Below are 72089 nucleotides of genomic sequence, written 5' to 3' on the forward strand. Positions count from 1 at the left end.
GCACAGGTAACAGCCTGGGCTGACAACTGGTATTTGAAGGAAGGGCAGTCTTGTGGAACCGAGCCCTCAACCTGGGGGATCTGACGCTACCTCCAGGTAGATAGGGTCAGGAAGGAGCTGAGTTCCAGGACTCCCTACTGGTGTCTGAGTATTGCTTGGTGTTCTGCGGGATGAGCCAGGTCCCCCACCACCCCCCTCCCCCCCACCAACACACAGGTTGGAATTGGATCCAGGAACCCCCCAAAAGGTATTCACGACACAACTTCTATTTGCTATAGTCTATTTTATCCTCCTACTCTTTGGTCTGTGAGACTAAGGCAAGATTTCAATGTGTCATAGAATTTTGGACTTGGGAAAAACTAAATGTACTGAGGGCCTCAAATGGGCTACATGGTTCCTGGAGAGGGTCTCATATGTTGTAAACAGACACTGAAGAAAGACTCTTGGCCATCTTCATATATTATAATCAACCCAGAGACGCTAAGTGACGCATCAAAGTTCACACAATTATTCCACATCAGAGCACTTTATCTTCAGACTCAAATTCCACTGTTCTATTCACATACACTCTGACCCTTCTCTGAAGAGGCTCGCAGTACATTCGACAGCTGGAATTTATGGATTGTGGAGAAATGTACCTCCCTGGGGCAGGAGTTGAGAGCATAGATGGGGGTTGACAATCTGGGTTGAGATACCACCTCTGCCTACTGAACCCCTTGTCTCTATTTTTCTCTCTTTAAAATTGAGTGTTAATAATGGTGCCGGGTATGAGTGGTTGTTGTGGACTATGTAAGTCAGCAGAAACTTAGCACCTAGTAATTGCTATATATTTGTTAACTTTAAAGAGATCATGTGATTTTTAAAAATACAGAGACAGGGCCTCCTGGGTGGCTCAGTCAGTTAAGCGTCTGACTCTTGGTTTGGGCTTAGGTCATGATCTTGCAGTTCTGTGAGTTCAAGCCCCATGTCCGGCTCTGTGCTGACAGTGTGGAGCCTGCTTGGGACTCTCTCCTTGTCTCTCTGCACCTCCCCCACTCGTGCTGTCTCTGTCTCTCTCAAAATAAATAAACTTTAAAAAATACAGAGACATATTAACTATGACAATAAAGTAGTGATCTTGATTTCCTAATACAGTATATTTCTATAATATAGGCACTGGACAGAAGTCAGTTTTTCTTCCAGTTGGAGGATGATACCACAGGTATGGGCATTAGGGCTGTTGTATAGCTAAGAATTGTACCGTGAACATAGAAGTTACTTACCTCCAAAATGGCCATGGTTGGGGATAGAACAAACTATCTTAGAACTCTGCAGTCTGAGGAAAGAATGGGCTGAAACAAGTAACCTACTAAAAAACAAAACCAAACAACAATAAAAAAGAGTTACTTATTACTTGACCTGAGCTTCCCTCTTTAGCAGGAAAAATAGATAAGAAAATAATGTGCGGTGAGGGCGTGGCAGAGGTAAGCCCAGAGGGCATGAAAAGCCGTGCACCTGAACTTGCTGCCCAATTCCATGATTAAGGAAATCAGGTACTAGAGTCAGGCCACCTGGCTTTACATCCTGATTCATCACTTATAAGCTGTGTCATCCTCTTGCATGTTACTTAATTCCTCTTTTTCTCATTGTAGAAATAGCTCCCAAGCATAGGTTTTTGTTTTGTTTTGTTTTGTTTTGTTTTCCCCCAAATGACATTTGTTTCTTAGTTGCAGAATCAAATCCCCCTTCCCTCTGATTCTTTCCTGATAAGGAATTACTTCTCCAAGATAGGTTCCCCGTTGGTCTACGTCTTGCAAAATTCTATCAAAATCGGCTGTATCTGATGTTGAAGGTCAGCAATCCCAGTAGAAGGCTGAGGTGGCTGAGTCCACAGGACATGTCACGTTGGATGGCTGCAACCACAAGGCTGGGACCCCTCATTGTGCCAGAGATGTGGCTGATGCTACCACAGTCGTGATTACTGAAGGGGCAGATGGTGCACCTGGTCCACCATATTCCATGGCTGCCACCATAAAGTTGGTTAGACCCCAACCTCTGTCACATCATGGGGAAGGGCTGCTGCTTCCCAACCTATGAATGTTGATAAGAGTGCAAACTTCTGCAAAGGAGCAGAGACCAAATCCATATTCTTTAATCCCAGTTGTATCTGTTCATTTTACCCATCTGATGTTTGTATCACCATATCTCAATAAAGGCATTTTTCCCTCCCTGAGTCCCCACTTGGAAGAAGCAGCACACATTCCACTTACAGTGCACGACCTGGTCAGAGATCCTGGGGAGACAGAGTAACACACATTTTAACCTGTATTTAAATTACGTCTTTTTCTTTTTTGGCCGATTATCCACTCTGAAGCCAGCCTCAGCCACTTTGGGTGAGTCTCTTGTCCCTACTTCAGTTCCATGTTTTGTTTATTTGTTTTGTTATTTGGCATGACAGCTTAGCATTAAGGCTTTAACACTGAGCTTTCCAATCAGTTCTATCTTCACTACGCCCTGAGAATAGGAAAATTTTGGTTAAAATTAAACTTTAGTCGCAACGGTCAGACAGCTTGTAACTATAAACTTAAGTTTTTATTCTCTCCCAAACACATCACACTTTGCATTGCTTTTTACAAAGTATTTGTATATATATGTACATATTTAGGGGCAACTACCACAATTACTGGCTAAACAATAAATTGAATGCTGATAGTTCTTTTCTCTGTGTTCAATGTTTGGTTTTGTGTCACTGTTTTACCTGCCCATTAAAAGAAACAACCAAAAATGTTCATTTACATTCAGATGTTTGCTATTTTCTTTTCAGTTAAACATGCAAATTGTCATCATTGGCAAATTGACTATACAACAATTAGATGGAAATCGCCTCTTTATTCAATTTTTCTAAAGCATGAGTGTCTCTTCCAGTTTCCAAATACATTTCCCTTTTCCTGTGTTTCGGGTTTTGTGTGATTTTTAGTAATCAGTTCCTTTTAATTGCTTTTTTTTTTTTTTTTCAAATTCTCCAACACTTGCATCAAGCTGCGCTTTAGAATTGGATTTAGATTTTGTTTTGTTTTCTTTTCCTAGGGTATTATTTGCGGAACATCAATGATGCCTTATAAAATCCAAAATAAAAGATGTCATAAGAGAATTGACTCTTATTTTAAACTAAAATGACAAGAGACCAACACCACTTGTTTTAGTCGAAAAATATGTCTTTTTTCGGTGATACTTGGAATATATTCACCATCTTTGCTAAGGCTAGAAGTCTGTGACTGAATATCCTCTGTGACCTTTTAAACTTTCTTTCTCTGGCTTTAGTTCTTGTTTTATTTGAGCCACGTGTTTTGAATGTCTCCCAAGTCTGGTTCCTTGGCTCTCTGCTCTTCTCTATTTATATCCGTCACTCTTAGAGCTTTCCTTTCACCACTATATATGGGTGATCTCTGACCCTGACCTAAATTCTAGCTTTACCTGTCTAAAAGTTGCTAGAATATATTTTTATTGGACATCTTGAGCTAAAAAGTCCACAACTTATGCTTGGTGTTTTATTTTTTATGGTTGCCTCCATTGGTAAAGAATGAGATAAATCTCTACAGTGCCTGCTCAAAAATATTAGTATTCCTGTTTCATTGACTCCTTTTCAGGAAGCCAGTTTGCATGCAAAACAATTTAAGCTGCATCCTATAAACTCACTTCTAAAGAAGTAAATATTATCAATATATATTTTTATGCTTCCATGCTTTTTTATTATTTATTTTTTACTGGGCTTAAAAAGCATAAGATACAATTTACCATCTTCACCATTTTTAAGTGTACAGTATGGTTAATTATATGCACATTGTTGTTGCCTTTTTACTCTGTTGATTGTTACCTTTGCTGTGCAGAAGATTTTAAGTTTGATAATAGTCCCATTTTTCTATTTTTATTTTGTTGCACGTTGGTGTTTTATGTAAGGAAACAATGCTAAATGTTATGTCGTGAATTTTTTTACCCTGTGTTTTCTTCTAGGAGTTTTATAGTTTCAGGTTTTATGTTTATATCTTCAATCCATTTTGAGTTCATTTTTGTATTTTGGTCTATTTGCCAGTACTGGACTGTTTCCATTGCTATAGCTTTGTAATATGTTTTGGATTTAGGATATGTGAGGCCTCTAGCTTTGTTTTTCTTTCTCAGGATTGTTTTGATTAAAGTCTCTGACATTCCATATGGGTTTTAGGACACTTTTCCTATTTCTGAAAACAATACCACTGGGATTTTGATATGAATTGAATTGAATCTGTGAATCACTTTGAGTAGTATGCACATGTATGTTTTTTTGTTTTTTTGTTTTTTTTACATTTATTTATTTTTGAGAGACAGAGAGAGACAGAGCACAACTGGGGGAGGGGCAGAGAGAGAGGAAGACACAGAATCTGAAGCAGGCTCCAGGCTCTGAGCTGTCAGCACAGAGCCTGACACAGGGCTCGAACCAACAAACCGTGAGATCATGACCTGAGCTGAAGTCAGATGCTCAACCGACTGAGCCACCCAGGCGCCCCAGTGGATGTTGCTTTGTTAGATTATTGATTCAATCTCCTACTAGTTATCAGTTTGTTTAGATTAAAAAAAATTCTTTAAGATTCAATTTTGGTATGTTATATATTTTTAGAAATTTATCCATCTTTTCTTCATTATCCAATTTGTTGGTATATAATTATTCATAGTAATTTGTCATCTGTTGTTTCTGTGACATCAGTGATAATGTCTCTTCGTTCATTTCTGAGTTTTATTATTTGAGTCTTTTCTCTTTTTTTCTTAGTCTATTTAAAATTTTTTTAAATATTTATTTGTTATTTTTGAGAGACAGAGACAGAGTGTGAGCAGGGGAGGGGCAGAGAGAGAGACACACACACACACACACACACACACAGAATCCGAAGCAGGCTCCAGGCGCTGAGCTGTCAGCACAGAGTCCGATATGGAGCTCGAACCCACGAACCATGAGAACATGACCTGAGCCTAAGTCATATGCTTAACTGACTGAGCCACCCAGACTCATGTGTTTATTTTTTTTTAAGATTTATTTTTAGTTACTTATTTACATTTTTTTAGAGAGAGAGAGAGAGAGAGAGAGAGAGAAAGAGAGAGAACACAAGTGGATAGAGAGAGAGAGAGAGAGAGAGAGAGAGAATCTTAAGCAGTCTCCAAGCTCAATGCAGAGCCTGATGTGGGGCTTGATCCCAGGATCCTGGGATCATGACCTGAGCTGAAATCAAGAGTTGGGCACTCAGCCAAATGAGCCACCTAGGCAACACCTCATGTGTTTAAGAAAGATAATTTTTTCTTCTTTTAAAAATTTTTAAGTGTTTATTTATTTTTGAGAGAGAGAGAGAGAGAGAGAGAGAGAGCGTGAGCAGGGAGGGGCAGAGAGAGAGGGAGACACAGACTCTGAAGTAGGCTCCAGGCTCTGAGCTGTCAGCATAGAGCCCAATGCAGGGGTCGAGCTCACAGACCATGAGATCATGACTTGAGCTGAAGTTGGACGCTTAACTGACTGAGCCATCCAGGTGCCCCTTTTCTTTTTCTTTTTTACACTGCAATACTCATTAACCTAAACATGGAAGAATATGTCACATATTCATACTTAGGATTTTAAGAGTAGAATAGAAGTCCGGAGATCCTAGGATGAGGCATTGTCGTTGTCTTTTTGGATTGCCATAATAGAATACCATAGACTTCATGGTTTAAAATTTTTTTTTTTCAACGTTTATTTATTTTGGGGACAGAGAGAGACAGAGCATGAACGGGGGAGGGGCAGAGAGAGAGGGAGACACAGAATCGGAAACAGGCTCCAGGCTCTGAGCCATCAGCCCAGCGCCTGACGCGGGGCTCGAACTCACGGACCGCGAGATCGTGACCTGGCTGAAGTCGGAGGCTTAACCAACTGCGCCACCCAGGCGCCCCTAGACTTCATGGTTTAGTTACAGGAAACGAATTGTCTCATGGGTCCGAAGGCTAGAAGTCCCAGATCAAGGTCCAGCTGGGTCAGTTTCTGAAAAGGGGAGTTTTTTCTAGCTTGCAAATGGCTGCCTTCTGGTTGTGTCCTCATAAGGCAGAGAGAGAATGAACAAGTTCTCTGTTACCAGATCACAATCACTCTTGTGAGCTCATTTAACCTTAATTACCTCCTTATAGGCCCTATCTCCAGTTAGTTACACGGGGGGTTAGAGCTTCCAGATATGAATTCTGGAGGGCACAACTCCATCTAGAGCAGGTGTATATGGAAAGAGGGGAAATATTTTCTGGTTTTGTGCAACATAAATTTGGAACATACTTTCACCAAAAAGAAGATACTGACAACAAACAATGAAATGGACTTTTATTCTAAGATAAATTTTTCTAATTTTTCAATTTCTGCCAGTATTTTTTATATGGAATCACTTGTGGGAAGGGGCAGAAATTCACTCAAATTTTTCTGGGGAAAGAAAAAAAAACCAAGTAATCCTCTGGAATTATAATATAGGAATGCAGCCAGATTTCCTAAGTCCTCAACAGCTCTGAAGTCTTTCCTTAACTGTTTGGTACAATGTAAATCTTATACTGAATAAAACTTATACTGAATAGTAACTTAATAGAAAAAAGTCTATTTTAGATATGTGCTGAGCTCCATAATAGTATAGAGTTTTGCAGAAACGAAAGAAAACAATACATCACAGAGGTTCAATCATATTCCTAGAGAAAAAAAAAATTCTTTTAATGTATTTTCCTCTCTTAGATTGTCCAAGGTAGAAATGAAGGGAAAAAATTATGTCACACTGTTACCTGACTCTGCTTCCTTTCTAATGAAGTGATATAGTTTCCCTCTGATAAGAAAATACTAATATCCAGTGGCCTGTTTTCTTTCAATATGAAGGATTTATATGTACATATCACCCCTTCTCTATCATTTGCCATAAATCTCTATACTACCTTGTGGTTACTTAGATGAGGCACCTCCTCCTAATGACTTCAAATAAATATTGAAATGGGCTTAAAAACAAAATCTATTATAAAGTCCAATTTCATATATTTGATTATTTATAATCACATTTAGATGTTCAAATTCAGTTATTTTATTAAAACTCCAAAACTCCCTTTAAAGAAAAATACCAAAGGGGGAAAAATGACATTATTTAAAAGTCACTGAAAACATTAAGAATTAGATCTGGTCAGAGAAGGCAGTGATTCATAACCTGAATTAATAGTATACTTGTGTTTGTTCAATGTAGTTTTAAATGGAAGAAAAATCATATGTAAATTGTAGTAAATGCTGAAATGAAGAAGAGAAAATGAGTTCTTCCCTGAATGAAAAATGATGGTCAAGGGAAATAATAAACAAAACTTTATATACAAATGCCATGTAGGTGGATGTCCAATTGAAAGTAATAAAACTGACCTTATATTGCCTCTAAATTCAAGGTGAAATTGTCAGTTAATGATACTCACTTTTCAAAGGTGATTCTAGCAATCACTTTGAATCATTGGGAAACTTATGAAATTCTTCCAAATGTTTAAAAAGATCTTGCTCATATTTCTCCTTCTTTTAACTCCTTCCCTCTGAGTTCATATTATTTTCTAGAATGCATCCAACCTGTAATGTAACCTAGAGGGTAGTCATATGGCTGTTAACAGAATTAAATCTTAATGTTGTGAAATGCATAAAGTTTGACTTTTCTGTAGGCTGTCACTTTTTCTCCTGTTTTTTGCTTGTTCCCTCATTCATACAACCAGCTATGTGCCAGGAATGAGGTCTTCAAAGCAGATATGACCTCTGCCCTCATGAACTAGTAGTATGAGAAATGGGTGGGCAAACAGATACTAAGCAAATAATCTAACAATTGTGTGAAATAGAAGTATGATAAGCACTATGATTAAAAACAACAACAGGATGATGGATTAGGGAATTTATATAACATGAGGAGTCAGAACAGATGTCCCTGAAGAAGGGTTATTTGATTTGAGACCTTGAGATGGGAAGGGTGAATTAGAGTTGTCTGGGCAAAGTGGTTGTGAGGAAAACATTGCAGACTAATGGAAGGCAGGCCATGTTGAAAAGACTTGATGTGTGAGACTCATGGCATTACAGGGTCCAGAAGAAGGAAATGAGGCCTAGGAGGAAGCAGAGGTGAGAAAAAAACAAAGCTTTTCAGGCATTTAAATAGTTTTGCCTATGTTATATACAGCAGTGAAAGTCTTTGTAAGGATTTGTGGGGGATGGATAATAAGATCTTCATTTAAAAAAAGATCCTTTTGCACTTCCTCTGGAGAATGCATTGCTGAGAGCAGAAGTGGGAGAGAGCTCTTGTCAGGCTAGTGTGATAACCCAGCAGGAGATGACACTAGCTTGGACCAGGATGGTGAAAGTTTTGGAGATGGAAGGAAGAGGGTGGCATAGAAATATTTAAGATAAAAAAATCAGAAGTAATGGAAGAGAACTATTTGGTGAGGAGTGCAAAAATCCATTTCGAGGTTGAATCCTATGGTTCCACCTTATAAACCAGACGTATAGTTTTCTCATTTGCTGAAATGGGGCAACCCTGGGTAAGAAGCAGTTTTGGAGGAAAGAAGATAACTTCACCTTTGGGCTTGATAAGTTTGCATTCCCTTTAGGGATCTCATGTGGTCATGGAGAGTAGGTGATTGGATATGTGGTTTCTGGACTCAGAAGAAAGATCCTGACTGATGATAATGATTTTGGAGTCATAGATCATCTAAGAGACTGGGGAGGATTTAACGGACAGAACACCAAGTCAAGGAATATGGGGTCTGGGAGAGGGCCTGGAGAAATGCATATATACAACAGAGGAAAAGAGACAAAAAAAAAAAAAACAAAAAAAAACCAACAAAAACCCACCACTGATTCTCATTTTTTTTTTTTTTTTTGAGACTCTTGTTTATCTTTTTTTTGCTGCTACTTTTCTTGGCAGAATCAAGGACAGCTAAATTATCTTCTCTTGATGGTTTTAGCTCCCTTCCTTCAGAAGTCCAATGTGTTCATGCTTTTCTACACTGTAATAGAGCATAGGTGGTTACTTATTTCAGGGACTATAGGAAAGTCTCTGCTCATAAAGTTTGCTGGTGAATAAAATACCAAATCAGTGGTTTGTCCTTTGGCTGAAGACTTTGCTTCTGTTAATAGGAAAAACTCATTGGCATTGTATAATTTTAACTAGCAACCTTTTAGTTATCTCTTAATTGGAATGTATCTATAAGAGCATTTCCTGAGAATGCCTTAGAATTGATCACTATTTCTTCTATAATTTGATTATTAAGGAGGACAGATTAAGGATCAAATTCAACATGTGAGATATATACTCATTAGTCAATGCTTTTTGTTAATTTATTCCTGGGTGTTTGCATTTTAATAGGGATTTAAAGTCTCTTTTAAATCAAAGGAACAGAAGCTCTATCGTGAACTATGCCTTGTGGTTATCTTTTGGGACAGGTAGTAGAATCTTCTTAGAATCAGTAAAATTTTATCAGCTGTCATTTAGCTTAGTAATATTCGTAAGCAAATTTCAGTGAAAAACTAAATGGTGGATTTTTTTCTGGTGGAAAATCTATCCTAAAAATTAGGCACCCTCATTTACATTTCTCTCTCCTCTCATCCCTAAATAAACCTCTATAATTCAGTGTTTATTTTTGTAAAATAGTGCTCAGCAATGTTATGGCAAAGCTATTGTGTAGTTCAAGGACATATCATTAATATTAACTTACATCATAAGGCTTTTAGCCAAGGAGATGAAAATAATTTAAAAAATAAAAAAAACCCACTAAGTTTCATTTGAGTTCTCAGTTTCACCCTCTAGATATCACCTTGATCCCCCTTATGTCTCCTCATGCCACTTAGGGATTATTGAGACAATTGGTTATGCAACTGTCCTCCTAGAAGTTTGAGTAAATGCTCTGTGTTCCTGTTTAGCTCTTTCCATATGTGTATAACCTCCTTGCCGTACTCTAACAGAGAGGAAGGTTTTGGGTCAGAGGGGAGTGGGGAAAATGAAAAAGAAGTGAACTTTCTTTTAATGTTCTGGAACAGGTCAAGTGGCTGCCTATTACTCTGACTTTTTATAACTTTACTTCAGGAATTTCTTCAGTAGTTAAGATAACTTAATGATTTTTGTCCAATAGCACATTTAGTAAACACACACAGCTGACTGTCTTTCACAGAATGGATATTAAAATTACCCATAGCCTCTGCAAAAAAAAAAAAAAAAAAATACACAGAGTGATGGAGAGAGGAAAGCACTCAAAATTAAGTTCTAAAATTGATGTTAATCTAAATGGATGCATAAGAAACCAACATGAGAAATGATGTTTTTTTTTTTTATTTTTTTTTTTCTTTCAACGTTTATTTATTTTTGGGACAGAGAGAGACAGAGCATGAACGGGGGAGGGGCAGAGAGAGAGGGAGTCACAGAATCGGAAACAGGCTCCAGGCTCTGAGCCATCAGCCCAGAGCCTGACGCGGGGCTAGAACTCACGGACCGCGAGATCGTGACCTGGCTGAAGCCGGACGCTTAACCGACTGCGCCACCCAGGCGCCCCAAGAAATGATGTTTTACAATCATGATGATTTAGACATTTGAGTGTCAATTTTTGTTCATCCTCTGCATTTTCTTGGTTAGGTTCCTTATTTTCATAATAACCTATTATATATGTACTAATCAATTGGCACTACAGCTTTTATTCTAATATGCAGCTCTCTCACAAGGGATGAGATTGGTTCTTAGTGATAAGGTATCTTAGCTTAGGCTGCCGTAACAAAAGGCCATGGACTAGATGGCTTGAACAATAGACATTTGTCACAGTTCTGGAAGTTAAAAGTTCAAGATCAAGGTGATGGCAGATTCACTTCTTGAGGAGGGCCCTCTTCCTGGCTCACCTTCAGTGCCTTTTTGCTGTGAGCTCACATGATCTCTTTGTATGCATGTGGAGAGAGCAAGCTCTGTGTCTCTTTCTCTTCTTATAGGGATACTACTTCCATAATGGAAGCTTTTGTGACCTCATCCAAACCTAATTACCTCTCAAAGACTCTACCTCCAAATACCATCACATTGAGAGTTAGGGTTTCAACGTATGAGTTTTGGAAGGACACAAACAGTCAGTTTATAACATAAGGTTTATTGAGTTTGGAGAGGAGATGAGAAGAGTCAGGTGTGGTTCCAAAAGCTGGGGAAAATATGGAAAGTAGAACAGGAAAAAAATGGTAAAGGTTGAAAAAGGAGACTATCATATCTAATGGATTTGCTCAAGGGACTGCTCTTAAATAATACTCAGCTGTCCATAACACAAATGGTAGGACCACTAATGAGGGATGTTGAAAGTAATGTTTAACTGAGAGATTCAGCCTCAGGAGTTCTATTTACTTACTTTACCTTTTACCTTCCTCTCCTGAATTCTGCAATATCATGGCATCTATATCAGTTATCTCTTGCTGTGTAACAAATTGCTACCCCAAATAGTGGTATAACAATAAACATTATCTCATAGTTTCTATAGATCAGGAATCCTAAAACTGGGTGGTTCTGCCCTGATGTCACTCACTGTGGCAGTTAAGATGTCAGTCAGGGCTGCAGTCACAGAAGGCTTGGTTGAGGCTGGAGGGTCTACTTTCAAGGTTGCCTATTGGCCATTATTTGGTACTGGCATTTGGCAGGAGGCCTCATTTTCTCACCACAGGGACCCTTCAACAGGGCAGCTTGAGTATTCTTGTGACCTGACAGATAACTGTCCCTAGATGTCAATCCAAAAGAGAGTAAGAGGAAAGTGTAAAGTCTCTTATAACCCAGGCTTGAAAGTCACAGTCCTTTATTTCTGCTGTTGTTAACTCAGGTAAAGCCCTCTGTGGGAAGGGATTATATTAGGCATGAATATCAAAAGGAAGAAATCACTGGAGGGCCATCATGGAGGCTGTGTACCACAACATCTCTTCTAGAATAATTTCTAGAAGTCCACAGAGCAATTATTTTTTTAAATGTTTATTTATTTTTGAGAGAGAGAGAGAGATAGAGTGAGCACGCACACACACATGAGCAGAGGAGGGGCAGAGAGAGATAAGGACAGAGGATCCAAGCGGGCTTCATGCTGACAGAAGAGAGTCTGACAAGGGGCTCAAACTCAGGAACAATGAGATCATGACCTGAGCCAAAGTCAGACGTTTAACTGCTTAACCAACTAAGCCACCAGGTGCCCCTAGGTCCACAGAGCACTTAACATCTCCTCTCTTGGTCAATTCTGAAATGTTACCACTCTGTTGACAATGAAGGAGGGACACTAAAATATTTATTTCTTGCTGGACCTTGTCACTTTTTGCTAAGAGCCAGGCTTTAGAAATAATTATGAAGGAAGTAAAGCAAAACTATTTTCTCCCTTTGAAGAAATTTCCTATATCTTCTGTCATTCTTAATATTCGTGTGTGTGTGTGTGTGTGTACATGTGTGTGTGACCAGACTTTTTTTCTGCTTTGTAGTTGATGAGAGATGCCCCTTTCTCTTCTAATATTTGTCCTACATTTTTTTCTTATTTATACTTCTGTTTAATATACTCTCTTTAGGTTCCTTTAATGTTAGCTGAGCTCAATGCTAAAAAAAAGTTATTTAGTCAAATTTATTTACAAAGTTATAGATTATATTTTATTTGCCCTTCTAGGTGACTTTGTGTGTTTAAAGAATGTCCACTCTCTGAAAGTATTGAAAATTGAGATGTGGAATGAGAATTAGAGTCAATTCGGACCTTTTTGATATTGCTAGTCGCAATCTGTGTGGTTTTGGAGACGTCTATTTCGAGTAGGATGGAGTAATTGGTGGCATTTCAATTCTTCCTTTGGGCAAAAAATACCTTACAAAACCAAAATAAATTACAAAACTTTAAAAAATATCAGATGTTGCAGAAGCAAGGAGGACAAGAGGTACTAAAATTCCAGAGAGGGGAGACCTTTCATAGTTGAACTCAGGACCCGCAGCTGTTTTTCCTTTCGAAGACATTTGCCAATTTCGGTTGTGGGCTAAAGGCTGGGAATCTGGGCTTGTGGGAGCGGAAGATCATTGCTGGGGATGGTGAAAACAGAGAACCCAGTAGCACTCACATCAGGCTGAAGTGAAAAAAGCCCCGGAGATTCAACGGGGATCAACAGTTGGCTGGTGCCCGAAGAGCAGGGGCCCTAAGAAAATGAAAGGCAAAAATTAAAATCTCTTAGAGGTTAGGGAAAAATATCAGGCTGTACATCCAATAAACTTACCAAAGCATAAGCTGGATAGACTTTAAGACAGTCCTACGTAGGCACATCATGATAAAAGGGTTTTTGAGGCAATGAGAAAATCATAAATGTCAGGAAGGAGGAAAACCACTCCAAATAAATACATACCAAACATCCTTACAGATACCTTAGCTCTCCTTTACTTCAGCTTCTCTTTTTGTATTCATTTCCAAGCCTGTTTGGAGGGTGTGTGTGTTTGTGTCTTTTATAGTTAAAGCATGGGAAGAATCATGCCGTTAGGCTCAGATGCACAAATGAGGGGTGAATATGAGCAGGAGAAGGGTGAATTACGATGTATAAGAGAGAAAAGCCAAGGATGGTAGGATCTGAGGAATGGATTTGTTTTCAACCATCGCAGTACAATTTTAGTCTATCCACCTGGGGGGATGAGTCCATGGTTCTCAGTCTTATGGGAGTCACTCACTTCTTTGAGGAACTTATATAAATTATGGACAGAAAGGAAATTTCAGGTAGTTTTTGGGCAAGAGTGCATGCCATCTTTGAAATTAAGAAGGGTTCAAAACTTCAAATAATGAACATTTTAGAGACAGTAGGCCTTGAGAAGAGGGTGCCATAAAAAATTGGATCCTACTCCGTTCCGGGCCATTTAAAACATGAAGAAAAGGTATACAGAGCATGGATTTGTCATTCACGGCACCAGTAAAACTGGCATCCTCTCTACATGACAAAGTGATGTCGAAACCACAGTGGTCCTCTGGAAATTAATCTATGCTAAATGAATTTCATCTCTATAATTCGTGTCCATTTAATCATGATGTTGGTATGTACTTGTGTAAGACTATGGGGGTGAGAAACACAACAATGTATAGTTGATTTTAGCTTCATTTAATTTCTTTAAAGAAAACATAAACAATATACAGATTATTGGAGGAGTTATTTGCATAAAGATGAATCAAGATTTTGCATTCTACTTCATGAATATTAGTAATACAAGTAGAGTTCTGGGAATAAGACAAATGTTCATTTTGAGAGTTGCAGATTGTGATGTCTAGAATTAAAAATGAGGTGACGAGTGAATGTCTCCATGCCCTCACTTTACCTCTGACTATGTGGAGAATTCACTGTACAAGGGCTCTTGTCAGCTCAAGGACCAATAAAGTCACCATGACCCATTTTATTCTGCGTTTTGCCCAGCAGCTGATGTATATTTTAGCAGCTGGGACGTGGACTATACCAGTTCTAAAAGCCCATGGCTAATCTTAAGCTGGAACAATTCTTTAACAACAATTAGAAGTTTGACTCCCGCCTAAGTAGTTGCCAACATATTTATAGATTCAGATTTGAGCAATGTAACTGGGAGTTCCTTAACACTAATTCTTAAAGATAAACCTCTATAAAAATTAAGTGAAAGTTTCAACACAAGTTCCATTTTCTGGGAGCAAATAATTAGCCATGAGCATCACCTGGACATAAGGTCTCAAGCAAAAGGCAGTGCATGGGAGCAGTGCTGACCCAGAGTGAAGTATCACTTTCCATACCCAATGCTGGGCTAACAGCATGGAACCTGCTTGGGATTCTTTCATTCCCTCTCTCTCTGTCCCTCTCCTGCTTGCACTCTCTCCCTTTCTCTTCCTCAAAGTAAAAAAGTAAACATTAAAAAAATACAAATTGTCTAGTACAGTACAAGACACATCATTTCACCCAAGGGCACCTGGGTGGCTCAGTAGGCTAAGTGGCTGACTCTTCTTTTCAGCTCAGGTCACGATCCTAGGGTCTTGAGATCGAACCCCTCATCAGGCTCCTTGCTGGGCTGGCCATGGAGCCTGCTTAAGGTTATCTCTCTTCATTTCCTTCTGCCCCTCCCCACCTAAAAAGAAAGAAAGAAAGAAAGAAAGAAAGAAAGAAAGAAAGAAAGAAAGAAAGAAAGAAAGAAAGAAAGAAAGAAAGAAAGAAAAAAAGAAAGAAAGAAAGAAGGAAAGAAAGAAAGAAAGAAAAAGAAAGGAAGAAGGAAGGAAGGAAGGAAGGAAGGAAGGAAGGAAGGAAGGAAAGAAAGAAAGAAAGAAAGAAAGAAAGAAAGAAAGAAAGAAAGAAATCAGTGTTGTAATATGGCAAATCCAAACCCAATATCCTGATTTTATGAGTAAAGGTTGAAACCGGGTCTAAATTCTTTCCCAACATTTTACGAGGCCACTGTACATTCTATGCTATTATGGTAACATCCTGTGATGAAAAATATTCTGGTTGAGAGAAAGGAATCTGGTGGGTAGACATGGATTCAAAGTTATCGCAGAGTCTCTGGCCCCAACATGTTGTGAAGACGAGCTTAATTTTTTTCCTTGAAGTAGAAGGCCGGGAATTTAATGGGAAAATGACAGGAAGCGGGAGCTCAGATCTAAAAGGAGATGATGATGTAAGAGTCATCTTTTTTTTTTTTTTTTTAAACTGTTGAGTTGCACTGTATGAGCATGGGGCTTTTTAGTTCCCTGTAGGCAGGAGGAGTATTATTGCCTTTCAATACTATTTTTGGCCTGGAATACCAATGATAAAGGAAGATATGTTGCAACAAATGGCAAAGATACTCAAAGCCCCAGGTACACGCGACATATTATCAGAGTGGGTCTACTTTAATGAAAGGTTTTGGAGAAATGCACCGTAAGCCAAAGCAAATATAAATATCTTATGACTTGGGATGGTAATTGTATAAGGACTTTTAAATAAAATTTCAAAAAAAAAAAATTGCTTCCCAGGTAGACATTTTGGCTTACACTACATTTTCTATACAAGGCTATGGTGGAAATATTTAAGAAGAAATTTTTCAGCTATTTCATGAATTCTCAGTGGGGACTGTATGGCTCCCAATGGGGCAAAAATTGGTTCTTGACAGGCAGAAAAATCTTAGCTTATTGAAATTCTTTGTGACCCTCTAAAAAGGCCAAAATAGATAAACAGAAACATAATATATACAATATTAATTGGAGAAATTAGGAAAAAATATCTAAAATATCTCCTTGGCAGGGGCAATAATGAAAAAAAAAAGTTGAGAAACATTGATCTGTTCAGTCGCCTGACTTTATTTTCACTGGTTGACTTTAAACTTGTTCTTTGATGATAATTGTCAGATTTTTTCCTTTATCAGTCCTATTCATAATGGAAGCCAGTATAGAGAGATCTTTAGGGATGAATAAAAAATGATTGATATTGTTAATATCATTTGTGGAGATGAAAGGAAGTCACTGCATGTGAATTGAACTAAATATTAAACAAACAAACAAACAAACAAAAGAGAACCACAGATTCTGGAGGTTTTGTTTATATTGACCCTTAAGGTGTTTCATGATTATGATTGCTTTACTGATTAGAAGTTATTAAGGAAAAATATTTTATTATAACTGAGATGCAATGAAGTTAACATAAATGTAGAGAGATATGTTATTGCCCATTGAACAAAGGCATTAATATTTAATTTTTAGAGGAATGAAAATGACTCCATGTTGATGAAGATAGTTAATTGGAAGGTGAATAGCCAACCCATGGGATTAATAAACAATTAAATGAAAATAAGCTAGAAGGATGCTAGGATTGGTTTTCAAATCTTTTTACCTCTTAATTTACCCCAGCTTTCTAGCGTGAATGTAGCTGACGATATTACTTCTTCCCTTTTAGAAAAATATACCATTTGAAGGACTCTTAAAGATTAATTGCTTAATTCTATTGGTTTAACATGCACTAGGAGAGTGTCATACCGTTTTGCATATTACAGCCTGATGAACCAAACTGTTTTTAAAACCCTTTACAAGTTCAGTCACAAGGGACTTAGCAATAGGCTTCTTTCCAAATCTTATCTTAAGAAATGATTTCTTCTCTGAAGACATGCTTTGTAAACTCGAAGTTGTTTTCTTTCACTTACTGGCTTCTTTGCTTTGTCTGTGGCCCTAGATTTAGTAGTGGGCATTGTGTATGTGTATACTTTGGTCTTTGCCCCCAGGCTGACTCCTTCTATGTATAGCAATGAATTTTTATGGAATGTACTAGAAAAAGGCGAAGGCCCATAGTCTTATACTCCTGTTGCTTTGCACAAACAGTTGGCTTGTGCACCCATGAGGTCCCAAATTAAGGGGTGCTCAGACAACTCAGATTATAGACTTCAGGCAGAGAATACCTTCTGTATTAGAACTGTATTCTCTTCCATATCTGATGATAGACTGGATAGCTTTATTCAGGGTTTGGTTTTCTTGTATAGCATGCAGTTGATAATGACTATTAGCAGCTTCATGTAATTTCTTTCAACAAGCTTGGATGACATGTATCTGCTACTGTAAGCATCTGAAGCGATTGTTTGGCCAAATATATTACCCTAATAAGGGTCATCTGTGTTGTAGACTACGGTGTATGTGTTCTTTCTGCCTGCTGTCTGGCAAGCTGGCATGTATATTTTGCATTTTAAGCCATATTACACTGATGCAGTTGATTGGGAAACTGTAGATTTCTGTTGCAAAACATAAGCAAATTTGAACTCGGCCCAACAGTACAAGTTAAAGAGACCTGAATGGGCACTTGCACTTGGAAAAACTTTGATGCTTCTAAGATATTGAAGAGATAAACCAATCATTGCTTTTTGCTGTGTAAGAACCTGATGTTTGAGTCTTTGCAGGATGAAGTTAATAATCTCTCTGGATCTTAGTTTCCCTAATACACTGTAAATGCCGTGAGGATTGTCTCTGCCTCACTCAATAGTACAATTTCAGCATCTAGCGCATTGCCAGGGACATAGTTAGGATTCAATAAGTATGTGTTCAATTAATTTCCATGTAGTGATACCGTGGTTCCAAAAATTATAGGAAAGGTTAGCAGAGCTACCTTTGCAGGTCAGATCAGCTCTGCCGTTACAAAATGAAACCCTTTTCTAGTTTATCGCATTAAAAAAAAATGATGGTTTGTGATCTTCTCTGTTAAACTGACAAATTTTGAGTCATGTCTTTAACTCCTCCTTTATCCTGTTTTTCCTTATCTCTCCAGTCAGTGTCTTTTTATCCTTATTTTCAGTACGTAAACACATCTGAAGTTTTTTTTTTTTTTTCAAGGAGTCACTTACTTTTAATTTATATCAAAATAGTACATAAAAGTAGTAAAAGTAATGATAGAGAAGAGATTGTCATGAAAAGCAGCTGTCTCTTGCTCCAACCATTCTCCTTTCATCTTTAGTCGCTGGCGACAACCTCTTCCAACCGTTATTACTTTAGATCTTCTAGTAGTTACGTTCAAAGCAGGGGATTTCATTCAAAATAAACAAATAAGAGATCATCTTTTGGTAGAAATATTCTCATTTCCCCTTTCATCTTCCCAGCACCTAGAGCAGTGTCTGCACTTAGAAGCCCCTCATTAAATGTGTATTGCATATATTGAAAAAAATATGACAGAGAAGATTAGCAAAAGGAAAATGTGATATTGCCCCCCAAAGAAGCACCGATTCTTTGATGGCAGAGACCACGTAGGAAGCCAGAGGACAAAGGAATAAAAATGTCCATCAGGTGATATTCCTCGGCTCCTATCAGCCTCAGCACAATTTCATGGAATATAATCCCTCCCCTTCCACAAATGTAATTATGTAACGGGAGGCGGGCTTTCCCATATTATTTTATGCAAGGCAGCTGAACCAAAAGATAGTAGCAGCTGGGCAGTTAAGATAATCTGACTGCATTGTTGAGCAGGTAGTAAACTTTTTCATATCATTTTAAAAACTGTAATGAAAAAGAGAGAGAGGGAGAACTGGAGAACTGTTTGCCCTAACCTAGTGACATAGCCATTTTTTTTTTTTTTAACTTTTCACTGCTTTGTGAGTAAATTCACTTTTCTTGTATGCTGGTTTCCTAACCCACCCTTAAAATTATATATCATGGCTCATATTTTTGAAATGTGGCATCCCATAACAAAAGTCAGCTTTTCCTCCTTTTAACTTCCAAACACCTCATGTCCCAGGATGTTTCACTCAGATCAGATCACCCTCAAAATATAGTGATTAATTATGTCAAAAATGACACTTGATTAGCAAAACCATGTCTGAGTGCATGTTCTTGAATGGACTTGAAATAGATAAGACAACAGTTGTGGTGTTTTATTTATTTATTTACTTATTTATTATTATTTATTATTATTATTATTTTACAGTTCTGTTTTCACTGAGCTGGTAATTTGCTAATCCTCAAATATCACTTGCTGTGTGAACTGATCCCTCCAAAAAAGAAGTAGTTTTTCCTGCGGCTCCCTTTCTGATGGTTCTCCTCTGTCAGCCCTGCTAATTTTGCTTTTTCTGGTAACTTGTTTTCCTTTTTGTCCCCTTCCACCATGGATTTCCATTGAAATTGAGCATTTGATGAGATTCTAGCTATTCCAAAATTTGTACTTTATAAACACAGAATATGTCTCTGCTTATACATACAGGGCATAAAGAAGCTTGAAATATGTTTGAGTAAGTTAATAGATGAATGGAAATAACAAAAGAAAACCTCTCAGGTTGGAAGCAGAGGACCATGTGTGAGAAATGGGTGGGGACTCGGAGTAGGATCATGGCACAAGTGTCTCAGAAAATGGACCAATATTCTTTCCGTCACTGGCTTGCAGAGATACAACGGCATTCCTATCTGGTCACATATGGTATAATAGATAGCATACACTATGGATATAGTATGTCATTTGCATGCTATATTTGAAAATCCACTATCATGCATTGCCTCCAGCTGAGGGTTGCCAGTGGGCTTGACATGGCAGAGTCTGGAGCTGGTTTTCTGTTCTTGCCATATGTTTCATAGAAGACGTCACCCTCTGTCCTGCGTTTGAAAGGATCCCTACCAATGGCTCATGCTGGTAATGGTAGAGCAGATAAAGCATACTTGTCTGCTAGACTAAGTTTCTATTTTAACTCTAAACAAGTCATGAATCTTTCTCCCACTTTGCTGAATTTAATACACACTTAATTGTGTCCATCCCAGTATGTAGTCTATTGCATAGAGAAGGTAGGGTAGTTCACAAAAAAAAGCAGTGTGGGGCAGAATATGCATCAATAGCAATATTGTATATATCACAAACTGAGGGGGGAAAGCATGAAGTGTAGTAAGTACTCACTGTATTCCTTTTTTCTTACCAAACACGTGACCTTGAGAAATTCACATAACTAGCTGGACCTCAGGGTCTTTACATATAAGAGTGGAATAGGGTATTTACTAAATATCCTTATAGATATGAGAAGCCATAATTTTATAAAGGTTGCGTTTACACAATTCCAGAATTGCTGGAAACCAGCAATTCTAATATTTCCCTAGTCCTGAGTCCTAATCTAGTATCTAGGAGAAGATTGAAACCAGCTAGAATTAGTATTGAAGCAGCCAATGGCAGTGTTGATTGAAAATTATATTCTCTTATTTATGAAGACAGAAAGACTGATTTGCATTAAAGTAACTTTAAAGATGTGGCAAGTTGATCCTGACTAAAGCCTTCTTGACTTCCTATTACTCTCTTAACTTCCCTGTGTGGGGTAGTTATGGGCCTTCCCCATCCACACTGTCTGGAGCTGGCCTAGGCTATGAGCCCTCAAATCAACATTCCTGGCCTCTGAGAGAAGTGGCCACAGGATCCTTCACTTTAGACTTCCTATAGAGTGCTATGACCTATATATCTCTATTTATCCACATCTGAGTTTGATTTGGATGGCTCCCTTGTTGAAATTTATTTACTTGGCATCCAGGAAGGTGGTGCATAAATTGTCCAGGTCATAATAGACACTTTCACTTGGGCCTGCTTTTCTCATTTATACTTTCCAGTAGAACCTTCATGCTGCTTGAGGGGTGGGGCATCAAGAAAGCCTAAATAGCTTTTTGTTAATGGGATTTTAATTTTTGTTAATGTTTATTTATTTTTGAGAGAGAGAGACAGAGCATGAGCAGGGGAGGGGCAGAGAGAGAAAGAGACACAGAATCCAAAGCAGGCTTCAGACTCTGAGCTGTCAGCACAGAGCCTGACATGGGACTCGAACTCACGAACCTTGAGCTCATGACCTGAGCTGAAGTCAGATGCTTAACTGACTGGGCCACCCAGGCACCCCTAATGGGGTTTTATTATTTATTTATTTATTAAAATTAAAAAAAAAATGTTTATTTATTATTAAGAGACAGAGAGAGACAGAACATGAGCATGGGAGAGGCAGAGAGAGGAGGAGACACAGAATCTGAAGCAGGCTCCAGGCTCTGAGCTGTCAGCACAGAGCCTGATGCACGGCTGGAACTCACAAACGGAGAGATCATGAGCTGAGCCAAAGTTGGACGCTTTACCGACTGAGCCACTCAGGCGCGCCCACCCCCCCCCAGTGGGTTTTTAATTTAAGTTTGTTTTGCTTGGGAAAAATCACTCCCCAGTGTGAAAGTAACAATTCTTCTGGAATGGAACTGTAGTCACATACACAATGGCAACACAAACATCGCATGATTGCAGCAGCTTGAAACCTGTAGTTTTGAATATTAAAAATTAAAACTAGAATGCTCCACAATGGAGATGAGAACAATGGCTAAGAAAAATGTGCTCTCTATATAATCATCTGCCAAATAAACCCAACTTCCTGACTCTGGTGACAGGGTCCTACTGAAATTCTTGATGGCTAAACTTACCTTGGATCATAATAGAAGGAAAGTAGGTAGATGGAAAAGAAAGTTCCACTCTTCAAGGGGAATCTGTTGGGAGCTGTGTAATCCCTCCTTGTCTTCCAAATCTTTGGAGATTATTTGAAATCCTAAAACCTAAGGCCATTTAATTTCAACATGGCTGGGCCAGAGTTGCATGCATATGCCTAGCATCAACATTTGCAATTTGTATTTAGTAGAGGAAAAATCTTTCTCTGATGTGGTCAAATCTCAAAGGTTAACAATTTCATTTTTCAATTCCTTTATTTCCTACTTTTATATCACACCCAAACGTGTGAAGTCTTAGGATGTGGAAAAAGCAGAAAACCTTATAAAAAAAAAGGATGTTTTGATAAACTGTCTAATCCTGACTACCCATACCGCCTCAAACAATTTTCAAGTCATTATGTAATAATAAGTGGAGTCCAAATCAGAGCAGGAATGAGAAATGCCTCCAAGGCATTCCACATGGGCATCGTCTGCAGGAGGCACTCAATGAAGCATTGCTTCAATTTTTGGAGCACTTTGAAAAGCAGTGTCACAGTCTGGGTTTTTCTGTGAGTTCCTGTGATCTTTCAATTCTAGCCTTCCATGCCGTGCTGTCAAACGGAGGAGTATCCAGCCCAGACTATAATCCATGGCGTGGAAGAACCAATCTCAGAAACCCAAAAGCAACACAAAGTGTCAGAGAAAGTGACAATTCAAAGCCACTTTTTGCTTGTAGGGTATTTACAACAATAGCAAATGTGTCTGTGGAATCCCATAAAAACACCAGCCAATGTAATATTATTGCCAAGCCTAAAAAAATACAGCTGAGGATGTGCTAATATACACCCAATGAAAAAAGGAGCAAAGGAGAATGTTTTAAATATACTTATATACTCTGCCTTTTTGCTAGCTTTCAAGGGAATTATTGGAAGCTCCCATTACTAATAAATAAATAAATGGTCTTGTTTGGGTTCCAAACTTTGGATTGAAGAACTTTGATCTCCTCTTAACATTTTTAAAAGAAAGTCTCTGTGGCTATCAGTCTATGAACAGGTATGAAACAGAAGTAGGATGTTGTACCCCCAAGAGAGTTAAAAGGATTGGTCGGTGACTGAGTTATGGATCAAGCATAGAATTGAATCTGGCTGAGGTGAGAGATGCTTTACCAGGGAAGGTCATATTCCATATCTGCTGGCAAATATGACCTTTCACTCCAGTCATGGAGTGGCCAGTGCATAGTTGAGAAAACAAAGCATAGAAGCATGGCAAGATGAAGGTGTTTACTCAAGAAGGCTTACAGTTAAGCTGTGAGTGAGACATAATTCGAATCCAAAGTTTTTGATTGCTATTCCAGTTGTACCTACAGGATACCTTAATATCTCACCTAATTCATTTTACTTAAACAACATTTCATTGAGGTTATTCCGGACACTGTGGGCAGAACTCTGCAGAGAGAGACAAAGTCCCTCTCCTCAGGAGGGCATCAAGAGGCAAGATAAAAAGAATATGGACATTGAATGACATATATTTAATTAAAAATTTTTTTTAAATCTTATTTTAGAGTGAGAATAGAGCATGAGTGTGGGAGAGGGGCAGAGGGAAAGAGAGACAGAACCGTAAGCAGACTCTATGCTCAGCCCAGAGCCTGATGCCGGGCTTGATCTCACCACCCTGGGATCATGACCTGAACCGAAATCAAGAGTTGAGCACTCAAGTGACTGAGCCACCCAGGTGCCCCTACATATATTTAAGATTAAATTCCACCTTTGAAACTTATGATGAGACCCTGGGCAAATATCTCAGGTATTCTGTTCCTTTGTTTTCTTGACTCATCTTTATAAACGAGGATGCTTGCAAGATTGTTTTAAGGATCAGAAATAACACAGAAATGTTCCACAAGTGTCCAGCAGTAGCTTTTCACTAAATGTCCTCTTTTATTATTAATGGATCAAATGGCAAGGAAACAGGTTATTCTAAGGCTAGGAAGACTAAAACGAAGGATATAGGGAGGCACAATGAGTGCCGTGGGCATTTAATATACAAAAAGGTATACTGTGGAAAAAGTGTCTGTGTGTGGGTTTCTCTTCTGGAATGAAAGAGACTGAAGAACTGAAAGAAATCCTACCACCACCCTTATATCATTTCTTACCACCACCTCAGGTCTTTCTTGTGCTATTTTGGCTTTCGCTACCTTACTTCTTTCCCTTATATTATTTCCTATTTATGGAGTATACATACCAGGCTCTCGGTGTCATTTCCTTGAGCTCTATGAAAATTGCCCTCACGTTGTAAGGATTTATTTGGACATATAAGAAAAACGCTAATAATATAATTTGATACAGTCTTCTTTTCCTTTTCCATATACATCTGTCTTCAGTATTATGTAGACAGATTTACTACTATTGTGAAGTATCTGTGGGATGAATATGTTCCTTGAATATTAATTTGTTTCCGAGAGCAAGCCAAATGTATAGGGGTAAATTCTTCTAACGCTTTTGTAAGTTTTTATTTTGTTAAAGCAGCTGTTGAAGCCTCATGAAAGACTTAAAGCATACATTTATTTTTTAGTGCATTTCTCTATTTACGATGTTCTTTTTTGTCTTAGTGCTCATTACTAGCAATATTTGCATAAATATAAATTTCTATCATTTCAATTTTCATTTCTCTCTGAATCTTATTGCCCACACTGAGTTATAATCTTATATTTGTGGAATTACCATCAGATGTTGTGAAATCTCTTATGAATTTAAGGCACTAATGGCTATTAGGAAGTTAAAGATTTCTCAGAAGTAGATCAACTTAAAACCATAATCTTTTGTGCATAAAAAAACACTTTGAGATTAAAATTTAAATTGGCTAGGACAGAATAAGCAAGCATGTATCATATCAGTAAACCAATTTTGACAGATTTTTATACCATCACTGAGCTTTCCTGAAACATACCGAGATATGATAATTCTCTACTGTGCTCTGATGCGGGAGAAGGGGTCCAGGGGGCCCAGGAAACTGGGGTCCCTTGTCAGTTCTCCTTCCGCATACCAGAGACAGTGTATGGTGCTTGTTCAGAAGGGGCTCAGGATCCAAAGTATCTGAGTTTTCACCTCCACCCTGGCACCCCATTAATTAGTCTGTGAAAGCTGAGAAAGTCATCTAACCTTGCTGTGGTTCAGTTCCCTCATCTGTAAAATGGACACAATAAAAGTCAACCTTATCATGAAGACGATTACTATGGAGATTTATATATCTATGTATATATGTATACACATATATGTATGTATGCATACACATACATATGTTTGTATATACTTACATATTCATACATATTCATTTATATTTATGTTCCTGGCACTCGCTATTCTGATATACATACATATATAAATCAGAACAGCAAACACCTGGCTTGTGTTGAACTTTCAATGATTGTTATTTCTTTTTAACTTCCATCCTGGTGAGCTGAAGAAGGAGGGAGAAGGAGCAAGTCATGTTTCATGTACTACAGACTTCTCTTCTTACTGAGACTTAGTAGATTTTCATCAAAGCAAAGTTTTCTCCTATACTGTCTGCTCTTAGGAGAATTTCCAGAGGCATTACACCATTGTTCATGTTGTTTTAAAAATAATTTTCAGCGGTGCCTGGGTGGCTTAGTCGGTGAGCATCCGACTTCGGCTCGGGTCATGATCTCGTGGTCCGTGAGTTTGAGCCCCGAGTCCCTGTCGGGCTCTGTGTTGACAGCTCAGAGCCTGGAGCCTGTTTCAGATTCTGTGTCTCTTTCTCTCTCTGACCCTCCCCCATTCATGGTCTGTCTCTCTCTGTCTCAAAAATATATAAATGTTAAAAAAAATAATTTTTGCCAGTTATGTTTGGTTTACTGAGGAACACGTCTGTGGGGATTCTCAGGTTGCCATTCAAGAACTAGCAGTTTGATTTTATAAATATGTATTTGAAACATTTTAGGGCTATTACATATCTGTGAGAAATTTTGTTCAAGGCAGAATTATTAGATTCCTTCTAATTAATTTTGCACTCAGCACAGACATATTTCCCTTAATTTATATGGACTTAGAAATTCCAAATTTTGCTGAAGGCAGTTTGAAATGAGCTTTCTAACTTGTGCAAACGAGAGATTCATAACCAATCCAATGAAGTGCACAACAGACTGAATATGAATCATGTGCCCGTTACTGTAGTCATAGCAGTAGGTACACTTATGAAGATATATATTCAGAAGAGGTGTTATGGTGATACTTATAATCATTCTTAAATCACTTTCAAGGGGTGCCTGGGTGGCTCAGTCGGTTAAGCAGCCGACTTCGGCTCAGGTCATGATCTCGTGGTCCGTGAATTCGCGCCCCGCGTCGGGCTCTGTGCTGACAGCTCGGAGCCCCGGAGCCTGTTTCAGATTCTGTGTCTCCCTCTCTCTGACCCTCCCCCGTTCATGCTCTGTCTCTCTCTATCTCAAAAATAAATAAACGTTAAAAAAAAAAAAATTAAATCACTTTCAAGACATTGATTTCTGGCTTTTAATTTATAGTTTATATTTTTATTTAGTGTTCCCTTGCTTTCTGGAACTACAACATGCTCGAGGTTCTTTTTTAAAAATGTTTATTTATTTTTGAGAGAGAAAGAAAGCACGCGAGTGTGTGACTGTGGGGGAGGGGCAGAGAGGGGGAGCCAGAGAATCCCACACAGGCTCCCTGTGGTCAGCACAAAGCTCCAAGGGGGTTGCGGGAGCTCAACCCTACAAACCATGAGATCATGATTTTCGCCAAAATCAAGAGTCAGACGCTTAACTGACTGAGCCACTCCCGGTGACCCATCGTGCTTCAGGTTCTGACCTAGAATCAGTCATTTGTCTACGAAACCCTGGGCCCTTTTATTGGACAATGGTGTTAGAAACCAAGATCTGGGTGCTGGGTGTGCTCATTACTACTGGTCTCATTGTTCGTAGGCCCTCTAAACTGGCAGAACAAGGATATCTATTGTGTAGACCTCCTTTTTAAAAATTATTTTCTGCCTTATACTGTAGAGTAATATGGTAGGTTCCTATTACTTCCTAATATAGAGACAAATTGTACCGTTAAAATCATCTTTAACATGGAATTGTACCTAGGTATCAGATTTTGTTCTCTCTTATCAACTATGAGAAATTCATTCCCAGACTCAGTGCCATTCTGGATGAATTACTTACCTACCTATTTGAGAAACTAAAGGGGGAAAAATACCTTTGCTCCACTATCCCCTTTAAAAACACATCCCTCATTATTTTTACTAAAATACTGAATGGTTCATAACCAAGCTCAATATTTCTTTTCAATCAAGGAACCTTTGTAAAAGCAGAACAGCTGTGAATGGATTCATTCTTAAAGACAACAGTAATAGCAGGAAAAAAAAAAATCTCTGACAAAAGAGGTACCTGGCTAATGACGGTATAACAGAAGGAAGAATCCCTGGAATCAGAGAGCATAACAACAGGGGTCTGGAAATAACAACTATTTTCATTCTTGTTTAGGAATGATCCACAATAGCAAATAAAGGAGCTTCTGCAGTGACTAGAAGTGCACTTTGCAGTGATAATGTCAGAGTTGGGAGACATGAGTGCCAAAATTGGGAGGGAAAAAAGAATATCAGTGGCCTAGATAAAATGCTAAAGGAGTCGCTACTTGTATTAGAAAATTAGCTGGATAAAATGCCAAGGGGAATGAAATGAAAAACCTCGGTAACAAAATGACTTACAATTATATTATGCCTGTAGTAAGACTCCTGTCCATTTGCCTTAAAAATAATATTTTCATTTCTTCATTCTGGAGATTAAAAAATTAAATTACACAAATGTTCACAATTTTAAGGTAATTAAACACAAAGATAGATTATTATCTCTTCCCAAATTACAGTCAAAGCTAAACTTAGCTTTCTAGGTGTTTGTGTATGGACTCTACATATAAATCACTATAAATCGGGGTAGTTTCCCCATTACCATGAATGTACCTTCAAGACGCTTCCCAAACTGGACTTAAATAGAAGAGCGTTTTTAAAAAACAACTCTGAATTGCCGGATGAAATAAATTTCCATTTCTGGCTTTTTAAATTGCAGCTGAAGGGCTTACTAATGTAAGTGACATCTTATCAATTATGATGGCCTCCTTTTTGGTTTCCAGTTTGCTGGGCTTCAATGTGCATCTGAAGTGAAATCAGTGGTTTCATGAGGGTCATTAATATTTGCATTTAATGACTTCTCTTTAAGTATCAAATTTAATTTTTCCAAATGACTTTCAATTAGAAGCTCAGTGACTATGCTTGTAAAATTCCAGGGCATTTGGGAGGACAGTTGGCTCCAACACTAACAAGATACAGCAATTCTGGGTTGTGTTTAAGATGTCAGATGACCTTAAACCTTGTACCAGCTTATTCATACTGAATAAGATTTGGAACTGAGGCAGGGGGAGGATCCTTAAAATCATTTCAAAGCATATGGTTTGTCTTTCAGTTAGTTATTACAACGACTTTTTCTGCCTCTTACATTGATAGGCATTGGAGTATGTGTTAAACAATGCTTGAGTGGGGTGGGGCACCAAAGAGAATTCGTTCAAGGCCCTCTACAATGTGTCACATTTCCTACATGTATTGTAACTTGCCTGCACAACCATAGTTAAAAGTAAATTTAATTATTCCCATTTTATGGATAAGGAAACTGACTCATAGAAGTTAAATAATTTACTCACAACTCTATAATGGTCCCGATACCCATTCACTTTCTACTACATACCAGTAATAGTTGAGCTCCACTCAAGAGTTTTATTCCATACTTTAGGCAAATAGAAAACATTTTCATACTAATACACATGATCATACTTTCGACAGTACTTTTAAGGTGATAATCCTCTATTTCCTGGCTCATAATAAAGTAATCATATCTATGGAAAGGGGATGAGGTAAAGATTACATTAATAACACAAACGAGGCAAAATTACCAGAATTCCACCTTTAATTTCCTGTGTATTTTGTATTTAAACCATGGTTTAGGAAGTCATAAATTCAAACTTCAAGAGAACAGCACCAAAGATTGTTAAGCTACTGTGTTTTAGCAAAAGGAAACCAATTTTTTTTTTTTTTTTTTAATTTTTTTTTTTTTTTTCAACGTTTATTTATTTTTGGGATAGAGAGAGACAGAGCATGAACGGGGGAGGGGCAGAGAGAGAGGGAGACACAGAATCGGAAGCAGGCTCCAGGCTCTGAGCCATCAGCCCAGAGCCCGAAGCGGGGCTCGAACTCACGGACCGCGAGATCGTGACCTGGCTGAAGTCGGACGCTTAACCGACTGCGCCACCCAGGCGCCCCAAAAGGAAACCAATTTTTAAAAATCATCGATCCTTTTGTAAAGTCTTTATTGTCTTTGTTTTGTTTAAAGCTATTATTATAAATTTTACATGAGTATGTGAATCAACCTAGGAACTAGAACTAGCTTGTATTTGGGCAACTCATCAGCTTGTTGATAATATACACATTCTAGTGTGAAGAGAAAGATTTTTTTTCCCTATTTGGACAGAAATGGTGTAACTATTGCCTAATAAATGGATCCTTCTTGATCAAGACACCGACAACAATTGCCTGATGAACAGCATCACGCTCGAGGGAACTTCACATCCCTGCCCTTGGAAAAATTATAGCAAAAACTAGTGAAATTGAAGAATGGAGGAAGAGGGGACCTGGCATTAAGGAGAAGAAAAGCAGAGGGGAAATGTTCTCAGGGAATCCAGTTGAAGAGGAACACCTGGCAGGGAGTATTATAAAAGATTCTAACTCTAGGATGAGAGCTGCTTGGAACTTTCAAAATGATCAATGTTAAAATTCCCAGGCCCAGGTGAAAATCTGATTCTTAAGATTTTACTTCTAATTGCATAAACACAGGGAATGTCAGAGGTGGGGAGAGACATTAACAAAAGCAGCCCCTCTTGATGTTAACCTAAATATCTGAAATGTTTTCTCGGTAAACATGGTCAAAATTTCCCTCCTTACCAGTTTTTAAGAATGTCGCAAGTTGGGCAGTCTACAAGAGACTTATCTACATAGTGAAAATGGGAACATTCTCAATTGCACGCAGGTTTTCCTGCAAGAATATCTTCCTAACGGCATCCTTTTTAGACACCTCTGTTGGGCTATTTTTCATTTTGGGACTTAATCAGTAGGAGGGCAACTTTTGGAATTAAGCTATTTTGATGAGAATTCAGGTTTTACCATTTAGATAAGTTACTCACTTTCCCTCACCAGGAAAATGATATAATTCTTACCTCCTTAAAACTGGGAACAGTTAAAAGAAATATATGTGCAAGGCTTGGTACAATGCTAGACGTGTAATTAACACTTGCTTCATGTAAGCTGTAATTATTTTTCATATTGTGGATTACCCCTCCACCCACAGGAAGTGGGAAATGTGGTGGTAATTCTCTAAGGCCATGGAGTTTTATAGATCTGGGTGCAAACTATGGCTCCATTATCTAATAATTCAATGACCATGGCAGGAACCTCACTTTCCTGGTTAAAGTTTTTCCTCATGTATAAGATGGCGATTGAGGACAACCTATTTCTCAGAGTTGTCAAAATGATTGCATATGCTAATATACTTAAGGCATTTAGCACTGTGCCTGTCAGGGAGTTAAGAGTTCAAACTGGTGGCAGTTACTGAGGCCAATATCTACTTCAGACAGACATCTTTCTTGCCTACTTTTAAACACTTAAACCAAAGTAGTAACTCATCGCAGGAGAAGTTCCTTGATCTTTTGGCTCTCTTAATATACTCTCTGTGATTAGACAAGAAAAAAAAAACTTTTAAAATACCGCAGCCTTGAAATTCTCATATCTTCTCATGCTTTTGCTCATATTCTCTTTTTCCACACTGAGAACCCAAAGGAAGGTTTTGATGCAGGTGGTGCTTAGAGGTCCTGGAGTCCTTTGTTCTGTATCTGCCATTTTTTCTCTTCGAGTAGATACCCCTTCACTAATTCCTACCTTATGTTCTCAGTAATCTCATGCCCTCTCTTCCCCCTCATTAAGCTCCATTCTCCTTTCTTGGTCACCTTGAAGTCACACTTGATAAAACTACAAATGTTGGCCCTCTCAAAGCCACACGCATTCAAACTGGGATTAAAATCTTAAACCTAAGAAGGGAGAGTAGCTATAATTCAGCAGAGAGGTAGAATTCAGCTCTACAGCTGCAGGCCGGAGACAGCAGGACTTTGTGCTAGTCCCTGAAAATTACGTCTATGACTAAAACGGAACCTGTCTGGGAAAGTAAGATGATAGGATCAGGAGTGGGTAAAAGGAAGAGTGTACATGGCCAGAGAAGATACCAATTAGTATTATGCCTTGCCTTATTTTCTCTCTTCCAGGCTCTATTTACTTTCCATGCAGCCTGGGTCCTAAGTTTGATCTATTTCCATCACCTATTAGATGCTAAACATAAGCAAGTCAAGCAAATCATCTAATCCTCGATTTCCTTATCTGTGACATATTTATTTTTAGTGTGTGTGTGTGCAAATTATTGGTGGTATATGAAAATACTTTTCAAGTGCTAGCCTGGAATTGTTAGGACAATGCTTTTCTGATCTAACTCAGGTGCAACTATCAATCTAGACCTCGCCCTTTCTACTTAGACTCTTACCCTTCATACTCTAATAAAAATTAAGGAAGATATTTTGTAAAGGCAGTGTGTAAACATAATTTCAGACTTAAAAAATCACACAAATCCTTATTAATAATTGAGTATAACATTTTACTTGAAAATACTGCGAAAAGTCTGACCCACTCTTTTTCTCATTTATGTTATATTTTTAGTCATTCAAAAGTGAGATCATTGTTTTCTCTTTCCTCTTGAGCTTTCGTGGTGTTACTGTAAGGAGGCAGCTGCTTAAAACTGCAGAGGAGCTTCTCCAGAAGGAGGTTTAGAAAGGGAGAGTTGCTTTTGCATTTAGCCTCTGTTGGACTGGCAAGCCCTTCGTCAAAATGTTCCCACTTGACTTTCACTGCTGATGTATTACTCAAGTTTTGGCGTATGTATTACTAGGAAAGAGTAAGCAGATTCATGAATTATTCTCAATGTACTCATTTAATCAAAAGAGTGACTGTTTCCTTGACTCCTTACTAGATTTTACTTCTGAAAGAATGCTTAAGTTTACATTTTACGCAAAGGAGTCCATTTTGAGTGGAAATACTTTTGACTGAGGCATTAATGTGATAATCAAATTTCAACTAGAATCAAGTTTCATAGAATTTCCTGTGCCTTTTTTTTTCTTGTCATGAATAATAATTACTCACTTGTTATTTAAACAGATCTAGCTTATTCTATTCAGGTCTGATATAAGACAGTGAAGGCAGACGCGTAGTTCCTGTCGAGGATCTGAAATCACCCAGTCATGCTCCTTATTTAGCAGATGGGGGAGATGGTGCTCAGAAAAGCTAAGAAGAGAAAGGCTTCATCCAAGGTCACACCAATGTGTGTTGTTACAAAACCGTACAGCAATACTTCATCACTTTCTTTGGAGCGTTTCCTGTGGCCTCTCTTCTTTTTAATCATGTCTTCTTTGCAGCTATTGTCTGGTGTTGTCCTCAAACTCTCTGAGTGTGCCAGTGCTACAGATAGTGTCAACACTCAGACGCTTTCCTTCCTTGGTCTATATTACAAGATATGTGTCCCTTGTTTCCATGATATGTTATTTCATTATAAAGCACTAATGACCGATGTTGGATTGGCATACTATCGTATTTCCCAAATAGCATGGTTCAGTGTTGTAACTTTATGGATTTATGGCCCGTATATATCTCCAAATGACTTAAAATATTAACTCTCGAGAGTTTTTCATATAACTCTCAAATACCACCCTCTATGTTTCTGTTTCCTCCAGTTACATGTAGAGTTGTCTGCATTCTCTCTAAGCCACAAAAAAAAAAAAAAAAAAAATATTCTAGGGGCGCCTGGGTGGCGCAGTCGGTTAAGCGTCCGACTTCAGCCAGGTCACGATCTCGCGGTCCGTGAGTTCGAGCCCCGCATCAGGCTCTGGCTGATGGCTCAGAGCCTGGAGCCTGTTTCCGATTCTGTGTCTCCCTCTCTCTCTGCTCCTTCCCCGTTCATGCTCTGTCTCTCTCTGTCCCAAAAATAAATAAACGTTGAAAAAAAATTAAAAAAAAATATTCTGCATCTCCTCCATTTTAAGTGTTTAATAAAGATGTATGATCTTTTTCATAAATGATTTTTTTAATCTCTTTGTTAGTAAAGCACAATCAGGTCCCGAAAAAGCAATTAAAACACTGAATTAACTAAAATGGATTCCAGGTAGGCCATAAGTGGTAAGAAGGGGTATTCAATAACCATGTTTTACTCTACAGCTCATCTCTCTTAAGTCTTTTCCAGAACAAGTCCATGAGAAAAGTGATTCAAGGGAGGGAGGAGAAATATTATGGATTCTTTAGTGAAAAAGGACAAAAAGGATACTATTCATGAATATTGGTGAAGATAGTAGTACCCTGAAAGAAAGTTTTTACCCAAGGTAAAGTTCAAGTTAATACAAGGCATGGAGTTGTATTTAGGGGAAGCAATACAATTGTTTTAACATATTACACCGCTGAATAGTTACTCGTGAAATAAGTTGAATACAAGGATATAAAATGCAGAGAGAATATGTGAGAGAAAAGTGATTTTATTTACATGTGTGTTACACTAGAGTTATAAAATTCTGTGTTTTGGATTTCTACTTTTAGGGACATGGAGTAGACTTACTTTTCCCTGTGCCTCCCATTAAGTACCACTAAAGCCCCTGGACATTTCATTAAAAAATAAACATGAGAATCTGAAACATGGAGAGGGGGTAGAATGATTAGGAACCGTGGAATCTGAGGAAGAGCATGTTTGTTGAGTTCCTTGGGTTTTACTTTTCTTCATGTGCCTCGGACTTGGATCTAAAGAAGCCAACAACCAACTGGTGCATACAGAAAATGTCACCCCAAAGCCTCCTTTCTCTAGCCGAAGAGAAAGAGAAGGGGCAGTCTAGCATGACAGAACACTGTGAGCAATAATTGCTTTACCACAAAAATAGTACCAGAGAAAAAACTATGGCCCCCACGGTGTATGTCAGCTGTGCCAACAAAGGCTGATTAAGGAGCCTAGATGTGACCTTCATGACGCTGTAAGGGGGAACCTAACACTCACATAGATGTGGTATCAGGGAAGGCCAAGTACGGAGCTGGGTCCTTCATTGCTATTGACCCGTAATGGGGCACACCTCCTTCTGATGTTAGTAGAGACTGCGTGAAGAACCAGTCTGGAAGTAATGAGGGGCCCTTTCACTTCCCTGTTGGCATGGTGCATGAAGTCCACTGAAGAGTCAGGATTTCCATCGTTGCCCGGAAGTAATGAGCACCTCACACTGTGGTGTAATGGAAGACCACCTGCATAGCTGGAACTCTCACCCCTCCCAGCAGTAACAGTGAGTTGTTTTTCTCAGGTGTCAAGGGAGACCAAATGGGGAACAAGTTCTTCTACCTCCACTAGGCAGTAAGGAGGTAGTGACCTCCTTCCCCTACCAGAGAAGTGTCAGAGAAAATCAGCTAAAAGAAATAGTTTAAATAAAATGTAGAGCCTCATAATATGATACAACAATGTGCAGGTTATCATGCAAAATCACGAGTCATACCAGGAAACAAGATTTCAAACAGTATGAAGAAGACAATCAAAAGATGGCAACACCAAGATGACCGAGATGATAGAGTTGCATGACAAAGATTTGAAAGCAGCCATATAAAAACATGATTCAATATGTACTTACAAAAGTGATTGAAAGAAATGAAAAAAAAAAAACAAAACAGAAATTTCAGTCAAGAAACAGAAATTCCTGGGAAAGACTAGAAGATATCAATGGTAACCTAATGAAAGAAGAACAATTGGAAATAAAAGGCTCAGTAGATAGGTTCAACAAAAGAATGGAGGGGACAGAGGAAAGAATCAGTAAACTATAAGACAAACAATAGGAATTGTCCAAACTGAGCAACAAAGAGAAAATAGATTTGAAAAATAAACGGAACCATAGGGACCCATGGAACCATAACAAATGATCTAGTATTTGTACATTTAAAATGTTTCAGTTTATAAATTAAAACCACAAAATGATATCATTGCACACCAGCTAGAAGGGCTAAAATAGAAAATAGTAACATCACCAATGCTAGAGAGGAAGAAGAGAGATCATATCATTTACATATTGCTGGTGGGAATGGAAAATAGTACAGCCATTTGGAAAAACAGTTCGGCAGTTTCTTAAAAACTGAAAATACAATTACTACACTCAGAAATTGTAGTGCTGGGAATTTATCTCAGAGAAATGAAGACTATGTTCAAACAAAAACCTGTATGTGAATGCATACAGCAGCTTTTTTCCTAATAGCCCCAAACTGGAAGCAACCTTCACATCCTTCCACTGATGGATTAAACGTTGGTATGTCTATACTGTGGATGAATGAAAGGGAATAAACTACTGACACATGTAACAAGCTGGATGACTCTCCAGAGAATTATGCTGAGTGGAAAAGCCAGTTACAAATGTTTACCGTACTGTCTGTTTCGATTTATATAAATGCCTTGAAAGAACAAATTTGTAGAAATGAAGAGCAGATTAGAGGTTGCCAGGAATCAGGAAGGGGGGGAGGAAGTGGGTGTGGCTATAAAATGGCAACATGAATAATACGTGAGGTGGTAGAAATGTTCTGTGTATTGACTGTGTCGATGTCGATATCCTGGTTGTGATATTGTGATGTAGTTTTGCAAGATGTCACCACTGGGGGGGAAACTGGGTAAAGGGTATACATGATCCCTCTGTGTATTATTTCTTATTGCTGCACGTGACTATACAATTTGTTTACAATTAATTTTTAAAAATTATTTTTTAAAATTTATTATTTACTTTTGAGAAAGAATGAGTGTGTGGAGGGAAGGGGCAGAGAGAGAGAGAGAGAGAGAGAGAGAGAATCCCAAGCAGGCTCCAAGCTGTCAGCACAGAGCCCGACACAGGGCTTGAACTCCAAACTGTGAGATCATGACCTGAGCTGAAACCAAGAGTTGGGTGCTTAACCAACTGAACCACCCAGGTGCCCCTAATTTTTTAAAATTCTGTGCGAAATTTTTCTGTCTAGGAAGGAAAATTCAGTATGTTGCATATTTTCTTTTGAGGAAATCTAAATAATATGAATAAACAATTTTAGATAGGTATGTATTTTCCTCGGAACACTTGCACATGAGAACATATTGGTCTGAGTGAGGCAGTTAATGACTTCACAAGCCTTGGAATACTGCAGTCAAATCCATTCATTTCTATTAATTACCTGTATTAAAACTGCTAACAGTTCTATCATATATGTTGAGGAACTGAAATAGTATGTTCAAGATTGATTCTCAAGCGGTTCTCAAAGTGTGGTCCAAAGATCCCTGGAGATCCCTGAAACTATTAAAGGTATCCTCTACGTAAAAAGTATTTTTATAAACATGATTTTCTTTCTTCATTGTGCTGATTTTCCCATTGACAGTGGGTAAAACTGTTGGCACTTTAGCCAGAATCAAGAAAATAGCCCTAAAGTTTACTAGCAGTCATTACATTCTTCACTGCCATGAACCCACAGTAACAAAAGTGACAGTTACACCCTAAGAGTGCCCTTAACAAAGCAGTACAAATTATTAATTTTATTGAACTTCAACTTTTAGGTAAATGTTGTCTTTAATATTCTGTGTGCTAAAATGGGGAGTGTGCATCAATCACTTCCTATGCATATCAAAGTGTGATGGCAGTCTGGAACAAAAGCATTTGTGAGATTCTTTGGATTCTGAGTTGAGCAAGCCGCTTTTTTCACGAAACATCATTTTACTCGAAGGAACCACTGACACACAAACTTTGGTTATTCACACTTGGGCAATTGGCAGACATTTTCTCGAAAACAAACAAGGTAGGTCTGTCATTTCAAGGAAAACAACTGTCGGTGTTTGTTGCCAATGAGAAAATTTGTGACTTCAAGTAAAGATTAGAAATTTGCAGCATTTGAGTCTGCCACTGTGAGCTTGGCAACGTTCTAATACTTAAAAGTTCTCTGATAAGATTGATGGTAATATTAACAAGTATTATTATTTTTTTTTCAACATTTATTTATTTTTGGGACAGAGAGAGACAGAGCATGAACGGGGGAGGGGCAGAGAGAGAGGGAGACACAGAATCGGAAACAGGCTCCAGGCTCTGAGCCATCAGCCCAGAGCCCGACGCGGGGCTCGAACTCACGGACCGCGAGATCGTGACCTGGCTGAAGTCGGACGCTTAACCGACTGCGCCACCCAGGCGCCCCAACAAGTATTATTTTTAATGTGTCAATATTTGGAAGATATGTGTACTTAATGGACCCATATTTTACAAATGGCCAATGAGTTATATAACACAATCATGCATCAGTAAAAGAACATCTGACATACAAGATTTTCTTGTACTGGATTTTCTTGGAACTGAATAGGAAAAGTCAATTGATGTCTCATTGCAATTTTCTTTTCTTTTCTTTTCTTTTCTTTTCTTTTCTTTTCTTTTCTTTTCTTTTCTTTTCTTTTCTTTTCTTTTCTTTTCTCTTCTTCTTCTTCTTCTTCTTCTTCTTCTTCTTCTTCTTCTTCTTCTTTTGAGACAGTGAGAGAGAGAGAGAACAGGGAAGGGGCAAAGAGAGGAGAAAGAAAATCTTAAGCAGGCTCCACCCCCAGCACGGAGTCCAAGATGGGGCTCGATCTCAAGTCTACAGGATAACCTTTTTTAAAATGTTTTTATTCATTTATTTTGAGAAAGAAAGTATGCACATGTGCAGAGGAGGGGCAGAGAAAGAGGGAGAGAGATCCCAAGCAGGCACCATGCTGTCAGCGCAGAGCCCGATGTGGGGCTCGATGTCATGAACCAGGATATCATGACCTGAGCCAAAATCAAGAGTCAGATGCTTAACCAACTGAGTCACCCAGGTGCCCCACATTGCAACTAATCTTTAAGAAAGTATGTCTGGTTGTGGTGTGGTATCAGAGGATAGCCCCAATTATCTCAAAAAGCTGTTTAAATAATCTTCCTTTTTCCAACAATACATCTGTGTGAAACTGAATTTTTGTCATCTACTTTAAGCAGAATATATTGCAACAGATTGAATGCAGTAGCCAATATGAGAATCTAGTCACTTTTAATTAGTCCAGACATCAGGAAAACTTGAGAAAAGTATACAGCAATGCCACTCTTCTTACCAAGTTTCTGAAAATATAGGTTTTTTTTGTTCGTTTGTTTGTTTTATAAATTAGGTCCTTTAGGTTAACATGTAATGGAGCTATTGTTAATTTTTAATAAATATTGTAAAATTTTTAGTTTAGATTTTTAACAAAGAATAAGCATAAATATAACCCACATTAAAAATATATATATTTAGAGTCTTCTACAATGTTTAAGAATAAAAAGGATCCTAGGACCCAATGTTTTAGAACCACTGAGGTAGATCATTGCTACCAACAGATAAGACAGATTGGAACACAGAACTCAAGATCACTGTGGTAGTAGCATCATTCCCTTAAAACATGGTAATCCTTCAAATAATTAAACTGTTGGTAAGACATCTATATTGAATCTGTACTTGGAGAAGTACTAAATATATAATTTTCCAAAGCTGCACAAAAATTGGAAAGGGAGAAAGTTATTTTCTTCCCAGTTGTACTTCCAGGTTGCACAGACTGTAATTTACAGTCTTTTAAGATCCTTTTAAAGTCCTTTATATATGGAATTTTTCAGATGTATATTTATTTTTAAAAGTAAAGAGAATAGTGCAGTTAAGTCCATCGACTTATCCCATTACAACAATTATCAACATGCTGCTATTCTCTGTTCAATTATCACCCTTCCATTTTTTTTTTTTTACTGTTAGTATTTAAAAGAAAATTCCAGACATCATATCTTTTCACTCACAAATGCTTTAGTGCTGCTAACAGATAAAGATGTTAATAATATACCCATGCGGTAAATCCAGTAAAATGAGACTCATAATGAGAATAATTTTTTGCATTCCTGATAGTCATTCTATATGATCAATTGCTCTCAAAAATGTCTTCATAGTTCATTTGCCAGTAATGTGAGAGTGTAAACCAGACCATATATATATTGCCTATGGATTATAAATTCTGTAATCCATAATAGTTCCCCTTTCCTCTTTAAAATACCAATTCTTTTTTTCCCCAAATGTTTCATAGTTCATATATTTTATGTGTTCACTGAGAACAGTGCCTATGTGTATGACATGAAGTAGATCAACAAAGGGACGTTATATTGCACAAAGGGTCATCTTCACCCATGAAAGCTATAAAGCCACTCACTGTTTTGTTTTGTTGTTGTTGTTTCTTTATTTTATTTTTTATTTTTAAAAATTTACATCCGAATTAGTTAGCATCTAGTGAAACAATGATTTCGGGAGTAGATTCCTTAATGCCCCTTACCCACTTAGCCCATCCCCCCTCCCACAACCCCTCCAGCAACCCTCAGATTGTTCTCCATATTTATGAGTCTCTTCTGTTTTGTTCCCCTCCGTTTTGATAGGATTTTTGTTCCCCTTCCTTTATGTTCATCTGTTCTGTCTCTTACGATGCCAATTATTTATTGAAGGAAATAGTCAATTGTCATATAAAATTCTCCTCTTTCTGTATTTTGCTGATAGCAATCTTATGGTATTGTTTAAAGTGTTCCTTTATCCCATTTACTTCCTATAAACTTGATAGGTAGAGAGGCTTGCATAGATTCAGATTCAATTTATTTTTTGGAGGGAGGAGCTAGAATAATTCATAGGTGGGGTTGTATATTTATTGCTGCCTTATACCAAAAGGGATATTAGTTTTAATAATATGGAGATTGATCAATGGGTTCTGGTTGTTGTAAGACTGAAACTTCATTTAAACGTTCCCAGAAATCTTTCTCTGAAAGGCTTTAGCAGATATCGATAACCATTGCCTATGCATAAAATGTCATTAGAATATTCGAAATGGTGATTTTCTGATTCTATCATTACCTCTGCTCTTATTAGCTTTGATTCTTCTATAAAAATAACATTCATTGACTATTTATAGTCCACACTGGAAAGGCAAGATAAATGCATACTTTTTTGTACTTATTTACCAAATTTTAGAACGAGTGGGTATCATAGCAACCTCCAAGAGTGACCAGTAAGTAATTTTTGTAAAATAGCATTATGGTTTTGACATATTTTCTTTAGTTTAATCCATTTCTCTCACTATTCTTTTTGATGTTCCAATTGTTCCATTTTTGACCATTGGTAGTCCCTTGTCAGCTCCTGTATGCTTTGACATTTCTGTGATTTGCCTATTTTATGTAATAATGTGTTTTGGAGATGTCTCTACAATGTTTTCATTATGTCTTTGCTATGGTGTGTCAGGAACTTCCAGGTTTCCTCCCCCAGTCATGAATTAGCCATTTCTCCAAGGAGCTGGTACGTTTTAGGGGTAGTGATGGTACTTAGAGGTTGCAATCTGGGTACCAGGGTTTCTCATTGACCTCATTCTATTGCTGCTTCTTGGTATTTACCATGAAGAGAGCTGGGGAACATATACTTTTTCATAAAAAGAGAAAAATAAATCGGGGCACCTGAGTGGCTCAGTTGGTTAAGCAACCAACTTTGGCTCAGGTCATGGTCTCATGGTTCATGAGTTCAAGTCCTGTGTCTGGATCTGTGCTGACAGCTCAGAGCCTGGAGCCTGCTTTGGATTCTCTGTCTCCCTTTCTATCTGTCCCTCCTCTGCTTGCTCTCTGTCTCTGTCTCTCAAAAATAAACATAAAAAAATTTAAAAAAAGAGAAAATAAATCAAGATATTGTAAAATTCAATTTAAATTCAACTTTACAGGCTTTTTACTTATATGATTTCATATTTTAATTTTTTGCTTATATTGAAAGCTTGAATTCTAACAACATTAATGTGAACAATTGTTTATTTGATTCTTCAATATATAAATGTATGTACATATTTTATATCCATTTTTACAGATACATATCCAATATTTTAATATTCTAACAGTAAGATTATTGAAAGCATTTTGTTTTTCTCTGCCAAGATGTTGAGCTATTCCATATCAATATCTTACTAAACAAAATGGTTATAGACAATAAGATTTAGCTGTGGTTGGATAACTTATTTTCCAATGGTGTTGGCGTTACAAGAAGTTACATGTTTATAGTATTCCTGAAATCTACTCCATTGGTCCTGTAATGCCTCATTATACATTTGGAGCTTTGCTGAGGTTCCCTACTTGGCATTCAATTTTCTACTGATATCTGGAATGCTTGATAAGGAGTTTCATTCCTGCTAGAGGTGAGTGCAGAATCTTTTTCTTTACACCCTGACCTGTGTCAGGCATTAACTTTTTCTGTAAAGGATAGATAACAAATATTTTAGGCTGTGTAGGTTATATTATCTCTGTTGCAACAACCCAGCTCTACTGTTGCAGTGCAAAAGCATGTTAAAGAATGAGTGTGGTGGTGTTCTGATAAAACTTTATTTACAAAATCCTATGGCAGCAAAACTCACCTCCTGGAAGTAATCTCTCAGCAAATGGAGCCCCTGTGCTATCACCAGACCATGATGGGACCTGGAATTGAAGTAAAATCAGTTTCAGGATCTCTGGGTGATGGCTTCTGTCTCAGGAATTGAAGTGAGAGAGAAGAGAGGGAGCTCTGTTCCTCTGAACTCCATGCCTAATTTCTCAGAAAAGTTCTGTCTGTTGGCCTTCACTTTCCTACTGAAATGGTTTCTGGGAAAAGCCAATCTGGACTTTCAAAAATGACATTTCAAGTTAAAGGCAAAGAGAAATTATTAAGTTACTTAGCAGGAGTCTCAGGGTCTTTACTGCAGCTTCAGTCAGGCTCTTGGCTGGATCCCCCTTTGGCCAGGATTTCCACCCCATGCCATATTCTTTATCTCATTAAAAGCACAGTTTTCACAAGGAAAAAGAGTACACTCAACTAGGCAGCTCGCATAGCCAAGTATCCTTTATTGTTCATTCTGTTGTCCCCACAACCTGCTTACTTCCTTGTTCAGGAGATACAAAAACCTACATGGAAGGGTTAGCCTATATGGATGCGCCTTTGAGGGTCTCTCAGATGATGTGTCGGGCGGGGTGGGGGCGAGGTATTGTTAACTCTGAGAAGTTTACTGAGTCATATCAGGGACCTGTCTGCTGTACATGGTGTGATACAGAAGTAGGATGTGGGTGGTATGGGCAGGTGGAGGGAATTTCTGCTCTACCTAACAGTGGTTCTCCAGGTTCACTCACCCAACACACTCAGTTCCAATTTCTCTCTAGAGTTAGCATGTTATTACATGTTATTTTCTTCCAGAAAGGCTTTTCCTTGTAAAGAAGAAGGACATTTCCTCTAGGTCATGACACTGATTGAAAAACAGAATTTATAAGGAATAAAATGTTGCTGCTGCTGCTGCTGCTAAGAAGTTGCGTAAATTGTAGGAACAGAGAGGAAAATAGTGCCAGGAGCTGGAGGTGGGGAGAGGGGCTGAAATTTGGGGGGTTATGAGATGTTCTTTATCTTGATTTTGATGTTGATTACACACTGTATGTATTTGTTAAAACCCATAGAATTACACACACATGCACACACACATCAGATGATGGGCTGTATTTGGTCTGTAGGTTGACCCCTATCCTACTTCATTATTTAAGATCTTTCTGGAAGCATATAGCACATATACTCTGTCTGGAGATTTCCCACTGCAAAATCAGTTAGCAATGCCTTTTTGAGCCATGACTGAGGTCTTTCAAGTAGGAAGTCAACATTGACCCTTGGAGATCACTATCTATGACCAACTTGGTTTTCACAATCTATTCCCTCTTGGCTCTTCACTGAGTGTTACTGAGCCCTAGTTTACTCCCAAGGTTATAAAAGTCTTAAGTTCCATGGGGCGCCTGGGTGGCGCAGTCGGTTAAGCGTCCGACTTCAGCCAGGTCACGATCTCGCGGTCCGTGAGTTCGAGCCCCGCGTCGGGCTCTGGGCTGATGGCTCAGAGCCTGGAGCCTGTTTCCAATTCTGTGTCTCCCTCTCTCTCTGCCCCTCCCCCGTTCATGCTCTGTCTCTCTCTGTCCCAAAAATAAATAAACGTTGAAAAAAAAAATTTAATAAAAGTCTTAAGTTCTTAAGACAAAGAAACCCCTATGTAAAAAGTCCTGAACAAGACAGAAGTCTATTACTTTCTCACTTAACCTCCTATTCCAGGATAGAAAGGGCATGTCTGACATTCTTTTTTTTTTTTTAACGTTTTATTTATTTTTGAGACAGAGAGAGACACAGCATGAACGGGGGAGGGTCAGAGAGAGAGGGAGACACAGAATCGGAAGCAGGCTCCAGGCTCTGAGACATCAGCCCAGAGCCCGACGCGGGGCTCGAACTCGCGGACCACGCGATCGTGACCTGAGCTGAAGTCGGACGCTCAACCGACTGAGCCACCCAGGCGCCCCATGTCTGACATTCTTAACATATGGCTTCCATCTCTAGATCCCATGATACTAGTGGCTTCAGCTCTCATAATCCCAGTTAGTAGGAAGTGAGAAAAGAGACTAGGCGATCCTATGTATGTTTCTTTTTAGGGTTCCAATACAGAAACGGCATGCCTCACACATGCTCACTTATCATTGGCCATTTCTTAATCACCTACTGTATCAAGTATCAAGGGAGGATGGAAAATATAGTTTCTAGCTGGCCATCCATATATCCACCTAACACTCAGGAATTCTGTCATTAAAGAAGGGGAATATAGATTTTGTTGGTCAACTAGAAGTCTTTACGGGATTATGTTAGGATGAATGAATGTTTAATGAAAGAAAAGCACTTTGAGAAATGTGTTGTATATCCATAAAATGTGGAGTTTTTTGAGAGCCGTAATAGATTGATGATCTATTCATTCCCACAGTTTTAGGATATCATTAAAAAAAAAAAAAAAAAAAAAAAAAAACACTCCACAATCTCTATTAGGACCTAGTTCAAGATCTAGTACTGTGGCAGAATATGACATTAAAATCCCTAGAAATCACTCCCTAATAAAAAACATATAAGCTTAGCTTGAATGAAAAATGAAACTCCAGATGCCAGAGATGAAAGGGAACTCGAAATGAGAAAACAAATTGATGTTGCAGTGGCTTGGGGAATTACTGAATCTGGGTAAAGACCCTTAGGTCTTAGGGCTTGAGTTTTGTAAACAGAATATATTTGGGCTGTAGTTTTATTTAATCCACTCTCTCAATCTTTCTTTTCATTGGTGTATTTTGACCATTAAGCTTTAAGATAATTACTGATATGTTAGAACTTAACACTGTCATTTTATTATTTGTTATGTTTCCTCTGGTACTTATGACTCTCTCTTTTTCTACCTCCCTTTAGTTTCCTTGAATAAGTTTTAACATTCAATCTAGCTTTATTTATAGTGCTTTTGATTTATCTCTTTGTATAATTTTCTATGTGTTGTATGTATTACAGTACACTATGTGACTTATCACAGTTTACTGGTATTAACATTTTACCATTTTTTTGTGTAGTATGGAAACTTCACTTCCCGTTCAGTTCCTTTACCCTCCCCACTTTCCATATCATTGGCTGGAGTATCCAATGGTATAATTTTTATTTCAATTTCAAATATAAAATTCACAAGAGAAACTACTGCCTATTGTACGTGACCATACTTCTGCTTTGTCCATTGATCTTTCTTCCTGATGTTCCGAGTTTTCCTTCCTTTTTTCTTTTTCTCTCTCTCCCTTTTTTTTTTTTTTTTTTTTCTGTATTTCCTTTGTGTTAGAAGAACTCTCTTCAACCAATCTTTATGGGTAGGGCTGCTGGCCAACCACAAATTCTTCCCAGATGAAATACCTTCATCTGGGCATGCTTTTATTTCTCTTCATTCATGAAGAATAGTTTTATCAAAAACAGAACGCATGGTTGACAGTTCCTTTCTTTTGGCACTTGTGACATGTTTTGCCACTTGTTTCTGACTCCATGCCTTCAGATGAGAAATGTTCTGTAACATCAATTGGTGCTCCCCTATAGGTAATCAATCATTTCTCTTTGGCTACTTTCAAGACTTTTCTGTCTTTCCTTTTCAGATCTTTAATTATGATGTGTTTTGGCATGGGCTTCTTAGGAAAAAGCTTTTTTAGCCTTTTGGTCTGTTTTCGATAAGATTATAAAAGGTTTTTCTTTATATTTTTGGTAATCTGCCTAGAAGACAAAGATTCTGTGTTTTCATCGAAATAATTTCCTGTGCTTCATGTTGTCTTTATCAAGTGTTTGATTACCTCAGAAGACGGACTTTTCTCTATTAAAAGAGAAGTTTTTTTCACAACTATATAACTTCTGTATTTGCCTTTGAAATCTTTAATTGCCCCGCAGTTAAATGGATTTGTTTCACAGTGACCTATGATCTTATTTAATCAAATGTTTTAAGTCTTTTGATATTTTTGACAAACTTTTCAAAAATCAAATTTTAAATTAAGTTTTGATCTTAAACTGACTTTGGGTTTTTTTCAGGTCTTCTGGAACAGCTCAAAAGATTTGTTATCTCTCCTTATAAAAGAGAGATATTAAAATAATTAGGCTTATTTGATATGTTAAACCATGTGGGAAGCATTGTCAAGTAAGAAATGATGCAAAGTTTTCTTTAGGTTATATTTATATAAAAGTATGTTATTAATATAAGTATCCTTGCAAAAGTGCTTCCCCAAGCTACCTGCATAGCCCCATAATAAGTCATGGGATGGTAACCCAAGATCTGTCCCTGTTCTCCTTCTCCACATCAGTAAAATGGACACATTACATCAATAATATAATGTTAATATGTGAAAGACTTGCCTTGGCTGCAGGACACTCTGCAGACTTTGCTGGAACATCTATCTGCAAGGAAGAGGGTGAGTAGTGAACCTGAAAAAATTCAAAGCTTAGGCACCACTGTAAAGTTTGGGGCATCATATGGTTGGGTAAGTTGTGTGTTGTCCCAGCAGCTGTGATTGACAAGATGTCAGCCTATGCAACCCCTAAGAACATGAAAGAGATAAGCTTTTGTAGTGATTTTGAAATTTGGAGGAGTTTTATTTCCACCTGCCACGGTGCCTCTGTATTTCATACTGCCTGGCGAAGGAAGGGCACATGTGACTGGGTATCAGAGCAACAAGTCACTTTTCAAAGGGCAAAAATACTAGCGAAGCAGATGCTTGGGCATCTCCCAAGCAGGGCTACCATTTGAGTTAGATGTGTCTGTGGCTCTGGAAGGTATAAGTTGGGCATTGTGGCAAAGACAACAGAAGGGGAGAGTACCTCTAGGATTTGGGTCCCAGTTCTGGAAGGGGACAGAAACCAAATATATCCCCAGAGTAACAGCTCCTACCAGTGTACCCAGAACTCCTACAGGTAGAGCCAGTCATGAAGGAACAAATGTTATATCTTGGTAAGAATCCCCTTCCTATCGAGGGATGGCCTGAGGATATGTTCCATTAATTCATCTCTACCATGACTTAAAATCCCAGCATGCCTATTTGCAGCAGAGGAGCATCATTTCTAATAGCCTAGAAATGCAGGTCCTACTAGGTTCTATAGAGTATGTAAATCTTCCAAATGCCCTTGCCCCTATTTCTGTGGTGGCCCCTACAGCCTATAGAGAAGGAATGGGAGAGATTCCAATGACACAGGGGCCTAGAACCTGTAACAAATCACAGCAGCCAGTGGACTACATTCAGAGCAGTTTGGCTGGTGATCACTCATGAGCCCTTGGCCATGAAGCCTTTGTAGTTGTAGTTGGGCCATTTGAAAGGGATTGACTCTATGATTGGACAATAGAAAGCCAAAGGGTGGGTGATCATGAATAAATGCTTGAGGGATCAGGATATGTGGGGAAAAAAAGTTTTGGTTCACTTGCAAGACCCTGAGGCAGTCCTCACTGTCTTCCATATCCTGGCTTCTAAGGTGCTAACAGCTCCTGGCAGTCAGGAAGCTGCCCCAGCCTGGGTGTGAGTCCTAGCACCATACCCAACAGTAGATACAGCAGACTCGGTGCATAGGAAGAGTCCTCACAGTGGTGCCCAGGTGGGATGGCACATTGCCAAAGATGCCAATTTCCTTTGAAATGCAGTGACTTGGTTAATTCAGTAATAGCATGTTCTGTGTGTTCTAAACAACACTCAAGACAACTACCAAAGGAGTCTGGGGCCATCCACTGGAGTTCTAAACTGGTGAGGGATTGGCAAGTTAATTGTATTGTCCCCTTCCCTCCAACTGAGGATTATAAATATGCCTTGGTTTTTGTGGAGGGTTTGGCCTAACCAAAATTTACCCCATCATCATGCAAACCAGGCTGCCACCATTAGGGGATTAAAAAAGTACCATGTTCTGATAACTTTGTTGAATAGTCAGTAATCAAGGGTCACATTTCCAAGGTCATGATGTCCTGATGTACAAGACTGGGTAACAGAACATGACATTGAATGGAGGTTCCATCTTCCTCATAACCTGCAAGCAGTAAGATAGAAAGGAAAAAAAATGAAAAATTAAAGCAGCAGATTAAATTATTAACAAGTAAAACTATCTTGGCCAGGTGGATTAAAGTACTATCTCAGGCTTCAATACATGTGAATAATCAACCAGTAGGGCCTGTTTGCCCCACATGCTAGATTGGGATTCCTGCCAAGACACCCAATACTGTAAAGATATGGAAGTCACAGGAGACAGCCATTGTACCAACTCTTACTGTGAATCAGTGTGCTATGCTGCTGAGAACATGGGGCCCCATCATGCCTGGAAAAGCATTATCAACTAGAATTTGCAATGAGCTTCCCACCAGGATGGGTGAGTTATTTCATACCCCCGGTTGAGGGGGAACTACTCAATCTCCACTGGGATCCCATTGCCCTGATATAAGCTGAAGCTGTTGAAACACACCATACTTAGAATGAAACACAAACCACTGAAAGAGGGGAGAAAGTGGAGATCCTGGTCTGGCATATCCTGGTCCCAGTTCATCTCCTCGCACCTGACAAGGCTGCCTCCCTCATCTAAAATGTATGTTATGTATAACCAAGTCAAGTCCCTAAAGCTGCCAACCCCCTCTCCTCAAGGCTAAGGGGCACATTTTTTTTTTTCCCACTAGTACAATCATTTGGTGGCCACTTTTGCCTCTGCATTGTCCTAGAGGACATCATAGCACACATAGAAGCCCTTACTAAATTCACCCAACAAGCCTTAAATGATAGCTCTCAAAGTCTGTCTTTACTTAACACTGTTAATGTTTCTAAAGAAAAGCTATCCTGCCAAACAGCATGGCCTTGGATATTATTACCACCTGTGCCCTTATCCAAAAAGAATGGTATCTGTTCATACCTGAAGAGTCTGCTAATGTATCACTTTTATTAAATCACACGAGGACACAAGTGAATGCTCTGAGTGATCCAATCCTCATTTCTAGGGGATTTAGTAAATCAATGGTTTGGATCTTGAGGCTCTTGGTGGAAAAGATCATTACTTATTTTGGGAATCATTATCTTAATCTATGTTTTCTCTTGCATGTGCCTGGGTTGTTGCTATAGTGTGTGCTTTCAATATAGCCTGATAGCTGCCAAATGAGCCACCGCTATGCTAATGGAATCCTTGCTGATGGCATAGCACACAATATGGGAGAAGAGGGCGGGTGAGGTTATAATAACCAGTCTTGAAGGGTGAAGGCTGGGGGAGGTCATCCAGAGGACTTGACCTCCAGCTGACCCAAGACCTGTACCAGGGCAACTGGAGGCTCCTCTCTCCTACCCCATCCTTGGAATGTATGTTCTGCCCACCATTCCCACAATCAGAGCCCTTTTATTTTAATTTTTTTTAACGTTTATTTATTATTGAGAGACAGAGCATGAGCAGGGGAGGGGCAGAGAGAGGAGGAGACATAGGATCCGAAGCAGGCTCCAGGTTCCCAGCTGTCAGCACAGAGCCTGACTCAGGGCACGAACTCACAAACCTCGAGATCATGCCCTGAGCCGAAGTTGGCCGCTCAACCGACTGAACCACCCAGGCCCCCCATCAGAACCCTTTTAAAGGACACAGCCTTGGGAGAGCAATGCGGTCTGAGGCCACCTGCATGATGTAAGTGAGTGAACCCAGTTAAGGACTCTAGATAAACTTTTATGATTCTGGTGGGCAGGTGTGGAGGTCTATTTGCTTTGTAGCTGCTCACGACAAGCCTCCTATGTAAGTGTCCTTGCTCCTTGAGCCTACCAATCTGTCACCTACTGGTCTGCAGTGGTCTGTTTGCCTTTCTTCTGTCTTTGCATGGGAGCCAGTTTGCTCCCTTTTGAGACTCCTTTTGAGACTTTGATTATGTTAATATTGGATCTTTGTTAATATGCCAAAGCAAACAGACTTTGATAAGTTTTTTCAGACTATTTTCTCTGTTTTTTGTTTGTTTTGTTGTTGTTGTTTTATATTGGATAAATTCTATTGATCTGTTCTACTGACTATATCTTCAGCCATAATAACTTCTGTTTCTTTGCTGAGATTTTCTATTTTTTTGTTTGTTTCAAGAAGACATATAGTTGCCAATGAAACATATTTATGATGACTACTTTTAAAATCTCCATCAGATAATTTCAACATTTGATTCAGCTCGGTGTTGGCCTCTGTGATTGTATTTTGATAATTGTTAAGTGATTTTCCTGTTTCTTGTTATGATGGGTGGTTTTTTATTGTATCCTAGACATTTTTACTGTTATGATTAGGAAACTCTGGGTCCAATTTGAATTTTATTTATTGATTAGCAGAAAAATACCCTGTTTAGAGGTTTATCACGAAGCGACTGGCCTGATTTTATGTGCTGTGGTTTCCGATAAGAGTTAAATTTTCAGAGTCTTTGAGGTATTATTTTGGTCTGCTTGGTTTACCTGGTCCTGCTGTTTTCTTACTGTTTCCTGCTGGGGCTCCCTACGGAGGCAGAAAGAGGTTTTACCAGATGAGGCAGCTTGTTGTATTTTAGTGAGGATGAGGAGGTTTCCCAAACCAGGTGCTTGTTATTGTGATTTTTCCCCCCAGCGCTCTTCAGATGTTGAGGCTTGAGTTTTGATCTTCAGTATAGGAACTTGGATCTAGAAAAAGTACATATCTCGATTTGAGATAACTCCTTAAAGTTGGGACTGCAAAGAACCATTCAGTCTGTGAAAACATAATCGAGAAACTCTGCTCCTAGTCTCCGAGAATTCTACCCGCTATTAAAGACTTAGGTGAGTTTCCTCCAGGCATTGGGCAGAAAAACATTTTTGAAAAAATCTAGCACCACACATGCACATTTGTGTTTAAATTTACGTTACTTAAATGAAGGGTGAATTTCAGGCTCAGAATAAATTCCACAAACAGATCTAGCTCTTGTAAAATCCCTGATGCCTTAAGAGAGTAATTCAAGGATGCTTCTTCAAGATATTCCTAGATCGGGTCTCTCTTATCTCTGATAGAAGAAAAGGCTGAAAGTTAGAGTCATAAATCAAAACACAAATGGAATGACCATAAAAAAGTGCCAGTGGCTGCTATAAAGAGTAAAAGTGACATCCCCAAATGAAGTAAAATAGAACAATCTAAAAGAGATTATAAAATTACTATATTTGTAATGATGAAAGAGGTCAAAAAGGAAGAGAAACCATGACAAATGAAGAGGATGTTACGAAAGAAAATATATCATATGAGGAATTAGGAACATCATTCATGTTCCTTGTTACAAAATTCTTCCACCCAGGTGGTACGTGCCTGGGATTGTACTTTTCCAAAAGGCACGTAATGTCACAAAAAGGCAGGCTGTGAATTAATGAAGGTAATTGTAGGCAAAGCTCTAAATTTGTCTCTAAATTGTCATCATAACAATCCTTATTGAAAAAGTAGAAAAAAAAAGTTTTACTTTTAAAGCTTTAGGTGAGAAGAATCACAACTGAGAAGAAACACTTGTGTTGTCTCCTACCTGAAGCTTTACATTTCAAATGGTGTTTAATGACCCATGAGATGGGTTAAATTGAAAGCTTAATGTGTCTTTAGGTTTTGGGCATCTTAGTTTTTATGATTTATAATTTTAGTTCTCAGTTTATCTGAACTCTCCTGTGTGCCAGAAAAAACAAACAAACAAACAATTTTCATGTTTGTGAAGATTCAATGACATCTCTTACGAATTGGATCTGCATCATTCAAAGCTGAATGGAGTTTTCTCTTACACACACTGTACAAGCATAATTCATACATCAAGAGGAAATAAGTCGGTAGGATTTCAGACTGGCTTACAGCAGACATCCTTGAATTTGTTGTAAAGCAAAAGCTACATGGTCAAATACATGTATTTAATCATCGTGTATGCGATATGCTATTATTTTCTTCAGGCAGCCACACAAATTAACAAGTATATGTTGTTATAAAGGATTGCACAAGGAGAAGCTTGTGCTTCTCCTATGAGATGTTTATTTATGTTAAAATGTGATTTTGGCTTGTATTTTATGTTGAAAGGTACTGGAAATTTCCATTGCTCCATTTTCTCCATCTCTGATCAGGTGACATATATTATTAAATTTAAGAAGAGACTATCTTATTCTCTTATTAGGCTTAATTGGAAGTCCTTCCACTTAGTGTATACTTTTTGTCAGCATTAATCTCGCAGGTAACTGTGAAACAAGAGAAGATTTTATTTGAAGCATTGCATTTTTCTTGTCCTATCCCCCTTTGTGGACTTTCTTTCATACATGCCTATATTTCTGAAGACATGTTTTGATATTAACTGTATCTTCCCCAGACATGGGTCATCCTCAATCATGATACTGTTTCCCCATCAAAACTTTCATTCCTACATGTCTTGGGTCACTGTTTTTTACCATTGTTGAATATGAAGTTTTCTTTTTGTAACCAAATGAATATTACGAACTCCTCTCTTAGTAGCAATTGTTACCTTGATGTCCGATGAGTCAGAAATTATTATGGTGACGAGCTAACTAAATATGCATGCACATGACTTTTGAAGCAGTTTGTATTTAGTTCCACTGCATGAGACGCATGTATATAATGACAGTGCATTGGAATGTAACACACTGAGTCAATCTGCGAACAACGCCTGCTCTGTACTTTCATTTGTAGAATCTTTGTGGTAATTGACCCAACTATTGATCAAAATGATTAAGAACCAAAGCCTACACCTTTTTCAGGGGTAATTGCTTCGGTTTCCCATTTTCATTTCCTGCTCTGATATTATCCTCTCAGGGATTCGCGTAATAGGCATTTAAAAGATTTGTTGAATGAATTAATGGCCCCATACCTTTCTTCACGATGGGTGGTAAAGCCTTTATTGTATAAGATGTTTTCTGTTAATGTGCAAACTGGCTAATGTGCTTTTCTTTCCAGGTGACAACGTATCCAAACCCAGTTAAAGGGCAAGAGTTTTATTTTGCTTAGTTTAATTTTAGAAGACAATTTAGGAATAAAGCTTATTTTGTGACTGTAAGATAGTGGAGCAGGCTGAAAAGCAAATCTCGTGTCACCTTTTCCACAATTGGGATTTATAAGTACAGTAGCCTCCCTCACAGGTTTCTCAGGAAGATAGATTGCCGGTGCCATGTGGGTGGTTTCCATTAGGCTGATGAAATTTTTTCCAAAGACATTTTATCTCTGTTGAATGAGGATGAATAGTTTGCCTATCATAGGAACTTTGGGTAGGTCGCAGGAGATTTGACCTTAAAAAGGCAACAAGCTAAGATCTGGAAAGAACCTAAAATTACAATTCCGACAAATAAAATAATGTAGAGATTCTCCAGGGTTTATAGAGATCAGTATATTTGTTCTTAGATGCAATTATCAAGTATTTGGTGATGCACCAGATTGGGATAGCCAAAAAAACAACGAAAAGCCAATTACCGCCATCTAAAGGAAGGTGAAGCAATAAAAGCAGTACACTTTCTTCACTTGATCTTTGGTCTTTATAAAGTAACTCTATTTATGGCCTTGCTTAAAGTGATTATTGTTAACCTAAGCAGCTCAGGAACCTAATTTAAGCCAGAAGGCACTTTACAAAATTTTCGTATTTTATAAGTCAAAGGTCTCTAAAAAAAAAAAGCTAACAAAATTAGCCACCCATATCCTGTGGTTTCAGTGATATCTGGCTGTGAGTTTTCAGGCCCTCTCCAATTGATTTTATTTCTTTTTTATTTTGTTTTGAAGTTTATTTGTTTCTATGGAATGCTTAATCAGTCTTATTGGAAAATAATGCTTTCTGGTGGAAGGTAGAATAGAGTTTACTCTTATTTTTCTGGATTGAATTAGATAAAACCTTTCTCAAGGAATCTTGAACCAGAGTATAGGCAGACATAGATTAACTTTGTTCTAAGTGTTATGTGTATTTCAGCTTTAATGACTTCCTTTCATTTGTGTGTATTTTTTTTTTTCTGGGAGGCAAGCTATTTCTGTCTTGAAAAATGATAAAAGTATTGCAGAAATCCTCTTAGTGAAAACAATCGTGATTAATGGCTGATTATTAAATCCAAAAATTTAGTTTATATGTGGAATTACAAATATACACACACATGCGGTAGCCTGGCTTATCCACAGGGGATACATTGCAAAACCCCCTGTGGATGTCTGAAACCAAGGATAGTACCAAATCCTCAATATACTATGTTTTTTTCTATACATGCATACCTGTGATAAGATTTGACTTATAAGTTAGGCACAGTAAAAGATGAAAAACAATAACTAATAATAAAATAGGACAATTATAACAATATATTGTAACAAAAGCTATATGAATGTGGTTTTTCTCAAAATATCTTATTATGCTGTACTCACCTTTTAATTTCATGTGATGATGTGAGATGGTAAATGCTTATGTGATGAGATGAGGTGAGGGGAATGACTCGGGCATTGTGATGTAGCATTAGGCTACTATTGACCTTGTGACCATATGTCAGAGGGAGGATCATCTCCTTCTGAAGTGTGGTTGGCTGCATGTAACTGACAGCCAAACCGAAGGAGGGGTGAACTGTGTAGAGTTCTTATTCTGCAGGGTTCTTGTTATGCACACATAGCAGTGACCAAAAGTGATTTAAATAACATCCATTCCTCAATAAAAAGGTTTCTATTTCAGTTACCATGTGACATTAGCTAAGAGTAATCACATGAATTTCAAACTTTGTTGCTAGATCATCAAATCCTCAAATTACTGAACAAATAACAAATGTGCATCATGATTGGTGACCAATCGCATCACTTCTGTCAGATTCTGTCCACGACCGGTCACTGCACATCTGTTATTTAGTTCACACACAGACAGCACAGGTGTAGTTGTGTTGCCTTCTCATTGCCCAGTGGTAAATGTATGTGATATTTTAAAACATGGATAATCCAAAAAGGTAACTGACCAACCAAGGTGAAATGCAGCAAAAAAAAAAAAAAAAAAAAAAAAACCACAAAAAAGTGATGACACTGGAAGTAGAATTCAATTACAACAAATTATGTATAGTTATAGAAGTTATGTATAGCTATAGAGGAAATAGTTACATATAATTATAATATATATACATATATATGTATATATAGAGAGAGAGAGGGGCAGAGAGAGAGAGAGAGAGAGAGACAGAGAGAGAGAGACAGAGAGAGAGTTAGGGAAGAAATAGGTAACCAAGGGAATGTTGATACTTTTGGCATTCCAGAGACTCTACATATTTATCCAGAGGAACTTAGTCAAGGAAATCTATCAACATAAATGAGGTTGTAATGAAAAGGATGCCAGCAAAAATCTTAGCAATAAGAGAACTCTCAGAGATATTTCATAAACTGAAAGAACAAAAGTAAAAATGTTGGAAAATGATCCAAATTTAAGAATAAGAGAATTCTCTCTCTCTCTCTCTTTCTTTCTCTCTGTTTCCTTTCACTCTTACTCTCTATATATTTATTTTTTTCAGAACTTTTAGAAAGTTGCCTATGGAATACCACCTTTCACTGTAAATATTTGCTCATTTTCTAAGAACAAGTACAGTTTCTCACAAAATGATGATGCAGCTATCAAATTCAGGAAATTTAACATTGATAAAATAGTACTGTCTTATCTACAGTCTATATTTCAATTTTGCCAATTGACCAAAATGTCTTTTATAATGCTTTTATTTTTCTTGGTCCAGGGTCTAATGCAGAACCATGTGTTGTGTTTGATTGCTGTATGTCTTTCTTTAGTTTTCTTTTACCTGGACCAGTTCCTTTGTTTCCCTTTGATGAGGTCAGTGACTTTGTAGGATACTCTCCAGTTTGGATTTGTCTGCAGTTTCTTCGTGATTATATTCAGGTTATATATTTTTGAGAGAAATATTTCATAGATTATGTTATCCTCCTCTTAGTGCATGACATCTGATTGCTTATGATGTTGATTTATCCCATCATTCCTTATGTGGTGGCCACCTGTTCTCCATAAATTTATTATCCTTCCTTTGTAATAACTGTGCACTGTAATAACTGTGTACTTAGCCTTCCTTTGAAACTGTGTAGGTCTACCCTTCTTCATCAGGTTTCCACCCACAAGTTTAGGTTTTTTTTTTTTTAATTTTTTAATGTTTGTTTATTTTATTTTTTTTTTTTTTTTAATTTTTTTTTTTTCAACGTTTATTTATTTTTGGGATAGAGAGAGACAGAGCATGAACGGGGGAGGGGCAGAGAGAGAGGGAGACACAGAATCGGAAACAGGCTCCAGGCTCTGAGCCATCAGCCCAGAGCCTGACGCGGGGCTCGAACTCACGGACCGCGAGATCGTGACCTGGCTGAAGTCGGACGCTTAACCGACTGCGCCACCCAGGCGCCCCAATGTTTGTTTATTTTTGAGAAAGAGAGAGAGAGAGAGAGAGAGTGAGCGCAGAAGGCAGAGAGAGACAGAGACACAGAATCCGAAGCAGGATCCAGGCTCTGAGCTGTCAGCATAGAGCCTGACATGGGGCTTGAATCCATGAGCTGTGAGATTATGACCTGAGCCGAAGTTGGATGCTTAACCAACTGAGCCACTCAGGCACCCCAAGTTTAGCTTTCTTGTATAGTTGTCTTACTGACACCAAGATGGTGTGTATTTTTCAAAAATAACTTGTCTAATATTATGATTTTGTAAAGAATTCAGCTGATTTTTAAGAAAAACAACTTTTTACAAATTTTATAAATATATCATATGTATATATACATATGATATACATATTTACATATATATAATATATATTAAAGCGGCTCCTTTTGTTTCATTATAATTTATATTTTTAAGTAATCTCTAAGCCCAACATGGGACTTGAACTCAAGGATGCCAAGATCAAGAGTCACCTGCCCTGCTAACTGAGCCAGCCAGGCACCCCTACAAATTTTGTTAAAATGAGAAGTACCTCTAAACAGGAAAAGTGGTATACACCACTGATTTTTGACAAACAGACAACTCAAGATTGGGAGAAGTGAAGGGAAAACAAAGTAGACTAGTTTTGCACACTCAAGGTGTAGTAGATATCATTCAGTAGGTTTTAAAGAAAAAAGGGAGAGTGTTGGTTCATCCCACAAGTTGGTTAGTTAGGGATCAATAAATATATTGTTTGTATTTGTCAAAATTGTTTTCTTTGAATATAGCTTTGACTTCATTGCATTGGTTTTATTAAATAGTATTTTCATGGGCCAGGACTTCATGAATAATGGAGTAAAAAGCTTAGTAAACTATCTTCCCAGCAAAACAACTTTAATTGTTTGAAGTTTAACCCATTTTAATTGGTGGATATGAAAAAAAACAAAACCCTACTTAAGGCCACACTGGAATTATTTTGTAAGCATGCAGAAAATGGAGAAACATTCATTCAAGAGAATTTGCTAAATCTTAGAAATGAAAAATTCTGTGGCCTTGGAGCCGTCTCCTCTTCGTTAATACCACCCAGCTCTATGCTATAAAAGCTCTATGTGAGGCATGTGTAGCCAAAAAGGCAAATGCTTACTCTCCACCGAGTTCCCATTCTGGGATTAGGCTTCCATACTGGGAAAGGCAGGTTTCTGGTGTTTCTCACCACCCTCCTCTAGCCTCACATTGCAGAAATTCTATTTTAAGCAGCTGTAGCTAACACAATTTTGCAAAATCCTGAAACTAATCCTGAAACTAATCCTGAAACCCATCTTGAAACTCATATGAAAGTACAAAGGGTGCCAGAAAGCCAAAACAATCTTGATAAAGGAAAATCAATTTGAAAGACACATACTTCATAATTATAAACTTACTACAAAGTTATAGTAAACAAAACAGTATGGTACTGCAATAAGGCTATGACATATAGAACAATGGAAGAAAACTGAGAGCGTAGAAATAAATCCTTGCGTTTATGGTCAAATAATTTTAAACAAGGATGCCAAGTCTATTCAATGGGAGAGGAATTAGTCTTTTCAACAAATGGCATTGGGACAACTGATATCCGTACACAAAGTCATGAAGCTGGATTTCACATCATGTGCAAAAATTAACTCTAAATGGATTGGAAACTTAAATGTATGAGGTAAAGCTATAAAGTTTTAAGAAAAAAAACAATTAGTTACTGTTTTCTTACAGGTGACACAAAAAAGGCAGGTGACAAAAGAAAAAAAATAGTTAAATAGAAAATCATTAAAAGTAACAACTTATGTGCTATAAATGATCCCATCAAAAAAGTGAAAGATAAATAACAAATTAGTAAAAAAATATTTGCAAATGATATATTTGGTAATGGGCTTATACCCATAATATATTCTTACAATGTGACAATTAAACAAAAAAAAAATAGCTCAATTTAAAAATGGGCAAAGGATTTATACAGACATTTCTCCAAAGAAGCTATACAAATGAACAATAAGCACATGAAAAGATGCTCAATAACATTAACATTTGGGGAGTGTAAATCAGAACAACAATAAACTCTAACTTTATACCTACTAGAATACATATAATAAAAAAGTCAGGCAAAAACTGAACTGGCAAGGGTGTTAAGAAATTGGAACCTTTATACATTGCTGGTTGGAATTTATTATGTTGTAGCTATTTTGCAAAACAGCATTAAAGATACAAAATAGAGTTATCATATGATACACTTCCAGTCTCAGGTATATACACAAGAAAATTGAATGCATATGTCTGCACAAAACCTTGTACACAAATGTTTACAACAGTATTATTCATAATAAACAAAGTGGACTCCAATGGACAGCTCAAATGTCTATTAGCTGATGAACTGATAAATAAAATATGGTATATCCACCCAAATGTTATTTAGCAATAAAAAAGGAATTTAATAATGATAAATCCTCTAACATGGATGAATCTTAAAAATATTATTCTAAGGTAGAGAAGTAGTTTCAAGGGATTGAATATTACATAATCCTTTTTATATAAAATGCCCTGAATAATCAAAGCTGTAGAGACAGAAAAAATATTAGCTGGTGCTAATGGGTAGGGGCCAGGAGTGGTTTGATGGGGTGTGGGAAAAGGAAGTCACAGTTAGTGATTACATATTTCACTTAAGAGAGATGAATATACTGTACAATTAGATTGTACTAACAGTTATATAACCCTGCAAATATACTGGAGAATAATGAATTATACCCCTTAAATCAGTGAATTACATGGCGTAAGAATTATATCTTAGTGAAACTTAAAAATTTAAGTAATTAATTAATTAACTAATTAATTAACTTTTATTTTAGAGAGAGACAGAGAGCATGAGCAGGGAAAGGGGCAGAGGGAGAGAGAGAAGCTTGTTAAGTAGATTAACATGTTGGTCATGGAGCCATCCCACAACCCTGCGGTCATGACCTGAGCTGAAATCAAGAGTTGGATACTCAACTGACTGAGCCACCCAGGAACCCTGAAACATAAAAATTTAGATTGTGTTATTGATTTTATCAATGGTCTAAGAATTATTCAAAAGAGTTTTTTTGTTGTTGTTGTTATTTGGTTGTTTGGTTGTTTTTTTGTTGTTTTTGTTTTAGTTTTTAAATTGTGATTATTTTATTATTTATTTCTAGGATTATATTGTTTTCTAGTCAAATAATACCATGTTCACTACTTTCACTCTTCATTGAGATTTTTTGTGATTATTTATTTAGGCATCACACATGGTTGATTTCTGTTTCATCGATATTTGATCATAAGATGCATTCTCTGTATGTGATATATATTTGGATATATATTTATAGATAGTGGATCTCGGGATCACTATCATAGCACCGAAGTCACACTTTTATAAATTTTTATTACATAGGCCTCTACCATTTAAATGAAATCCTTGGTAATTCAGATGCAACATGGAATTTGAGAATTACTCCCTTAGGTCAGTTTTATTAATGGCATTATTTGCAATATGTTTTTTTTTTTTTTTTTTTTTTTGGTCTATTTGGTCTATGAATCACAAATTTCTGTTAAATTTTCTCTCTACTGTCTTGTTGGGTGAAAGATTTTCCTCGGAGGATTTTTTATGAACTCTTGTTGGGACAGGTTCTTTCAGATTGGGGCTCACCCTGTTCTGTGGGAAATGCTTTCTTTCTGTACCTTCTGGTGAGAGGGTGAGTTAAGGTGATTCCCAATGGCTCCATAGTTTTTAGTTGATTGGTGTTTAATTTACATTTGGGCCTGCACAGCTGCCTAGGGTCTGTACTTTCAAAATACGCTTGCCTCTCAATCTCAGCCATTACTTTGTATACCAGAAAAATTGTGTTACTTGGCCACACAACTTACTTCATTCTCTGCAAGTGGTGGCCTTTTCCAATTTTCAGCACGAGAGCAGGTTTGATCCTTGTCATCCACACAATTTACCCACATCGCCAACTACAGCTTTATTTAACATTATTGGAATATGCCTGATTTTCCCCTATTTAATTACGGAAACATTTAACTGAGTCCAAGAATTTCAAAAGTGTTTTACTTCTTTTATCAACTTTCACTCTGGTTGCAAGAAGTTTTTTAAAATTGTGATTTTTGGGGCGCCTGGGTGGCGCAGTCGGTTAAGCGTCCGACTTCAGCCAGGTCACGATCTCGCGTTCTGTGAGTTCGAGCCCCGCGTCAGTCTCTGGGCTGATGGCTCAGAGCCTGGAGCCTGTTTCCGATTCTGTGTCTCCCTCTCTCTCTGCCCCTCCCCCGTTCATGCTCTGTCTCTCTCTGTCCCAAAAATAAATAAACGTTGAAAAAAAAATTAAAAAAAAAAATAAAATTGTGATTTTTCTGGCTCCTTTTATAGTTATAGTTTATAGTTATAGTTATATATAGTTATATATATACTATATAACTATATATAGTTATATATATACATACTATATAGTTATATATAGTATATATAGTATACAGTTTGAAATTTTCATACATTCAGATAGCATTTGATTCATTATTTTGATCTTTTCCTTTCATGTAGGCATTAAAAAGTACACAGAACTTTTTTATCAAATGCATTTTTGTAAGTTATCTCTACTGTTAAGTATTGGTTTTTTAAATTTCTTTTTGTTTAGAGGTTTAATTTGGATGGGATTCAAAAAGAGGAGTTTCAGATAAAAATGACGTAACAATGGTGGTTTTGAAGATGTTTTCTGTTTGTTCATATAATTAATATACACTTACGGAGGCATTGGGAAATAATGCATAGGATGCTCATCAGGACCATGTAGTACAATGGGGCAGAAGGAGGCACAAGCGAATGTTAGAAGTTCCATCCAGCAACTGAATAGAGTGAGCATTTTGGGAAACCTAACCAGAAGCAGGGAAACTGACTAGAATCTATTTATTACAAGTATTATTACAATAATCTAAGCATGATCAGAGAGAAAGAAGCAGAGGCCAGAGATGCTGAAGAGGTAGAATTGCCAGCACTTGGTGGCTGTTTGTATTTGGGGAGATTGAGGAGGGAAATAGAAGGAGGAATAAGACATAATTCTCAGTGCTCTACCTGGGCAACTGGCTGGACAGTAGAGAAGACTGGAGAAAGCAGGCTTACAGTCTCAGAGGGCATTTGAGACACCAGAAGAGTTTTAAATTAACTTGATTGAACTTTTTGTTGCAAATCAGAAATCTGTACCATGTATTTATGGATGAGTACACTTTTTAATTGAATTAAATTACCATTCTTGGCCTTTGAGGCAAGAGGAAACAACAAAGCCTGCCTTCTGCCTTCAGCGGTTTTCTGTGCCCAAAACTGAAAACCAAGAGACAAAACATTGTCCATAATTGAAGTGAGGAAACCCTGGCCTCAGTGACCCTAACATTGCAGCAATAGGGAAATGATTTAAAAGTTCTTTGTGGAAATGTTGATTTACAATGTAGAGCTAATAAAGATAGACTAAATTGCCCCCATATGTTCTATAAAACAGTCATCCGTAACCCCCGAATTCTCCCTAATTGTGTATACTTGGAAGACAGTCAGTGCTATTTTTACCCATTGATGCATTTTCCCCCCTCTTCATTGTGATTCATTGTGTGCTTTCCTTGGAGCAAATATAATCTGAGATTGAAACAGCCCCATTGGGAATGCTCACATTAAGCATGAGCTATTTTTTGATGCAGACTATCTGTTATAACTTAAGTAGAGTAACAGTTTTATGATCTTCATAGGCTTAGGGAGGCAGAGGACTTAGCAGGAAGGACAGTCGCACAGGTAGGCTAAAGCCTGTGATTCAATAAGGCTGGATGGAGTTTCTAGAAGGAGGCTCTTTTGTGTATCTACTTTAGCTACAAACCATTCATTGTGAATAAACATGCCATGGACATTCTAAGAAGTACTTTCCCCTCTCCTCACTTATTTAAATCATATAAACGTTCCAAATTAAGCATGGTTTACTCTGTAAAACCTATCCCCGCCACTTTTTTTTTCTGTCAGATTTATGTGTCTCTGCCCTTGACTCAAAGAACATTTCTTATTTGCCTCTTTCATTTGGTCTTTGGCAAATGCTGCCTTGTATTGGTGTTACTTTTTAAATTCTTGAATGTGTTGTGTGTGTTCTTTAGGTTTCCTTCATGTGATCTTTTTAATGTTTATTTATTTATTTTGAGAGACAGACAGGGAGAGAGAGTGAGAGAGACTTTTGTGCTTTTGTATGAGCAAGGAAGGGGTAGACGAACTAGACAAAGAAAGGTTGAGATACCTTCGAAGAGTTCACATGGTAATATGCAAACTTAGAATTAAATGAAAAAAAAAATCCAAAGGGATAGAATAGAAAAAATGATGCCTTTTCCAATTTCAACACATTTAACAATACTTAGGAAGGAACAATGATAAGTATGGAGGTCATACGTGATGGGGATTTAAAAACTTACCAATAGAAATAAAACACATGAATAAATGAAGATAGATACCATACTACTGGAACTAAAGACTAAATTGTTTCAAGTATTCTTTCCAAACTAATTGTGTTTTTTTTTTTTTTTCAACGTTTATTTATTTTTGGGACAGAGAGAGACAGAGCATGAACGGGGGAGGGGCAGAGAGAGAGGGAGACACAGAATCTGAAGCAGGATCCAGGCTCTGAGCCATCAGCCCAGAGCCTGACGCGGGGCTCGAACTCCCGGACCGCGAGATCGTGACCTGAGCTGAAGTCGGATGCTTAACCGACTGCGCCACCCAGGCGCCCCAAACTAATTGTGTTTTAATGTGATTCATATCAATGCCAAAAATAACTTTTAGCCATCATTATGAAACTGAAATTTAATCGTAAGAATAAACAGAGAAAAACACTGGAAAGTTATGTAAAGAAAAACTGAAGGGTAAATTGCACCCTTCAACCATACAAATGACACAGTCTATGATGATTAAAGCAGCATGGCAACTGTTGGGAAATAAAACAGGTTATTGGACCAATCACCAGGTCCAAAACTAAATATGTAACATAAAAGTAGACGTGACATTGAAGGAACAATTAAAGGCTGTACTATTAAATAGACGTTTTAGAGATAATCGGGTTAATTATTTGGGAAAATGAGTTAGATTCTAAGGAGTTCAGCTCCTGACCAGAAACCTGCCTGTGATCTTGCAGGCCAGACCACAGGTGATTTCGAAGGCTTTACCAGGTGGGCCTCCTGGGGGAAGCCGTCCTCTCCACATCAGAGTTGGTGCACAGCAAGACACTGAGGCCTCTGAAGGAAGCTCGGCAAGGACTCATTTGCCCCTGTATGGCTAAAAGTCATGCAGGTGTTTTTGAGGCACGTATACATTTTCTTAAGAAATATTATAAAAATATAAAACATATTTTGCAACCAGTAAGGGAATCAGCACCATAGCATTAGTAATAAAGGTAGGGGCCAAAACCACTGTCCATAATAAAATACAAAATGTACATGGCCAGTAAACATACAAAAATGCTTATGGTCTCACTGGATAAGACAAAAATCAATTTTAAGGCAAGTGAAACGCACTGCATTGGTGGGTGGCTTGAGTGCCTGTGAGTCTGAGGGGTGGGGCTAGAGCAGGGCAAGGCCCCCAGGTCTGTGCCTGCAGGGTGAGGGGAAAAGTATCCTGACTGCCCCAGGGCTGGGCCTTCCCTGGCAGGCCTAAGCACTGGCTTCCCACCCGCAGTCCCATATAGGAGTCTGCGGAAGAAGGGTAACTAGTGTTGGGCTCAGACAGGAGGGTTGGAGGGTACTCTACTAGCGACTCAAGGGCCATAATCCAAAGCAGGGGCTGCAAATAGTTGTAATCCTCAAAAGCTTGTTGTCTTTAGGGCTTACAGGAAGAGGAACCTCAACAAAGCATCATCTGATTTTTTCTAAATGTCGAAAATGTCTCATTTTGGGCTATTGAGTTAATGATTTCCATATTCATTGAGAACATATACAATGCCATTTTCTTTGAAATTCCTGAAGATTTGGTTTCTGGCCTACTATATAATTTTTAAGATAGTCCCTGTGTACTTAGAAACCATAGGAAGGTTCTTTAGAGGGAGGCATATATAGCTCTCTGTGTATACATTTGATAAAACGTATTAAATGTGTTATTTGACTATTATGGGATTGGCTTAGTTTTTCAGCTAGATAAATTTTGAATAAGCAATATCAAAACATTTAGTATAATTATTTGTTCATATATATTTTCCCATACTACTGTTACTGTTTTTAAATATTTAGATGCATATGAGTATATATATATATATATGTATATATATGTATATATATATGTATGTATAACAACATATTAATGAATTCATTAAATATGTATATATTGCTTCCTATGTTCCCCAAGCTCTACTAATAGTTACAACGAATTCATTTAATCCTTGTGGCAACCATATGAGTTAGACTATTTTTAGACTTACCAGCCCAACTTTTCTTGCACTCATTATCAGTTGTTTTCATGAGTCATTTCCGGGCCATTATAAAAGAACAAATAAACATCTGGAATCATGATAAATCAGGGAAACTGAAAATATTATTATTGTATATGGTGGTGCCATATATATTCTGCATGTTAGCACCACAGGGGAGTAGTTTAGTCCTCTTACAATCTTCTGTCCAGTCCAGGTGTTGGCAGAAAGATGGTACAGTTTCATTAAAACAAGAATTTAAGGGGCGCCTGGGTGGCGCAGTTGGTTAAGCGTCCGACTTCAGCCAGGTCACGATCTCGCGGTCCGTGACTTCGAGCCCCGCGTCAGGCTCTGGGCTGATGGCTCAGAGCCTGGAGCCTGTTTCCGATTCTGTGTCTCCCTCTCTCTCCGCCCCTCCCCTGTTCATGCTCTGTCTCTCTCTGTCCCAAAAATAAATAAATGTTGAAAAAAAAAATTTTTTTTAAAAAAAATAAAAAAAAACCAAGAATTTAAAAGATAAAACAATTTCTAATGTATTTCAGAAATGTTGTGTAAATGTCCTATATTTTAGCACATTGCACTGACAGTATTCTATTTATTTGTACTTCTCTAAACCCAAGGAAATACTCTTAAATAGGAATTCGGTGAATAGTCATAATTGGCCAAGGTATCATTTCTTTGTTTTCTCAGACCTTCCGCTTTGTACCCTAACTCACTGCAGAGATGTAGTCTAAGATTATCAGGACAAGCAGAAATTTTAAATGTGTTGAGCAGAAATTTAATTTTCTTCCAGAAATTGTTGGTTTTTGAGAAAAATTATTCTATCGAAACAAAGTGTAATTTTCCTCTTTACAAATAAACAAGCACCAATGCTTTGACTATGATTACATGGCATAAATGCATTCCAGGAAGTTATATTTAATGACACACGTCCTTGCTCTATGTGGAAGAATATACTCGTTGGAAACCACATCTTAGCAAACAAAAGAATTAACTTTGAAAATGCAAACTGTAGTGTGTCACTGAGATTTTGGGAAGATTTGCTTATTTATAAATGCATGAAAAATGTGTTGTCATTATTATGGCTTTTAATTAATTTGTAGGAACAATGGTTTACAGATACTGCACATAGGAAACTAAACAGATATTTGGAGGAAACACTGGGTTAAAATTCAGTTCAACTGTGACCTAATCTCATATTTTTTGGCAAGTGGCTCTATAATTGAAACATTTGTTTTCTTATCCGTAAAATTGGGATAATAGTTCAGACATATTCTGATATATTTTAGTTTTTACAAGTAAAGTATAATATAATAGGTAGAATAATGAAATATACATTTGTGAATACGTGTGTGCATGCATGAAGATGCGGTCAGGAGGTAAACCACTGAAAACATAATTTGTTACTTAAGGTATGTGAGCATGCTGTCAAGACTGTAAGAGTGTAATTATAAAGATATTACTTATATTTGTTTTTCTCCCACACAATAATATTCACGTCTATGGTTTGCGTTGGTAGGGATACCCATAGTACCGATTTAGTAACAATTTGTATGATCCTGCAACCCAGTGGTCCTCCTTGGTAAGGAACCTTGAATACCTTGATATTGCTTTCAAATTGAAGAGGAATTTAGGGAAAGGAAAGAATATGGAAGAAGCAACCAATAATTTGTCTCTCAATTTCTTACCCTTGTCACACTCTTGTTATATATTTACATGGCAAGATTAGCATTCTAACAAATTTCATTATGAAAGATTACACTTTTTGTTTAAAAGATCTCCCTTTATCATACTCCTTTTTCATTTGCATTCCAAACAATTTCTATTTATTATAAAATTCAAGGAATCCACACTTCCACAATTTCTACCCATCTATCTACTACTATGGGAAGAAGCAAAAAATCCAGGCGGATAGGTCAACACCCAGGTCTTAAAGCAGAAGAGTCAATGCAAGCACCCCTTTATAGCTTAATCATTGAATAGGCTTCCATTCAGTTGTCAGTTTTTATCAACATTAAAAACCACCCAACATGGCTCTTTTTTTTTTTTTTCAGTATCTAGGTAGTTTAATAAGTCCTACTTGCTTCAATGCGGATTCTGTGCCTAATCTCTAGAAAAGACAAAGAAATTCAGAAATGTTGACACATAGAAGGGAGCTACAACAGTATATTGATTGTACAGTCAGTTCTCCTTATTTCTGGTAGGTATGGTCTATAAAGTTGCTGTGAGCACCAAATTAAGGAATACTGAACCATTGCTCCTAGGAAAAATACAAGGTTAGGGTCTGTGAGCCTATGGTCACATTTTTGTCAAGAAATCAATGCATGACTTTGTTTTATATGTGTTTCTCTTTATAGACTTTATTTAACATATGTTGACTCATTAATGTTGAACACCCAGCCAGTTGTATCTTGCCTAACTAAAGCTTATCTGACCGACATCAAATGGCTGAAGCTTATCTCGTACACATCAGGCTGTAAGACAAATCCCAGTCTTCTTGGGTTTAGAAACGCTAGACAGCGCTTCGATACTACCCTTTGGGGCCGTGTTAAACTGCCAAAACAAAAGCACAAAGATGTAAAAAATGTGGCACTGAATAGAGCACAAAAGGAACATCTGTTTACAGTATGAGAGCTGAAACAAGAAGGCAGAACACCACCCTGTGGGACTTCAGCTGGGAACATACCTGTTGGGCAACTCAGACTCTTCCCGGCTCCGTGTGTGTCTGTGAATGACTCTAAAATCACAAGCAAGTGTCGATCGGGGGAATTATTGATAAATTCTAGCCAGCAGGTGAATTTGCAAATATGGAATCTGCAAAAAAATGAGGTTCAATTGTATCTGGATGGTTAACTGAGATGCTGAGTTTTCCTGAATGAGTATGGAAACTTGTCAGCAGTTAATAGTTGGCTGAATTCATGAAGTTTTCTCAAGTCACCTAAGGAAAGGTGAATCTTAGTTATTTTTCAAGTACTACTTCTGAGCATTCTAGAGATCCTCAAGTGGCAATTCTAGGGGGTCAGGCTAAATTAGGTAGGAGAGGACAAGGGAGCTCATGTCATAGATTTATCTCTGAAAGAGAATGTGGTTTTGATGGCGGATGGTGAAGGTGGAGTAGTGGAAGAGAATAACTCATCCAAAGAGGATAGTTACTGAACAGCAAGAGAGAATCGTTAAGTGGATTGCCATAGGACAATTATGACCAATGTACTTGTCCTTCCTTTCTCCCTCCCTCTCTCTTTCTCTTCCTTCCTCTCTCCTTCTTCCTCCTTTTCTTCCTCCCTCCCTCTTCTCTTTTCTTGAATGCCTTTTTTTTTTTTTTTACTGACCATTCTTTTTGTCCACTACAAGGTGGCAATCAGATACCTGCTAGCTTGAAGCAGCGTCTTCTGAGACCCTTGGTTGTTGGTAATTTACAAAATATCACCTCCACTGTGGGACAAATAATTTTCATGGCAGTCACTTCTGCCCATATATATTGCTAAAAATAATCATGTTATGCCAATTAATTAACACAATAAAAGCCTCAGAGCTTATGGGAAAAAATGGGACTGGCTCATAAGACTCAAAACTTTGGTCAGTGACACATTAGAAAAGATAGGAGCCTAATTAAACCAGTAGCACAGTTTTACACACATTAAATGGTTAAGAAATATATAAATTTCTTACAATAAAGGTGGTAGTTTTCCTGGATCAAAAGCCTTAAATTCTCTTGTGGAAGTGGGCATCCAAAAGGTTGCTGCAGCTTTTGGTACAGTCAAGTGATGGAAGGAAGGTTACCTGAAAGCAGATGGAATGTTGTAATACCACGTATTCATGGATGCACTCTCAACACACAGCCCAGGCAACGAGTTGAGGTAGCTGGTAACAAGTTTGAGGTGTGTGTGTTTTGTGTGCTCTTGCCTGGCTCATTCAGCTAGGGACAGTTTTCTGCATTCATCCGGTGTTTCCTGTGGATGGAGTTACATGTAAGCAAATGAAAATCTTCTTTATCTCCATATCCAATATATCCATATAAAAATCATGTTGGATGGGGCGTCTGGGTGGCTCAGTCGGTTAAGCAGCCGACTTCAGCTCAGATCACGGTCTCATGGTTCGTAGGTTTGAGCCCCGCATCAGGCTCTGTGCTGACAGCTCAGAGCCTGGAGCCTACTTTGGATTCTATGTCTCTCTCTCCTCTCTCTCTCTCAAAAATAAAGAAACATTAAAAAATACAAATAAAAATTATGTAGGAAAAATTCAGGTTTGTGTCACAGGTTTTGTCACAGAACTGACTGTACAACATTAGTAGACTGCCGTGTGATTAAATTTTTGTTCAAGCTGAACTTCTAGATTCCCCCAGAAATATTCACCAGTACTTAACAGAGCAGTTGAATCATGTTTTAGGTCCACCCTTATATCTCCTGAATTTATACTTCAGAGGTTTTGCCATCAGTGCGTGTATCCACTCAGTACTCCGTTCTTTTCTTTCTGTTTCTACTCACTGTGGCTTATTATATTCTCAAAACAGCGAAGAAGGAATATGAGACTACACGGCAGGGGAGAGATCAGGTGATCTCCTTAAGTATATGAGGCACTGTTGTCTTCATCTAAGCAATTCACTCAGCCTGTATAATTTCACTGCCTTTGCTGGGCGAGGGTTTTTCCTAATACAGCCTCAATGGACTGTGTGGGTCTGGATTTTGGCTGAGGCTCAGCATATTTCATCAACACTGTGATTTCTGTGGATGCATGCCAAGATGACAATATCGAAAACATTAAGAAGCAGAGACACGCTTTCAGTATTAAAGCAAAATGACAAAACTTCCTTCAAAGGAGGAGTCCTTTTGGAATTAGACTTTTATTTAGATACTTTTTCCTTCCCTTTGACCTAAGTTTACTCACCCCTGCAAGACTCGTTGTCCTGCCTCCTCCAATGATTCTTGAGATGCTATTTCCACCCTTCTTGTTTTCACATACCCCACATTATCCATCAGATCTAAGTTCATTGCTTCAGTCTCCACATTGCTTCACAACCCTGGACTCTTTGAAATCTGCCTTTCTCTTAGAGGTTTGTAGAGGGCATAGAAGGCATACCTGCCTGGAGCAGCACGCCTACCTTAGTGAGAACCTTCCTCTTCATAGCGTCCCTTGATTGAGTACCTTTTTTCCATGAGCTAATTAGGAGGAAATTGTCCTTTAGTTGTTTCACCTTTAATAATTTGTTCTACTCAGCTGACTTTTTGGTTTCAAGAGTAAAAGATACCTAGCAAAGTTGATTCATTTACTAGACCCTCTTAGTTTTGTAAAGACTCCTAAAAGTCAGCCTTGCCCAACTGCTCGTCAAACTTATACATATTTTTGCTAGTGAAGAGCTTACTATTTGTCAAGGCAGCTCACTTAGCATTTAGAGAACTCTTTAATAATTTTTTTCTGAATATGGCACTGAACTATCTATTAAGAGTATTCAAAATGCCATCTTGTAAGGCCCTCCTGGAATAACATACATTTTTGTCTCCAAGAAAAAATTTAAGATATACTAAGAAAGCCAACTTTCCCCACCAGGGCTGAGTTCATTTTTCTTTGGGCTGATGTTCAGTTCCTTAAACTTTTTCTCAGAAAACACAGACATAAATCCTTTCAGTGGTCATTTCTTTGAATTTTGAAGTGTGTCTATTTCTTTTTTTAGACCACAGCATCCAGAATCATACCTGAAGGTTGTTTTGTTTTCATCTTTCACAATAGTTGGTACGATGTTAAGGCAATAAGGAGATGATCGAAATATTGATTATTTGAAGTAGATTTTCTGTATGATGGATTTTAGAATTGCTCTTACAGGAGACTTTTTTGAGAGCAATATTTATAGATGACTTGAGTAAAGAAGCATACAATTTTCAAGAACTTTTCATCCTTTGCTTTTAGGTAACCCTGAAGATTCTCCAAGCTCACAGTCAACTTCCCTTGCAACATCCTTCTCTTTTTATTCGCTTGCAAATGTCTAAACTTAAGTGTTAAAATTGCTAAAACCATTAAATGCCTCTTAAGAGGCATTTTAAAATTTTGTCATTTGATGATATAAACCATGAGAATCTCCCAGTTGGTTTTGCCACATGGGGAGAAGTTACACACACACACACCCCTATAGCCCCAGGTCAGATTTCTGGAGTCCTTGACAACCTGGAATATATCTCAGTGGAGAACGAACAGATTCTCACCCAAGTTCATTGTGATGTCTGATGATCTTCGATGTCAAGTAATTTACCCCCTCTCCAACACTCAGAAAACCAAAAATACATTGAAATTTCTTCTGATTGATAATGTATGTTTGTTTTTACACTACATCTTTTGTTAGCAAAGGAATAGACATTCTTCAGGCCTGGTCTGCACAGTATTGAAAGGAAGAAACCCCTAAGAAAAATATGTCTGTATATGGATAGAATACCAGTCTCCTCTAGAATGAGAAGAGAAAGTGGGAAACCAGGAACATTGAGGAGAGTGAGAAAGAATATCCAAATTTTTAAGTAGAAAAATGTGGGTAGATACCATATTTAAGATTACTTAAATCCCTATTCACTCAGGAAATGATTAAGCAAAAAAAAAAATTTTTTTTTTGCCTGAAAGCATGACATAAAATGTATGGTCACTATACAAAAGAGAGACATTTTCCACAAATTCATTACTACCAGCTATGGAATAAAGTATTTTCTCTTACAAAAATCTTACTTGCCTCTCACGAGGGGAACCACCACTAGACATATTACCTGGCTCACTGATAACATGTGTATGATTGAGTTATGGTGATTCACTGGCTAGATCACCGGCTTTTCACTATCTAGCAGGCTAGTCTAGGCTTATTCACATCATGGTGGTCACAGAAGTCCCAAAGTCAGCAAAAGAGAACAAACTCCAAAGCACAAACACTCTTCAATCTGTGTTGTATCATATTTCCTTTTGTCTCACTGGCCAAATGATGCAAAGCCAGATGGAGTAGGGGAGAATGACTCTGCTTCCTGGTGGAAGAAAAGAATTTGCAGTGGCTTTTGCGATCTATAGTATCCAATTCAACCTACCACCATTTATTGAAGAGACTTTCCTTTCTCTGTCATTCTTTAGTGTTATTAACCACAAAACAAACATTCTATAAGAATGGGTATCATATTCTCTTTATTTTAAAAATATTTGTAGGTTGTTGTCATGTTCCATTTTTCATTCATTATATTGATTATTTTACTTTCCTCTCTTAATGTCTCACCCATGTCTTATCAATTTTTTTAAGGAGGCTTTATGCCCAGTGTAGAGTCCAACATGGGGCTTGAACTCACAACACTGAGATCAAGGCCTGAGTTGAAATCAAGAGTTGGATGCTAACCATCTGAGACATCCAGATGCCCCTGTCTTATCATTTTTATTAGTCTTTTCTGAGAACCAACTTTTTTTTTTTTAATTTTTTTTTCAACGTTTTTTATTTATTTTTGGGACAGAGAGAGACAGAGCATGAACGGGGGAGGGGCAGAGAGAGAGGGAGACACAGAATCGGAAACAGGCTCCAGGCTCCGAGCCATCAGCCCAGAGCCTGACGCGGGGCTCGAACTCACGGACCACGAGATCGTGACCTGGGCTGAAGTCGGACGCTTAACTGACTGCGCCACCCAGGCGCCCCAACTTTTAACAATTATGTATGAATCTGTGGATTGTTTTCTATTGCATCTTATACGTTTTTTGTTTCTCATTTCTTCTACTTTCTTTAGGTTTAACTGCTAATATTTTTTAATTTAATGTTTATACCTATCAGTGTATGCTGTGTTATACTATTGTAATGAACAGCCTCCAAATCTGAGTTGCTTAAAACCATAGAGTTGTATTTCTCATTATTACTT

The sequence above is a fragment of the Puma concolor genome, chromosome B2 (assembly GCF_028749965.1).
Source record: "Puma concolor isolate L17-30 chromosome B2, mPumCon1.1.hap2, whole genome shotgun sequence".
Taxonomy (NCBI): domain Eukaryota; kingdom Metazoa; phylum Chordata; class Mammalia; order Carnivora; family Felidae; genus Puma; species Puma concolor.